We start from the raw sequence: 69,785 nt of genomic DNA, 5'->3' as shown, positions 1-69,785 counted from the left end.
GAAAGCCGTCAGTCGTTTAGCCATGTAAATAGCTAAAGTTAATGTCTTCCATAGCTCGTTTACTTTTATCCCCATTAAATAGAGGCGTTCTCCAGGGTGCTTTTAAGTTGTGAAAGTAAAATAGCCTTTCCTATTTGATATTTTCAAATGCACACTATTTTTATTTCTTCTCGGTTGCCCGCACCTATGGCAGGTACAGAGGGCATGTTTAGTGCAGCCATGCCAGGCACAAAGGACAGGTTTAGCACACACGTGGCTGTCAGGATGCATTTAGCACACCTGTGGCTGGCACAGAGAACACATTTAGCACATCCATGGCAGGCCAGAGGACTCGCTTGGCATACCAGGGGCAAAAGATGCATTTAGTGCACCCATGGCAGGTAGACAGATTGCATTTGGCACACCAGGTGCAGAGGATGTGTTTAGTGTTCCCGTGGCTGGCACAGAGTACATGTTTGGAGCACCTGTGGCAGGCGCAGAGGACATAGTCAGCGCACCCGTAGCAGGCAGAGAGGATGCCTTTAGCACACCAGGTGTAGAGGCCGCATTTAGTGTATCCGGCACAGGTACAAAGGACACAGTAGCACACATGCTTTGTACTTGTTAATTTTTAAGAGGAAGCCGTGAGTTTCCTGTTTTGAAAACTGACTGCAGTTTGCAAGGGCTATTCAAAAGTATGAAATAACCCACCCCCCCCCCCCCATCCCCCAGGTAGGTTGATTTTTGAAAGGATTCATGATGCACATAAAACCTGGTCTATGTGCATGAATGCCTGCAGGTGCAGCTTTGTTGGCGTGCGTACTGGTGACTTAGGTGCATAAAATGTGGACTAGTCAGCAAGTACTTTAACCCTATGGAGGTTGTTGGAAAATCACCCTCGGTAGGTGCATATAAGGCAGAACCAGGAGTCCTCGCTCCAAATTAGAGGTATTGGTGCTTGGCGAAGCAGTCTGGGCACTACAGCCCACGCTCTTCCCGTTTTGTGCATTAGTGGTAATCGTGATTTCCCATTGCTGATTACCGGGGCAAGAATTAGGATTCTGGATCTCATAGGCAAAGGAGCTGGGGTGGAGGGTTTCAGCCCTGGACATAAGAGAGCAGCAGGGGGGGGTCCCAGGTTTTGGTTGCTTTCAGAATTTGGTGCCTACGTGGCCTGAGCCTCAATCCATCCCTGCTGCCTACCTGGCACTTTGCATGAACACTGGGATCACTAAAGAGATCTATGTGAGAGCCTTCCATGGCCACAGCACTTAATTTTAGTGGGAAGTGGATCCTGGCAGATCCTTGTTCTTCATGCTCCAAATTCTGGAACTGGGACTATTTCTCTGAGCCCAGCCAGAGTTAGATACTAGCGGGTTGAAGAAAGGAGTGGCACTTCCTGAGGCCTGTCAGAAGAAAGCACAACTTTATCTGCATCATTTGCTGGCAAGGAGCTTACTGACTTGTTTTCATGTATCTTGTTGTATATTTGAGGGCGAGGCTCCTCTACCTCCCTTACAAACCTTGGGGCTTTTTTTGTTTGTTTGTTTGTTTGTTTTGTTTTTTAAATAATATTCTTTAGGCTTCTGCCAGTTTATCTGAAAAATCATAATTTACGGTTACCTCATGTCTCTCTTCCCACTTTGTTTCTTGATCTCTCAATTTGTTTCACTTGGGCTGTCTTGGTCTCTCTGCTGAAAAAAAAAAATTATATATATATATAAATATATTTAAATGTAGTTTGTTTATTTTGTATCAGATTATAACAATTTTATTTGCTTGTGTTTGTGTACAGAATGCACTTAATTTCACTGCCATGATGGTTACATAAAGACAAGAAAACAGTTGTTTTGGTTCAGCCATTTGCAGTTTGGTGCCAAATCTGTGCAGCATCAAAAGGATTTCGGTCCCTGCAGGACTGGTGTGTTTTGTGCTACTACAGATATGAGGGGAGGTGGGGGAAAGAGAATATATATTTTTTTAAATTCCTACACCTAAGCGGGAGTGTAAAAGCCATGTGTCGTAGTTAATGTGAGCTCGCTCCTCTGGATCCAGGAGCATCCAGCGTTTCTCCTGTCTTCAGCACTGCTGGGTAGAGGAATTGCACAAAAGCAGTTCATGCACCCAGGAGATGAGATTCTGTCTCCGGGACCTGTGGTTACAAGCGCGCTTGCAATAAGGATGCAAGAGCACCCCTACCCCCACTGGGGGAGGGGGCACTGGACCCAGGATCACATGTCTGACAGCCGTGGACAGAAAAGGTTCTCGTTATCTACCGAAGCTGTTGGCTCTAGGAGCTCCTGCAGTGATGCAAGACCCCCTCCTCCCCTCAAGCCTCTGGACACCCAGCGAACAGGACACTGAGTTGGCAGCCTCATCTGAGTCCCTTTCCTCCTCTTCTCTTTGCCGACATGATTTTGTCACCTTTTGCTTTCTGCTTGCACTTTGTAATGCTCTTTGCTCAGCTCCCTTCATATCCCCGGTGAAACCGATGCAGTTACGTGAAGTTCTCTCTGCAGCCAGAGCGGCACCGCCGTATGGCAGAGGAGCTGTGCACCCGGAGGACCACTGAGAGAAGATAACCCCACTGCTCTTAGGGGCCCTCTTGTGGGCCCCACTGGCCCTTTACTCGGTCACCTGCTATTTATTGTGTCTGCCCTTTTCACATGTTGTAAAACAAACCTCCAAAACCGAACTGTGTATTTTTGCTATAAATATGATGCCCAGCAATATACGATGTATATCAGCAATATACATAGGCCAAAATTAATGTGAAATAAATTCAGACTAAATATTTTAAGGAACATTCTTGTAATTTTACTTCTCTTTCTTGAGTTTTGTTCCAAGCAGAGATTAAGTGGGTGGGGAGGGACGTTGTGTGTTGCAGCTGCAAGCTCAGTATTTGGTGAGAAGACCGTACCCATGGCTCCAGAGGAAGGGGGTGGAACAGCAGGTCAAATAAACACTCCATGCTTAAAGAGGGTCATTTCCAACCTTGTACAGACCTCGGCACACCCATGCATGATTGGGTGCTCTAAAGTTATGCCTGTAGTTTATAAACTGCCCAGTGAGAGAAACACAATTTATAAAATACAGCATATCGCTGCTCCAAAAGTCTACACACATGCTTCAGTCCGTGCACGGTGTTTAATGCAGAGATCCACGTCACTTACACTCCTACTTTATAAAAGTGAGGACCCTCAGTTTATGTGCAGAGGCTGAGGGCTGATATGTGTGCGCATCTCACTTGTGAAAATCCCTGCGCGTGTACTTCCAAGCTGCAGCTGACCCAGACCTTCCACCCAAAAGAGAGAAGTCAGATTTGATTTCTGTGACTTGGTTAACAGATGGAAAAGCGTGCATGCCTTGTTTGATGATGTGGGTGCCTGCTCCCTTTATAAAGTACGTAAAAAGTGTGTGCACCTCCAAACACTGCCCCGGCATGCCCTCAAAACATGCTTTTCAGTACACTGCAGGCTCGGTACGTGTGTATTACCGCCCTGAAAATTCACTTACCGTGCTTAGAGGATACTTGGGTGTGTCAATGCTGATTTTTACAAGCACGACCCCTTTGTAAGTCTGAAAATTAGCCCCAAAATGTCTCTCTCATGATAAAGTGACTGAAGATGAGTGGCAGACTGTGTAACTCACCTCCTGATCTTCTACCTCATATCAGGAGGTTGCTTCTCATAGGTTTGCCAAGAGAATCTAGATGCAAGCAGAGTTGCTTACCTGTAACAGGTGTTCTCAAAGCACAGCAGGGATGTTAGTCCTCACGAAACCCGCCCGCCACCCCGCAGAATTATGTTTCTCCTGGGTTTGTTGTTTTCATTTTGTCATAATTATATGTTACAAGACTGAAGAGGCACCAGTGGCATGCTGGGCATGCTCAGTGTGTTTGGTCAAAGTTTTCCGTGCTGGGCTCCATCTGATGATGTCACCCACAGGTGAGGACTACCATCCTGCTGTCTTAGGAGAACACCTGTTACAGGTAAGCAACTCTGCTTGCATCTAGATTCTCTTGGCAAACCTGTGTGCATCAAACAGCAGGGTGCAGTTGCGTGAGAGTGGTTTGCTGGGATAATTTTCAAAGTGAACTTGTGTGCATGGTTATATAAAATAACCCCCCATTCAGATTAAAAAAAAAAAATCACTGGCTCCCTATTGACCTCAAAATTGAGCACAGACAGTGGTGGCCGAAGTTTCTACCCCCAGAGACAGGTGCTCACGTTTCTTAAGCATTTACAAAGGGAGAGGGAAAGTACATTGCAAAGGCACTAGATAAAACCAGGGTTATATTGTGCACAGACTTAGGCTTTTGCCTGCTTCTGAAAGGGGGTCAAGTCTTGTCCCCCCACCCCTAATGAGCTCGAAAGCAAAGATACATGAAGTGTAGACCTCATTCTTCGAGCAGCTGAAGGCTGGGCCAGGCAATTTTTAGGTCCGTCGATCTGCGTCCAAGTATGTGATACATTTTATTTTGAGAACTGGTAAACAGGCTATGGAAATAAAAAAATAATGAAAAAAGCTCCTCCTCTCCTCGGCCACAGGAGCGCTGCTGTGAAATCGACACCTCGCTCTGAATTCCCTCGACAGCAGCTTCTTCAGCAGGGTCCCTGAAGGGCTCTTCCTGCTGCTGGCCAGGGCCAGAGCTCCTCTGTGTCAGCAGGAGGCTGTTTTGCCAGGCAGATTCCTCTCCAGTTTAAAAATAAGTCTGCCTGCTGTATGGGTGACCTTGCACTAGAAGGGGGACGGCCAGAACACAGGAAGGCTGTGAACCTTGACCTCGCCGTTGGCTCTTACTGTGATCCCAGTTCTTCTCGAGGCTCAGACGTACTGTGGTGTTTTGTTTGGCTTAACTACAAATAAAGCATTTTTATAAAAGTGAAATTAAACTTTGTTGACTAGAAGAAACATTTATAGAAACGTAGAAATGACAGCAGAAAAGGACCAAACACCCAGCAAGCTTGTGGTAGCATCAAAAGTATCAGGCTTATTGGTTAAGGGGAGTACCAGCCGCATCAGTCGTTTTCCTTGTTTGTGTTCTTGTTGGTTGCTTTCTGAATCTGATTCCCCTTTTCCCCCCACCGTTATAGCAGAGAGCAATATTGAACTTGCAGGAACAGCATGAAGGCTTATTGGTTAAGGGTAGCAACTCCACACAGCAAGTTACCCCCATGCGCTTCCCTCTTCATCTCCATCCTGTTTATCCCATGTCCCTCTGAATTCTTTCACTGTTTTCGTCTTCACCACCTCCTCCGGAAGGGCGTTCCAGGCATCCACCACCCTCTCTGTGAAGAAATATTTCCTGACGTTGGTTCGAGTCGTCCTCTCTGGAGTTTCATTACGTGACCTCTAGTTCTACTGATTTCTTTCCAATGGAAAAGGTTTGTTGATTGTGCATCATTGAAATCTTTCAGGTACCTGAAGGTCTGTATCCTATCCCCCCTGCACCTCCTCTCCTCCATGGTGTACATATTTAGGTCTTTCAACCTCTCCTCCTAAATCATTTGATGGAGACCACCCACCATGTTTGTGGCCCTTCTACTTTTTTTTTGTATACTGTTTATTAGCAGAAAAGAATAATGTACAAATAATATAAAGCAGATACACATCAGTGTAAGTAGTCCTGACAAGAAATATAACCAAAAACAAATATTACAAATCAATGGTATTAAATAATAATTATTATAATTCAGATTCATATCAGGTAATGCACCATCCAGAAACAGAGCTGATTGCTTCATCGTAATCGTATGCTCAGTACCTTTCAAGCAGTAACTTCCTTCATGTATACATCACATTCATCCTCGCACATACACCACATCCAGACCAACAAACACAATAATACAATTTTTACTATTTCCTTTCTACATCCATTATGTTCCCAACAAAACCATGGGATAGCTTCCTGTAACTCTTGTGAAATAATCTGAGAAATTGCTTGCCATTTAATCATAAACCTTTTAAATTCCACTTGAGAAGAGCTCCATTACTCATGTTGTCCAATTTGAAAGATTTCTGTTATAATCTAAGCCACATATCCACATCAGGTGCTCCTGTACTGATTCATTTTAATAAAATACTTTTCTTAGCCATCAACAGTAACTTGTCAAACCATATTTTGATGTCTGACTGGCAAATCATCCTCCACTTCCATAATCCTCAGAACTACCAATATTTTACTTATCAACTTTACATGAAAAATGTGATTCACCTTCTGTAGTTCCGTCCTGAACACTAGGAGGTCTATATTCAGACACAGTCTGGATAACAAAGTTAGTCAGATAAACTTATCTGGCAAACTTTGGAGGCATATTCAATAGTGCAGCCACACTATTGAGTATAGCCGGCTATCTTAATTAATTAGCCGACTAACTATAGCTGGCTAACTTTAGCACAGCTCTTTGACTCAACTAGACGTAGCCAGCTAAGTCATCCAGCTAGCTCTGAATATCGGAATTAGCCAGTTAATGGGGTCATTCATCAAATTGCATTAGGGTGTTATCATGGGGTGTTACGGCCCTAACGCCTGCGATCCAATTCCTGTATTAAATAATTAGCTCCTGTTGGTGCTTTAGGATCTACAGCAAAATGCTTCGGTGAAACATCCAGTACCACTTTAGGTGGAATATTAAAGCATCCATCAAGTTGCATGGCTTGTGATACTAAAAGAAAAAAATTATCATATTGATTGGGTCCATACATATTCCACAAAGTATTTTCTTCCCATTAAGCAACCATAAATAGCACCCTTGTGATCTTTAATTATTTTTTCATAATGAAAGGATACATTTTTGTGAATAAGTATTGCAATCCCCTATTTTCTGCAAGAGAATATGATGCAAAACTGTATCTGGGTGTTTAATTTTTTTCAAATACACTAAAATGTTCTTTCTCTTCACAGGAGAATGTATCCCATTAACATTCCAAGAATGAGAAATAGCAGGTGAAGTCATGTTAACAAGTACCAAGGGTATTTATACAGGATAAAGCATATACGGGCTGATGCAGTAAAGTGCGCTCAGGCTGAGCGCACTGTTAGACCCCATTTGGCTGCGCGTTTGACGTGCTTTTTTTACCCCTTATACAATGAGGGGTAATAGCGCGTGGAAAATGCGTGTCCAACCCCCCCCCCCTTCCAAAACTAATAGCGCCCGCAACATGTAAATACATGTTGATGGGCCTATTAGTTATTCCCGCGCGATCCAGAAAGTAACTCCTGCCAAAGGTAGGCGTTAATTTCGGCCAGCACCGGGAAAGTGTACAGAAAAGCAGAAAAAACTGCTTTTCTGTACACCCTCCCACTTAATATCATAGCGATATTAAGTCGGAGGCCCCAAAATTTAAAAAAAAAATCAAAACCAGTGGCTGTCAGCGGGTTTGAGAACCGACGCTGGTAAAATTGAGCATCAGCTGTCAAACCCGCTGACAGCTGCCGCCTCCTTTTACCACGGGCCCTAATTTGCATACAGGCCGATACTGAATTGCGCGTCCAGGACACTGGCCGCTGCGCGCGTCGGGAGAGCAGGCAATCGCCGGTTCTCCCGCGACTTTTACTGTATTGGCCCGATAGATATGGTACCCTCACCCCCAGACTGGGTGAGCACCACCAACAATAGAAGCCTGAGAAAAGATCCTCCGTTACATTTTACCAGATGTCAGAAGAATATTGACTAAAAAATAAGAAACACGCATACCTGCCACTCATTACCTCCATTCACACTAAAGAAATCACACGTACAACTCATGTATTCTTTAAATGCAACATCCCCTCCCTCCTTCCTTCCCCCAATAGTTAGCCCCATATTTATTTCTGAAGCCCCATATTGAATACCCATCCTTGATGTAGAAAAAGAGCACAGAATATTGCCTCCCCACCCCGCTTAAATCAAAATCCACTGTCTATTCGACAGCAGCCATATCAATTTATGTGCCTCATATGCTAAATAAAAAAATATTGAAAACAAAACAAAAAAAAACAACCAAAATGGAAATGCAACTCCTTCTCTGGCTTCATCTTCAAACTGGCAACCGATGACTATATGAAAAATAAATCTTCGGAAGGGCCAACCATTCCTTCCAGGTTGCAGTTCAACAAACAGAAAAAACAAATTTACCAAGGGCAAAATTAAAAAAGAATACCCCTTGAACCTCCTAACCTATTTGTCTATTCAGTAGCTCAGTGTATCAAAAGGGAACTTTAACCACATCAAGGTAACACCCTCCCCCCCCCCCCCCCCCAGTCGCAAATGGGGACTTCACAGGGGATTCAAATCTCTGCTTTGTATTCAGTTTCTGTGCCGGTAAATCCCTGTACCAAATTGACTCTGCTGCAATGTGATTGTAGGGAGATATCTCATGTTTTACCACTGATCCACCAATTATGAATTATAATGGTCGTGTACAGTCCAAATTCTGACAGACCCAAAAGGCACTGTCACAGCAAGAAAGAGGTGAACTAAAACTGCATTGGCGCAGTGGAAAATGAAGAACTTCTGTTCTGTTACACTGAAGGATACCTTATCAGATCTGCCTGTTTGCATGTTCCTGTGTCAATAGGAGCAAAGCAGACAAAGAGACAATATGACTTAAGCTCCTAAGCCAGTGTCAGGGATGACTCCATAGGTCAGATAAAAATGATGAGACTGACAAGAGAGCTTGACATACAGATTTGACGGTTCTCACCCTGAAGAAATGGAGAGGGGGGAACAAGACCTACAATGTGGCAGGTCCCCTCCCGAAGTACTGGGGAGGGGGGGGGGAAAGACCCTCCATCCACCATGCAGTTATGCATGAGGATTTGCATATTCATCAGCTGGGAAGAATAAGACATGGGGGCAAGGAAAAGAAGGGGCGGAAGGACTGAAGAGAGCAATCTGAAACCAGAGAGAAAGAGGCACAAATCCTGAATGCAAACCCTGGGAGAAAAACTGGAAAGCGAATCCTGAGCGTCCTTGCAAGCGAAAGGCTGGTAAGAAGCAGATCAGCACTCCCTGCTATTGATGGGAGAAACCTGGGTGTGGCCCGGAGACCAGAGAGAGGAGATGCCCTGCTCAGGTGCGGAGAGTAGGACAGAGTCTGAGACAGTGAGGGGCAAGAGCAAGCCAGACAGCCGACAAGTACCAGGTCCAGAAGCAAGTCTCCTTCTGGGACCACTTACCTGCTCTGCCAGAACTAAGCCCAGGATGCAAGCCTCTCCCCTGCCCACATTCTCCAGCCCTCCAGTCGGAGCCTGCTTCTGAGGTGAACAGAGGTCTCGCCTGAAGCTTAGACCAAGGGTAAGTAAGTTAGCCATAAGTGTTAATATATTAAGCAGGCTAAGGTTTATGGCATGTCTGTTACCACCCATGATACAGAACTTTCTTTAGGGAAAACTGATGCTTAGTGACCAGGAGGTTAGAGATAGGAATTGTTGTTACTTTCTAAATGCTATGTCCTGCCAAATCTGATAAATAAAGTCTATTTCTGAGGAGAATACGCATTGTCTTTTCCCTGACTTAGGATCGCAAGTAAGGTGGGAGGGCAGCTGGCAGTGTTGTGTAGCAGACAGATCCCTGCACCCTTAAACCTGCTAACATGATAATATGAACTGAAAGCTAATGCCAACATGAAAAGTGGGAGAACATGCCTCTTTTGCCTGTCACCTGTGGGGGGAGATTTTCTGGTATTGCAGGGTGAAACAGGATTGCTTTCCTGAAATATATGTATTCTCCCTCCACCCCAAAACACACGCGCTTTCAGGAAAACCTGAGATGATGGTGTTCTGATATAGGAAAGATGGTGCAGGTAGCCTTTGAGATGCTGCTCGGAGTTTTGCAGCTGCCTGGTTGGCTCACCTAGCTGCTTTATCCAAATGGGTGCTATGTTTGGTTAAGGGCCTGATTCAGAGGAGTGGCTAACTCCAATCTTCAAGATCCACAAACAGGCCAGGTTTTCAGGATATCCAAAATTAATATGCATGAGATAGATTTTCATGCAGTGGAGGGAGTGCATGCAAATCTATCTCATGCATATTCTAAAAAAAAAAAACCAGGCCTGTTTGTGGCTCTCAAGGACCAAGGTTGGCCACTTCTGAGGTAGTGTTTCAGCTTTAAAGCTCCTGGCAGGCCCCCTGCTTAGCTGCTCCAGCCATTACACATGCAACAAAATAGTAAATCAGGGTACAGATCATTCTCAAATCCCAGAGGCACTCCACTGATATCTATGAAATGTAAAGGGGGCATGAACAGCTGAGGAGCAAACTTGGTGAAGGAGATTATTAAAATGCAGACATTTTAGGGGCCGTGCTGTGCCATGCAGAGCACCTAGATTTGCTAGTGGAGACAGTGTTCCCTGGAAGAAGAATCTCAGCCATCACTCAATGGTCATCCTTCGTGGCCAGACTCAAGGTCATCATTAGTTTCACAGACAACTATTGCTGTGATGGCCAGGTGGAGTTGAGAGAAGAGGTAAGCAACCTCCAGGTCCCTGGATGTTCAGGATAACCCTATGCACTGCATGCACACTACTTCAGTTGTATGCAAATCTTTCTCATGCATATTCATTAGGGATATCCTAAAAACTCAAGAAGTTGTCTACCCCTGGTTGGGAGGGGGTGCAAATGAAGACTTTTGGTGCTACTGTTGAATAGACCAGGGGTGGGCAATTCTAATCCTCAAGGGCAACCAATCAGTCAGGTTTTCAGGATATCCCTAATGAATATGCATGAGAAATATTTGCATGCAAACTTCCTCCATTGTATGCAAATTTATCTTATGCATATTAATTGTGGGTATCCTAAAAACCAGGATTGGAGTAGCCTAATGCTGTTCTAGAACCTCCTTTCCTGGACCAGCCCGGTGGCTCACCAGAAGGTCTGCATTCACAATTCTGAGTGGGAGGGTTTTCCAGCCCTTGCTCAAGGGTGACACCTTGTGGCTGGATTTGCAGGGTTTCTGGAAGGAACCCTGGTGCATGGCCCCCAGCTGAGGATTGTGGCTCTAATAAGTGCACTAAAGTGAGTTGGAAGCACCAGATCGCAGCCCTGGCTTTGAGATGTTCTCCCAAAAGAGCAGGTGAAAAATAAGTCTCACTTTGTAGAGCCAGAAACTTTTTATTATACACATTATTAACACTGTTCAGAAAACATTATTGCTTAATACTGCAAAGTATCACATATTTCAGTAACTACAAAGAAAAATAGCATTTTTCTATCTTTGTCTGAGGGTTATTCCCATCATTGATTTAGTAATCTTTCCATTCTGAATCCTTTTCTTAGTTCTTTCCATTTGATCTTTTCTTACATCACTGCCTCCTCCTCTCTCCAAGTGTTTCCCCAGAGGAACACAGGCAGCAGTATTCACCAGGGGGGACCCCATTGAAGGAGCACGTGTGTGCACCCTTATTCACCGGGGTCCCTTAAGTGCTTAAACTAGCCTCAGATGCTGCACTGAGGCAACAGCAGAACCGGATTTAGGCAGAGGCAAGTGCCCCAAAACTGGACTCATCCCCCTCCACCCCACTGCTGCTCTGATTTCCTAGGGCCTTCTCCCTGTTCTCCAGGAGAGGGGCCTATTGGTCCTCTGCCATGGGCACCTTCATCCTAAATCCAGCCCCAGCCAGGCAAGAGTGCCATGGGGCCAGTGCGCATACATTCCCCTGTCCCAGGCTCCAGAGCACAGGTCAGCATGGCACCGACCCCTGCTGGGCTCCATGTTCACTTTCTGCTGGTGCGACATGAGATTTGTCATGTTTGCAACCCAAGATTGCAGGTAGGGCTCTGGAGACTCAGGAATCTGAACAAAATCCCAGTGCCTCTGGGCAAAACCTGGAGTGGACTCAGCCATGGGAACAGTGTTATCCAGTCCTGGCCTTACCCCCACTGCTTGCATGGGGGAGTTGAAGCTCTGATTTTCTTAGGAATCTATTCTGGCCAGAGGTGAACATGGCACCTCGGGATCCATTTCAAAACAGACCTCAAGTGTCAACGTGGCCAGGGACTACCTAGGAAGCCCCTGTTGCAGGCATTAACAAATGCATCCCGTAGGATGACCATAAAAGAAATCCCATGTGCTTCTGACTTTCTTAGGAACATCAATAGGAAAATCTGAGCTACAACTGCATGCATTGAGGGTAAAGCCAGGACGAGATTAACCTGGTGGGTGCACTGCCAGAGCCTGCCTGTGTTTCGTGCCTGTAAATCCACTCCCTATCCCAGCGCGATGTAATTCAATCGTGGTTTAACAGGCACCAGAAGTGGTCATAAGAAAGGAGAACAACGGTTTGCTTTTCCTCTTTTGGACTTGAGGAAGTTATCCAAAAATAATATTTTGATAGCAAAGAATGGAGATTGCATTGAATCCTTTAATTTACCTATCGATCTGAACTTCAATTTTACAATAACAAAAAAAAAAAAACAAAAGTTTTGGGGAAAAAGTATCAGAAATCCGGGATCCCCTCTTGGTATAAAAAGTGTGCAATAAACATTAAATACCAATGCAACAAACGATCCACCAAAACATGGAGAGGGATAAAATATAGGAAATGCAGAGCGGGGATGATACCAGCACTAACGCTGCTAGGTATCACCCCGAGCGGAGGGAGATTCAGCTCGCACCTCGGCTGCCTTAGCCCGGGAGAGCTACCTACCCCCAATGATTCCCTTAATGGCTCCTCCCTATGGCTCTTCAGCATTATAGGCTAACAGGCTCCTGGGTGGCTCCACGGCGCCCCATTTCTATTCGCTAACTCCTAGGGGCTGGCCGGGCCCGGAAGGCTCCCTCTGGCATTTAAATGCTCCCGGAGCCGGGCTCTTTTATTTTTTTGATCTGTGTAGGAGAATACAAGATGGAGCCTGGGCCAATGGCAGCAGCCGCCGCAGCCACCGGTGCCTATGGCCGAGGACTGTCTACCAGGGCACCTTGCAGGTACACAGTTAGGGCTTCGTGAAGCCTTCGTTTCCCCCCTGCTCAGTCCTCCTGGTACCACTGCAGCCCCTTTGCCTTGCTGTAGGGCTGCTCGCTGGGCATGCGGGAGGCTCAAGGGATGAGGTGTTCTGCCACTCAGGACTTCTAGTTGGTCGCCCTTTGTCCTCCTAGAAGTTGTGAGAGTGGCTGTGGCTTTCAGGAGACCTTGCCTGATCTGCCCTTATAAACGGTTGTATGTCAAGAGGTGATGCTGGACTAAGGAATCGGATTCCTTCCTGCTTTTTCAGACTTGGGCTGAGCTCACTGCAGTTCGCCCGTAGCGTGGACGTAATGTTTGACTTCCCCTAGTCTGAAAGCTGGGGAGCATAGTGGGGAGGGTGTAACTTCAGCTGAATAAAAGTAATTAGCAACTGCTGGAGGGCAGAATGTGCCTTTATTGTTCTGCAGGGGCGGTGGGGAGCCTCTCTTTTCTTTTCAGGTAATTTGGCTGTAGTTTGAGAGGAGGCATCCTTTAAATCCAGGGAACATAGCCAGCTTTCCTGTTCTTGAAGGAAGGGCATTAAGGTGCCCAGGGGCATCTGAAGCTTCTCTTATGAACGTGGCCATAGCAGGTCCTGACTTAGTGCGCGTGCAATTCTCCTCTGGTGACAGGGGTGCACTTCCTGCCTGCCCCACAGTGAAATCCCAGGCTGTACCTCCCTGCCATCTTTCATGAAAATAGAAGCTCTCGCTGTCTAACACGTGGATCCAGGATAAAAATGGCTGCCTATGCAGTCCTTTGGTTAGCTGTGTCCCTTTCTCCTTTCTTATGGACACTGAGCTGAGCAGCAGGCATGAAGGGTCTGGGGATGGGAGAGGCACTGCACCTTAGTCATAAGTGGCAGGCAATGGAAAAAGTCCTATAAAAAAAACCCCAAGGTGTCCACTTCTAGCATAAGGTACCAGGCTGCATCCTTTTCTTGATACCACTTCTCTGGAACATGGATTTGGCCCAGACTTTGGCAGACCTGCTGAAACCCTGACAGATTCTTCTCCCCTCCCCCATTTCCTGCCCCTGTCTTTTTTTTTCATCCTGTCTTACTGCATAAACGTTTGCTGTTAAAGGTATGAATAGCTGTGCCCTCTCTCTACCTCAAAGACCCCCATTCGTCCTGATTTGTCTGCTCTGTCAGTGCTACATGACAAGAGTCTTTCAGATAAGAATTAGTATGGCACCTGCTTAGATTCATTGTATTTTGTTAAATTCATAAACAAGTAAACTCACATGGAAATGGGTCTCTTTGTTGTATGTCTGTCATACCATTCCCCCCCCCCCCCCCTTTTTTCTTTTTAATTCAAACTTAATTCTTGAAATTCCTAAAGATACTCTGTTTCATTCCCAGCCTGGCATGATGGCACATCTGACATCTAATAGATTCTCCCCCCTCTGCCTTTGAATCTCAGTAAGAAAAGACTATGGCTGCAACAAGTTTGCCTGGAGGTCCTCCTAAATCTGAAACTCGTGTATGTCCTTGTCCATGCAATAACCTAATCCTCAAATGCCTGAGCGAGGCTGCTGACCTGAGAACTCACTCAGGCTGATGCAATATCACTGCACATTAAACGTGCATCAATCCATTTCTCCCAGTGCCTGACTTAATATTTAAGTGGTAGTGACAATTGTGCCCCTAGCACCTCCTTGGCAGCAGGTGCCCAGGTGAGATGGCCATCCGTGCGGGTTTAATTGAGCTTCCACTTTCCTAATCTGACCACAAGTGACATTTTTTTCCAGTTGTTTTTTCGGTTCCTCTAAGGCAGGTGTTAATTTTTGAGTAAAAATGTGCATGTTGAGTACCTTTTTTTTTTTTTTTTTTTTTTTTTGCATCGTGTGGAATACCTCATAACCTTCTCAACATAAATTTATTTGTGATGAACGCTATTAGCTACGTGCTGGCTTGGAAGCATGTTTTGGATGCGCTAGTCCCATGAGGGTTTTGGACATGTTTCCAAAACGCATGTCCAAGAGTATAAAGCAGTGCACTCAACCGAGCACACTAGATTGTATCGGCCTGATTAAGGTTAAAACCATGCAGGAAACTGGGTCTGAATCTGAGGCAAAACTACGATTTACATAGCTTTTTTTTTTTTATAAAAAGCTTTGATTGTCCCCTTTAAGTTTCATTACGTCCTCTCTTGGGATGTGTATATGGGGGGGGTTACACTTCTTGGATTTCAATACCATGGCCAGGCCATTTATATTAAGCATTTCCTAGGATCCTCTTTTTAGTGTGGTATTTGTACTCTACATGAGTTGGGTGGGTTATGATCAGTATAACAGCACCATAAGTTATTTGGAATCAATAGGGCTGATGTAATAAAGCTTGCATTAAAACTGCTGAAATTCAGTGCACAGTTTCTTAATGCTCACATTAAAAAATGTTTAACTCCAATGCAGAGAGCTAATGTTATGCTAATTGGGAGTTAAATGGGTGCAGAAACCTGAGTTAGTGTGCCTAGGTGCTGCTTGCTTTTTTTTTTTTTTGCATACTCAGCACTGCTAGTTTGCTAGGGCTCTAGCCTCCCTGGGGGAACAGCTAGTGTTTGGAGATGTACACCACTACTGGCTGGGGATCTGTGGGTGTCAGTTCTTGCTGGGGAGGAAGACTAGGAAGCCAGTTCCTTGATTGCACTGGGAGCAGGTCCTTCTCATTGCAGATGACTGGGAGAAGCGATGCCTCTGAGGGCTCTGGATGCTGTGGTTGCTCAGCCTGAAGCCCTAGCACATCTGTGCACAGAGATGGTTATGAGCACAAAACATACTTTCTCATGGTCTGGCAGTATAAGTCCAGGTTTTACCGTGTCTTTGTGCATTAAACCTGTGCACCTTTGCTAATGGCTTTATTAACATGGTATTTCCATGCAAGGGATAGTCTTGTGTCCATGCTTTCTGCACTAAACTGGCAGTAGCTTGTACAGCCATGGGTTAAGGGTGTGCTCTGCATATTATCTTTGCCACAATGGTAGGAATGGCTAAGGAAGATGAGCCCTCAAAATATACCTACTAATCTCTGGAAGTTAAAATGCAAACCTTCTACATCTACAACTGCATTAACTTTGTTTATACTACTACTTTTAATGCTAAACCCTTTGTTTAAAGGACCCACAGTGAAGGAACAGATCATCCTGATTGTGTGACTTTTCCCACAGAGTTCAGTTAGCTAGCTGTGTTAAAGTCAAATACAATAGGTTATTCAAGAGAGGGATAGTCGCCAGTTCACAGTTAAGATAGTCGCCAGTTCACAGTTAAGATCCTACAAGGGGAAAGGGTCACAGGAGACAAGTACCAGTAAAATTCATTAGCATTTTAATACCACCTTTCATGACTGTCAGTCACTGTAAAGCAGATTTCATTCAGGTATTGTAGGTATTACCCTATCCCCTGAAGATTTACAATCTAAATTTCTGTACCTGAGGAAGTGAAGGATGAGGACTTCCCAAGGTCACAAGGGTTTCTGGGATTTGAACTGACTTTTCTGGTTCACAGCCTGCTATTCTAACCACTTGATTACTCTTTTTTGTCACATCAGTTGGGAGGCTGCTGTGGTGATAGGGGTTATTCCTAGGTCTAACATCTTTCATATCCATAACGATCCTTCTAATAAAAAAGTGCATGTGTAAATCTGAATGAATCTTTAGTAAGTGCTTTTATCTGCCAGTGAAGGAAGTCACATATAAGAAGGGCAAACGTTGCCTTCAAAAAGATGCACGGTAAAGCAGGTCTCCAGCAAAGCCCATAATATCAGGACAAAGGAATGGGGCTATGATAGTCCTTGCTGAGCTGGCTTTTGACTTCCTTCTGTCATCTAATCATAGATTTGAATTATCCAGCCAAGAGAACAAATAGTTGGCCTCTTTAAATTGTGGCGGAACAGTTCCCAGTTGGTTTCTCATTTAGTAATAAGACACACATGTGCAGAAGAGGCAAAGGTCAACCACCAAAGTCCCACTATCTCCAGAACGTGCAGCACTTGGTCTGGCTCCCAAATACTATCCAAGGTCACGCTGCCAAGATCATCTTTCTAAAAGGCCACACTTTGTGTGGTGGGGGGGCCATTGAGGCACAGCCTTGCTAATACTCAACTTCATTGGCAAAACTCATCTTATTCAAATTGGGGTTTGTTTTGGCTCCAAAGCTGTACTTAAGAGATTCCACTGTGCTGTAGCGGTAACCTTGCTAAGCGATGAGGACCAATTGTCCTGGGCAGGTCTGTTTAACGCTTGGTCGCAATGTAAGTTCTTCATGGAGTAAAACTTATTGGAAGTGCAGGAGTCCCCCCTGAATCAGAAGTATTGATTCTAATTCAGGTGAGATGGGACCAGCAATAAATCAACCCACAGAGCAGAGAGCTCATAGTGAAACTAGGGCTATCTCAATTCACAAGGACTTAGAGAAAACAAAGTCTTTTTAACTCAATAACAAATTGTACTGCCTCGACCACCTCATCAAACTACCCACATTATAAAATGTTCTGCGATTCACTTGTATTCTGGTAAAGCCACTTCATGCTCACACCTGCCCAAGGAAAGGAGTGCTAGCATGTTACATTATTCAATAAAGCAATTCTCATGCAATTGTGGCTTTTATTTAACACTTCTGGAGCAACTTGTATGAAGCACAATTGAAGAGCCCCTGGATTAGAAATTGGCAGCACATTGTATATAACTTTCTTTTTTTTTTTTTTTGCTTTGTATCAAAAGGTGGGGTATTAAATGTTACAGCTCTTTTGCCAGCATTGCTAACCTTGTACAGATTAGGAGTTTGCAGATTGACAGTCAAACCACATCTTGTGGCTAATATTCACTGGTGTGGATTTTTAGGTTGCATAGATGCTTGCATCCTTTCATTCTATACTGGGCCATGACGGGCTTGCAGGAATACAGTTTACTGATTGTTGGGTTTGTGGGCTGAAGTATGGAATACAACACTACCTCTTGTTCAGGCTGACAAAGTGCAGTCTAAGAAAGCGGTCTGTTTGCCATGAGGTGGGGGGTAAAGGCTCCTTGAAGGTTTTCCATGAAACCAGACTACTCTGGTGAAAAGAGAATTCCAGTAACATGAGATTGGACTGATCAGACTTGAAAAAAGCAAAAGATGTTAAAGGTCAGCAATCATATTGTTTCTGCCTTTTGGGTTAAATTTACAAGAAATGACTTACAAGAATCTAGTCACTAGCATATATGTGATAATTATGCCACCCAGTTAGCTATTTGGTTAACACATTGTCCTACCTCTGTGTGCAACTTGAAGGTGGAGACCTATTTACCCTAGCTACCCTATTGTATCAGATCTGAGGTTGCTCCTGAATTGCCTTTGATTGCACTCTACTCCTGGGATAGCAATGCTATGCACTCATTGGGTCTGGTTATAGGATGAATGGATATGTGGGGCCAAGTCCATGGAAACCTGGCCATTACTAGAGGGAGGTAAGTCATGTAATCTCTTCTGGACTCTTAGCTTTTAAAATTCAACACTGGGTGTACTGGGAGCTTGGCCTCAAGTTGGGGAAAAGCACTCCTTTAATAGTGGAGGTCAGCTGGAGTTAACTTTTGTGTTTTAATCTCTTGCTTCAGAAATTTCATCCGTGGAGCCTGCAGATGGGGGCAGAGCTGCCGTTTTTCTCATGACAGAAAGTCGTCCCAGATCTGCAGGTTTTTCCAGAATGGCTTCTGTGGCTATGGAGACCGCTGCAGGTAAACTTGTCCTGGAACGGTCTTGGCTACCTGAAAGTGTAGCATGAACTGCCCTCTTTAGAACAGCTGAAGCTTACCTGTTTCGGGATGGCTGGAATCTTACCTGCTTTCCTAAAACAGGGACACTAGTCTACTGTATCATTGATAAATGTTCGTTGATCATTTGGGGTTTTGAGATCTAAACTTTTTTTTTTCTAGGACATAAATGACTAAAAATGTGTTAAATCATAAGGGGGGAGGGAACACACAAAATCATATTCCTCTTAATACAGCTAAACATACTTTCTAATACTCAACATTAATCCCCTCCAGCTTCCAGCATATTTCTTTATCTGAAGGACAGTGTGGGAGCAGGCGCAGCTCTGACCCTGTGGTCTTTGTGCCTGGAGGCAGCCTGTTGCCATATCGCCGTGGCTCAGAGCCATCCACTTTTCTGGAACCAGCAGCACTGCAGAATCCAGGAAGTCGCTGTGGATCAGAACCCGCCATCCCCAGCATGGCACAGCTGCGGAGAAGCTTTGAACGGCTGAGCACAGAATTTGAGGATGACGAGGGAGGGGACTCTTCTCGTAGTTCCTCAGAGCACTGGGCCCAGGCTGCTGAGTTTGTCCCTCGGCGCCCTCTGCTGGCAAGGAGTAAGATTAAACACCTTGCACTAGATCTGTTAGTGTGCCTCAGGAAGAGCCATATTGCTGTCTCAGGTGCTAAAGTTTTATGGCTGACTCTTTGCATGCAAGTTTGTGCCCCCACCCTGTTCCCCTCTCTCTGCTGCCTTGTCCCTTTTTTATTTCCCATTTTCCTTCTCCACACCACCCCCTCCCCCAATCAAACAACCTGGCTGGTGGGAGGTCTGTGACACTTCTGGATTTTCATTCACTAACCCCACAACTTGCATTTCAAACACTCTTGGCTTGGGTGCCTTTGCCTCTCTAGCCTGTAGTTACAGCCCACCAGCAGTATTGTGCTCCATCTTTATCGAGGGTCTCTTGCTAACTCTGCTCCATTTGGTGTCTGTTTTTCCTAAAATGTTCTAACAAGGGACTTCGGGAGCTCCTTCCTGCATGCTGCAACCTTGTTTCCTAATGTGCAGGAGCTCTTGGTTATGGGGCTCTCTGGCTTGTTGGATAAGCCATTGGAGCTCTCAAGGAAGAGAACATGTTCTTGAGACATCAGTTTGGTGGGTGCAGTTCCTTAACAAATCTGCTGTCATTCAGGTTTTGGATCGCAGGAGCCTGGCCTGGTGAGGTCCACTTCTGAGCCAGCACTGCAGGAGTGTGAAGAATATCGTGAAACTGGTATTGGATTAATAGAAGCTTCCTCTAAGGAGAGCCTCGCAGATAATGCAGTCCTAAATGAAGGCAAGGTAGATGCTTCAGTTCGCTCTCGGGTACCCAGTGGTAATTTTTCTTAATAGCATTGAGGCAAGTGGAGGTGCCTACCTTCCGCTCCACTCCAGCAAGCAAGTTAAGATTCCACGCTGGCTTACCTGACGTGACCTGGCAGAAAATCACATCGCTTGTACCTAGGACTTAGTCCTCTGTATTAGGGCTGTTGTCCAGGGGGCAGGAGCTCTAATTTGGATAAAGCATCATGTAGCTTGTTATCAGTATGGCATGAAACTGATATACTCATTTAAAGAGAAGTCAATTGTATGTGGTTTTCAGAGATCTTTAGTTGGTCAGAATTGTCCATTTGCTGCAGGCTTGTATGGTGTTCACTTTCCAAGGATGCTGTGCTCCTGTGTGAACACAAAACCCTGTAATAAGATGGGCCTAGATATATCTACTGTCCTATCTGCAGGATTTAAAAGTAGTAAGTCCACAAAGGCAGACTTTAGCTAATGACAGTGGTGGACTTATGGTTTTGCTTTCATTTCCTCCCCTAATCACCTTTCCAGAAGATCTGACAACAGGGAGCAGAATATCTAAGGCACTCTCTTCTGCATCAAGACCTGGAAAATGCCAGAGCTCATTCAAACATTCCCGTCTGGAAAACTTGCTATCGTTATATTACAAGCTTGCTTGTCTGTAGGATTTCCCTTTTTATAGCATGAGGAAAAGGGATCTCGGTACTGGAACAGAAGAGAGCTTGGGTATGTAGCAAGGAAAGTGTAGGAGGACCAGGGGTGGAGAGTATGGCAAAAGATTGAAGATTTGGAATCTGGGATAGAGGAAGAAAGTGGTAGGATCTGAGATGACCCAAATTGCAATGGGGGAGGTGTCCCTATTGTATTCTGGTCCTATCCCCACCCAATCCTCCCTCGCTATCCCTCTCTGCTCTGCTTGCTCCAGGTTCATCTTCCTCCTGTTTCCTGCAGCTGGATCAGGAAGTGGAGGGCTTTTCTCTGCCAGTGGCCATGATATGTACTTGCTGCAGCCCACAGGTAGAGGCTGTGTTGGAACAAGAGGTCATGATTAGAAACTAGAGAACTAACCAGGGAACAGTAAACTGAAACAAGCTGGCTTATACTGGTGGCAATTTACCAAACCAAGATAGCTTATGCTCAATGGGTTGACCACTTGTTCTAGGTCATCAATCCTATTAGCCTTCCCTATTTCTTCTGTTAACTGGCTCATCACTTATTTGAGGGTTCAACAGGTCTGCACAAGATAAGTACCAAATATTCCAGTGAACACTCATTGAACAAACTATAGGCTTTACTTTTTGGGTATTGGAGCTGTCTGTCATATAATTGCTCTTCAGGCATCTGTTTGCTTGCATTGACCATCCAGAGTAGTATTTGGAATGGGGGTGGTGGGGTCAGTGAATGAACATTCCTCTAACACTACCAGAGGATGTGATTGGATTCCTCATCCTTTAGATGTATTTATTTATAGACTTTTCTAAGTATCCAGCTTGAAGTCTTTAAACTCTAAAGAGCTTGTGGATGAATCAATGTTAATATGTATGTTTTTACAAAAAGATACTTAACACCAGTGACCTCTCCATGAATAAGTACTTGTGGGCTGCAAAGGCATGCTTTGCCTGATTCTGAAGACTTATCCTATCTTTCTAGGAGGCTGGCAGAGAAGGTGCTAGTGCTTTTGAGCAAAGCAAGGATGTGATCTGTGGAATATGCATGGATAAGGTCTATGATAAGCTGCTTCCAGAAGAACGTCTGTTTGGAATATTGCCTAACTGCAGCCATGCCTACTGCATAAACTGCATTCGGCAATGGCGCAAGAGCCGTGACTTCCAAAACGAGGTTATCAAGTAAGTGATGGGGTTACTGCAGTTGGTGTGGGTTGGCTCCCACTTTAAAACTAGCAGAGATCCAGAACATTCTCAGTGAGTAGATGCTCAAAGCCTTCCCCCTTTGGTTTGGTTTTGCATTGTGATTGAAGCCACAGCAAGAAATCTAGTCTTCAAACTGTTCCATATGGCTTGGGGCAGCTTTATAGGTGGTTGTAAACATGGCCCCCATGCTGGAATTTAATCTCTGCCATCTTCCCTTCAGCCATAGCTCTCTGAAGCTACCTCTCTCTCATAGCTTGTTTCTAGTGCCATTCAATGAGTCACAATAGACTTAGGTCTCAAGTGCTATCATACCAGAGTCCTACTTGCCCTCATTCTATGCCTGTAGCCACATCTTCTCTTCAGAACATGCCCTGTGTTGCTATTTCCATCCAATTAGAGACCTTAGGCTAGAGTGCCTTGTTTACCCTGCCTGCTATTACCCCTTATTCAGTAAGGGGTAATAGCCTGTCAAAAACATGCATCCAACCCCCCCAGACTAATAGCGCCCACAACATGCAAATGCATTAGTTATTCTCACACAATTCACTAAGTAAAATGTGCAGCCATGCCGCACATTTTACTTTCAGAAATTAGTGCCTACCCAAAGGTAGGCATTAACTTCTGCCAGCACTGGGAAAGGATACAGAAAAGCAGTAAAAACTGCTTTTCTGTACACCCTCAGACTTAATATGGTGATATTAAGTCAGAGGTCCCAAAGTAAAAAGAAATAATTTAAAAAAAAAACCGGCTTGCGGGTTGAAAACCGGATGCTCAATTTTGCCGGGGTCCTGTTTCTGAATCCCTGGCTGTTAGCGGGTTTGAGAACAGATGCCAGCAAAATTGAGCGTCAGCTGTCACTCGCTGACAGCCGCCACTCCCGTCAAAAAAGAGGCGCTAGGGATGTGCTAGTGTCCCTAGTGCCTTTTTTTTTACCACGGGCCCTCATTTAAATACTGAATTGTACACACAGGAGTGGCCTGTGCACTCTCCGGCGACTTTTTTACTGAATCGGCCTGACAATGTGTTAAATACCCCTATTTCAAATTCCTACATGAAGGGACATAGGGACGTACTTCTGAAAGATTTCAACTTGTAAGAGACCACCAAGATGTTGTATCCAACCTACAACTGCCTTCTCCATGACAATACAGCTCCTAAAACTGTACCATAGTCCATGTCTAATGCTACGTATCTTTAGGGGACTGAAAATGGCCAGGAAAATCTTTAACCTGCTGCTGCAATAATTCAGATTGGCTGTTTTGAAACTGGTTTTCCAGAAAGCTGATCTGACTTGCAGCTCATACTTGACCACGTCCTCTCATATTACTGCTTCCTGAAAACTGGGGATACCTCAATTACTGGATAAAATCTCCCTCCCCCTCCGTCCACTCTTGAACTTTGAGAAAATTGCAACAAAATGGATGCTTTTTTGGGGAGGGATAAGAAGTTGTACAGCACTTGAAAAATATACATAAAGCAGCATGGATTGCACAATCTCACACCAGGCTGATGTCCTGTCAGCTACTCCAATTACCTGGGGTAGCCAACAGCACTTATTTCAGAATATAAATGTGTAAAAGATTGAGGAGACCCAATCTGATCGTGTACATAGTAATTTGGGACTCATAGGACTGTTTATATGATTTCTGAGAAGCTCCATCCAGAACTAATCCTGGTTTCCAGGGCTTACATGTGTGATTATGAAAAATTACACTCTGCCTGCATGTCTTCTCTGACTTCCTAAGTGGGTCTGGCCAGGAGACAAACGGGGTCAAGAGTGGCCTGGGGTTGGAGCAGCAGGAGACCCAGGCACGTGTGACCTTGGGTAAATCAGTCTCCTGTTGCCTTAGGTTCCCACTTAGATTGTAAGCTCTCAGAGGCAGGGTCTGAATTCTAATAATGCTATAAGCAGCCTTGATTGCACATTTGCAAGGCAGACTAAAAATTCCAAAACAGGAATTACCCCATAGCAATCTCAAACTACTTTCTCTTAAAAAAAATAATTTGTTAAATTAAGGTGATGTTGTACATCAATAAAATCAGCTCAATGCACACCAGTGCTGGTTCTTGGTAAGGTCTGCTGCACACGTTTTGGAGGTGTATGTGACGGATTGTAACTGAGCTTGGGGTAGAACCACTTTGCCTGTATCCATTTTATGTAGATTGGGCAGTGAGAAACCTGCTCTGCTCTAGAGGGAAACCAATTCAAGTAAAAACATTTTATTTTAATGGATGATAGTGTTTTTATAACAGTTGCTCTCTTCCTACCTGCTCCCTACCCACAGCTGGTACCTGGCATATACACACTGGTCTAAACTCTGGAAGCTTTTTTGGGGAATATGGGGGTTTGACCTTGAAGGACTGAAAGATTTGGAAAGTCGTTTCATATGACCCATTAAATGGCCGTTATCTTGTTCTGTGGTGAAAGCTTTGCACAGCGATCTTCCACCTTGATAAGACAGGTCTCATTCTTACATCACCTGCCTGTGCTGTGCCAAGGTGGAATCAGGTCTTCCCTTCAGACTGCACCATGAGAGCACTCTTCCCCCCCCCCCCCCTGAATTCCTTGCTTTCTGTAGATTCCTATTTTCCTATGCTGGTGGAATCAACTTAACACTATCATTTCCTCTTCTCTAGTCACCATGTTTTTTTTCCCCAAAGTTCTTCTATTGACTGGGTTCCAAGGCACTTTGTTGTATCCAAAGAGAACTTAAATGTTAAAGCTTACAGAATGACCATTAATGAGAATTTTATTTGCGTAGGAGCTGCCCTCTGTGCAGGATCAAATCCAGCTACTTTATTCCCCACACATACTGGATCACTAATGCAGAGGAGAAGACACAACTGATAGAGACCTTCAAAGCCCGAACAAGGTATGAGTATTAGGAAAACCCTTCTACACAGCAAGAGAAGGGCTTAAGTGGGTGTAGTAAGACCTAAGGATTCTATGGAGGGTAATGCCTATCAAAAAGGCAAAGATCACCTCTGAGCAAATTAAGATGTGACTCAAACTGCACACCTTATTTGGTGGCCTACTAGGGTCTCTGAGCAACGAACCAATTAAGTCCAGAAGGTCCTTAATGGACATGGGTTTGATGCAAAACTGGAGATATCACTTAGCAATTGAGCATCCTTGTGAATATGGTTTTACAGCATAAGGATCTGACCAAGTTTGAAAGGGGCAGAGATTTCTTACTCAAAAAGCTCATCTTCCACCTCCCTTCCTATTCCAGTAAAATCAGATGCAGATTTTTTATGCGTGGAAATGGGTATTGTCCTTTCAAATCGGATTGCATTTACTTGCACGAGCTCCCTGCAGGACAGCACCCCAGAAGGAGACGTGAACGGAGGACTAGTGCAGCTTCTGTAAGTACTGAGCAAATTCCAAATGTACCCCTCTAACCTTTAGTGTTACCAGAAGGCCGTCGCGTGCACAACATCAATGGCTTGGACATGAGTGGTTGACCTCAGAGGTTTCTACCAGCAGAAGCCCCACCATGGCACACTTCCTCCTTCCCATTTCCCTTGGATTGTAACTTGCAGTCTTCTCATGGCCAATAGACACCATCTGTTCTACCTTTCAAACCATGAAGTTTAGTGGAAGCATGTGTCCTATGCTTGGGTGTTATAAATTGATGCAGCCTATAACTAGTTCAAGCTTCCTAATCCTAGGCTAATTCAGTGGCACAAAGCAAGAACACCTCTTCTAAATTTTGACCCAGTTTCTCTAGCTGTAGGAGTTCACTTGCTCAGGTTTTTTTTTTTTTTACACCCATTGAAAAGTGGTGATTCTGGTTCTCCTGGGGTAGGGGAAAGGAAGAGCAGGGTAACAGGCTGATCCTAATCAAATGACTGCTTCCTGCTTTACTAATGTGAGCAATCTCTTCACAAGATTGAAGAAACCACTTGCTATCTACCTACTATAGAAATCCTGAATCAATCTTGCCATCCAGGAATTGCTACAAGGTGGCAAGTCTGAAATGTATTTTGTAGTGGGAAGCTTTTTTTTAACTCTGGGTTTATAACTCATTTTTTGCAAGTATAACAAGTAATTTTGGGTCTTCCAAATTTATATTATAAAACTGGATTTAAAATTACATTTACAAACAGAACCTGTAGTCTCCCTTATATCAGTTAATTACCATGTACTCATCAATCTGAACTCATGGGACTCTTTACAGCTTTGTTTTCAATCTTACCCTTCTGCATAATCCATCTTCTAAAGTCTATCTTCTCTCCCCTCAAATTGGTGTTAGGCACTCAGTCGTCTTTCAGCAGAGCTGATGGAATTGGAGGAAGACTTATACCTGTTTCATCATGCCCTTGCAATCCTGGAGAGTGATCTTGAACATCAGGATCACCCTGCAGAGGTGGAGATACTCCTGGAGTGTAGCGACTTAGACTAGAGGACATTGCCATCTCTACGATGCACCACTGTGACTCCCTCTGCTGCCACAACATGCAGATTAGATTTAAGGCTTTACCTAGCTGTTTGTCACACTTTTTTTTTTTTTTCTGGGGGTAACTTTTTGTGGAGCTACTGACACTTACCAAATGTGCTTCAAAGTACAGGATTTATGCTCCATTCATAACACTACCTTCACAAGCTGGTGGAAAGGCTCCTTCCAATCTTACTGCAGAGAGCCTACAGCAGATGGATTGTGGACACTTCTGCTGCTGAACAGTTTGAATCCTAAATCTCACATACACTAGTCTGGTCTCTGTATCTTTTTTTTTTTGACACATTGGACTGCAGTGTCCATTGCTTCTGGCTTTCAGCACATGTTGCAGAGTTGTGTTTAAGGCAGGTTGTTGCATCGCATGTGGCTGTGAAACATTTTTTTCTAGGCTGCTGCTTACCTAAGTCATTTTTTTGGAGCAATGCTATAGGGACCAGCAGGCATTGGATTGTTTGGGGGGGAGGAGGGTTGTATTGCAGTGCTAAGCTTATAGTAGGCTTACTGCAAGAAAGTAAAAAATGTTTGTAAACATGGCTTGTGGTGTGTAGTTTTGAATAAAAAAAATCAGTTTATGCCAGTTGTCATGACTTCCCATCAATGTTTTGAGACCAAGTAGAAGTTTAATGTGGAAAGCGAATCATGGCTGCATATAGGATTTTTTTTCCTACTTAACATCTATTCAGTACTGGGTTTTATTAGATGTTGAGATACTCCCTACTGAGCCCACAAGCAGTATACTAGTGTCACCCTATCCTCTTATTTTGTATTCTAGATAATGTGCATTACCCACTTCCCTCCACCAGGTGCCACTATCTTGCCTCATCTTATATAATCACGGTTAGATTTTGTACAAAAAAGGTGCAGTATGTTTAAGCCTTCTGTAGAGTTGCTGCCTTCCCATACACTGTAACTATCCATTTTAAACATGACCTACTGCTTGAATCCTTTTATACTAAATTATAACAAAGTGGGGTTCCTCTGTCACCTTGTCAAGACAAACCTGACCTTTCCTGTAGTCCTTGTTCAGGGCTGGCCTAACAGTAGGGTGACATGGATCTCCCCACTGCACATTAAGGGGATGCTGAGCTATTTTACAGTGGGTGGGATAATCCAGTTTGGTTTTGACACTGGTCTCCTGGTTAAAAGATGACCAGGTAATTGTAGATACTGTTTTTAAAAGGATGTATGGGAACAGCTGGAAGGCTGAGGCTTTGTTTATTCCAAAACATCTTAGAGGGAGTAGACTTTTTTTAATACTTTAACTGTAACATACTAGGTTAATCTAATTAGGTAAGTAGTTGAAAAACAGCTTTTCAAAGCTGATGGAATTCTTTAAGCAAACAAGTGGAGCAATAATGTACCCAAGCACAGAGGTGCTGTGTAGTGTTAGACGAGAAAACCCTTGGGCAAGCTTGAGTTCTGGGCTTTGAGTATTTTGCTGCTGACATCCCCCCCCAATGCCCTGCTGTCAAAGCCAGCATCCCAAACCTACTGCCAGCCCAGTCACAAGTAATTCTTCTCTGAGAAAAAATTGGTTCTTCTAGCCTAACTTTTGTTCCTGTAGTACCACAACAGTCCAGCCTTCTGAGTTTTGCATTCCTGCCCCCAGCTGGAGACAATTTTACTGAGACTGCAGGTGCCAGTACTGACCTCTACCCAACACAGCATAACTACCCCAAAAAAAACTAACAGCAACCTCCTCTAACAGGGGCAGAGCAATGCTGTAACTAACTGGAAACTGTCCCAGAAATTAAGGTAAAGAAACACCATTGAGAGCCACTAACAACTCTGCATTCCATACAAACCATCAGCATGGGTGGCTTGCTGGACTGATCTGTGAAACTAGCAGGTAAGAACAAATCTTTTTACCTGTATGTACCCAGATCTGTCCAGACCGCTCAGCTGTACCTAAGCACCCTGAAGTCTCACTTTGTGAACACTCACCAATGCTCATGGGAGTCTGAGCCCTGCTATCAAGCGATGTCTGGTGAAAGTATGCAATAACTTCCCTGTAGCTGGCCTGAACACCTCCTGCAACGATCTGCTGAGCCTCAAGCCAAGGGCTCACCTGAGAAGATGAGGTGAGCCCTTAATCCCTCAGGCACCAGTCACCCCTTCCCTACAGATACTGAACCAATCATCTCAAGGCAACACCATTGTAGCTTTAAATGCTCAACCCACCCTCTTTGGACCATTCCACAAAACAAGTGATCTGAGCTATGACAAGCATTAGTAACTTTCACATACTTTTCAATACATACCTCACATCCAGGAGCCTAAGCTCTCTTGCATGAGGTGCTAAAGAATCCAAATTTGGAACTGCTGTAAGTTCCACAGTCTGATTAACAGAGCCTCCGAAACACCTTGGGCAGAAAAGAGGGCAATGTGCATACTGACACCCAGACTCTAACATCTGCAGAAATGGATCTCAGCATGGCACTCTGAACTCCTCCAGGCTGAAAATAGTCATCAGGAGACCACCTTAAGAGACAAGTTCTTTAACACTGTCCTCAGTGACTCAAAGGGAGCTTCATGCAATCCTCTAGGTACCAGACAAAGATTCCAGGATGGACAAGCCTGCTTCAGCAGAGAATGCAAATTTTTCATGCCCCCCCCCCCCCCCCAAGAAACCATGATATCTGATGCACAGACAGAATAACCCTGTACTGTACCTTGGAGACAGCTCAAAGCTGCTTTCTGGGCCTTAAGTGTTAAAGGCCAGACCTTTACCAAACCCTCCTGATGAAAAGTCAAAATATGCAATACTGTATACCAGCATGCAAATATTTTCCATCTGTGCAACAAGGTGGTAATAAAGGGGTTAACCCAAAGCTGTCTCTACTCAAAAGCCAGGCTGCAAGCCAAAACAGTCATCTAGTCCAAAAATATTGGGCCCTGGTAGAGAAGATTGCCAGATGGCTAAACCGCAGCAGCCTGGCTACAGCCATGTTGACAAGACCTATGAACCATGGATGGCAGGACCACTCTGGAGCCACCAACATCACGTTGCCTGGATGTTTCTCTATCTGCCATATCACCTTGCCGCCCCCTCCAGATGCCATGGAGGAGAACAGAGCAGAAAGCCTCACAACCATGGTAGAACCAGACTATCAGTGCCCTCTGCCCTGCATTTGCTTTGCTGGCTAAAAACAAGGCACCTTGGCGTTCAGTCTAATCTCCATTAGGTCCATAGGAGGAGAGCCACATCTTTTGCGAATGAGACACAGTGCCATTTCCAACAGCTCCCAGTCGTTGGGGGTCTAATGTCTGCCGACTAAGAAAATCCACCTGAACAGTGTCTACTCTGGCAATGTGAGATGCCATAGTTCACTCCCAAGAGATGGTCCGTGCAGAGAAGCAAGTTCTGAGCCACTGCCTGACTTGTGGTTCCTCCCTCTCTGTGGATGTAGGCCATTACCATTGTTCGGTCTGATAGGACTCTCACTGGACAACTGCACAACCATGGCAGAAAGGCAAGCAAAGGGTACTGCACTGCTCTTGTTGCTAACCTATTGATAGACCATGAAACCTCTTTCTTTGACCACTGGCCATGCGCTGACTGATCCTGGCACTGCACCCCAGCCCGAAAGGTAACAACTCCAATTCCACATCCCGCTCCAGGTTAGCTCAAAGAAGCCACCATAAAAGACTGTCCTTGCCTTCCTCTTTGAGCGGAAAGGGAAGAGCTATCCTTCTGTGGATTCTTTATAGATGCGTCTGATGAAGTGCACTGACTGTCCTCTGTCCTTGAAAGCTCATGCTTCAATAAATTGGTTTGTCTATAAGGTGCCATCTGCCTTGATTCACTTTTGCTACACCAGACTAACATTCCCACTACTTTCTCTATCTCAATCTCCTCACCCTATCCCTACCATTTTCTTTCATTTCTCTCCACTCTGCCCCTACGAGCTTGCAATCACCCCACTCTTTTGTCCCCCCAGTTCTCTCTTGGCAGCTCCAGTATATCATCCTCCATTTGTCACAAGAACAAAGATGGAGGCCCAGTGAATCCAGCAGAACCCCTTCCACCTCCCATCTTGTGCTACTCCATCGACCCCCCCCCCCCCCCATCTCCCCACCCTCTGCTCAGGATCAATGGCCTCTGATCCCCTCTTTACTTTTCTTTTTCTCCCCTGCCTCCTCGGTTTCATCCCTGCCCTTCCACACACACACACACGTTTCCCCTATCTTCTGTCCAGCACCAATTTCCCCAGGCTCCCTCCCACTTTTTCTTCTCTTGTTCTGCCACCACCCCTCTTTCTTCCTGTCCCCACTTAGTCTCTGACACCAATGTCCCCCTCCCCCCTACTTTCCTTCTACCAAAGTACCTTCCCTCATGCTAGTACACCCTCCACCATCATGCTTTCTGGCTTTCACACTCCCACCTACCCAATGCATCTCTCACTCTCATACACCCCTTCCAAACACTATTTCTGGCTCTTTCTCACCCCCCTCTAGTATACCTCTGACTCATTTTCTCCGCCCTGCCATCACTTCTGTCTTGGTCACCCACTCGCTCCCTTTCATTACCTGTAGTTCTTTGTCCCTCATCCTTCCCTCACACACAAACACACTCACACCACCATGTCTGCCTCTTTCAGATACATCCTCATCATCACCTCTACTCCACCCCAACCCTGACACCATTTCCTGTTTCACCCCTCCCACATCATTACCTCTGGTTTTCTGTTACACATACCCTCTCTAGCTTTCTTGCACCCCCCACTTCTTTCAAATCCCTGCACCACTTCACAAACAGCCTCCACTCACATGGCTCTCATGCCCTCTATTCTTGCCTCTCCCTAGCTCTGGCTCCCTCACCTGCTGCAGAATAAATCGCAGCACAGACCTTGGGGAAGAATAAGATGCCAGAAAGTCAAATTTCCATTATAGACTTCAAGAAGGGAATAAGATTACATTCAGGCCCTCCAGCGGCAGGGGGCAGAGGATGGGGGAGAGGGGTTGGATCAGTCTCTTCTCTGCTCGAAGTTGTTCTTCCTGCTCTAGCTCCTCCCTGCCTTTCCTCTGCAATGCTGCCCAGGTTTCCTGAGGACAGGAGGGGAAGAGCCACAGGTTGTCCACCCCTGGCCTATGGGGTATTCAGATATCTCTAGCTGGAATCTAGGTTAGTTCAGAAAAGGCCACCATGCATTAGGGGGCTGCTGGCTGGGAAATGGTGGCCCTTTTATTGCCAACATGGTGCATCATTGAGAGGGGTGGTGAGGAGAGCTGCTTTCCCTCCCCCCACCCCCCCCATAGCTGAAGCGCTAAGTGGGAGCAAACTCTGGAATACCATTAGAAACTATGTCTTCATCGAAAGCGGGTTGGATGCATGGAACGATCTCTGGAGGTGATTGTGGTGCCAAATCAACTAAGGAGGAAATAGCCGTGGACTACTGCATGTAATGAGGGGAAAGCCAGAGATCAGCTAGGGTGTATGGCACTGCAGCAGGAAAGAAAGCGGACAGACTTGAGAGGCTTTAAGGTCTATGGAGGAGTGGGGAGAGAAGTACTACAAAGAATAAAAGGAGGTGGGGGCGCCCCCTTACAAAGGTCAAAAGAGACTGTCAAGGAGGAAAGCTTTAGCTACACACCATCTGGGGCCGTGGGCGGACATGGTTGATTTTGTTAGTCGAGGCGAGAGAGTGGAAGTTGCGTCACATGTGCCAGCATTCGGGTTGATTCAGTAAAATTCATGGGAGCCGTCTCTCGAGGCGAGCGCATGCTCTCCCAATGTGCGCCCAGGCCACTCTCCTGGGCACGCGATTCTGTACTTAAATGAGGGCCTGCAGTGCTAAGGAGGCGCTAGGGACACTAGCGCGTCCCTAGCGCCTTATTGACAGAAATGGCGGCCAACCCCCTCGAAACTAATAGCTCCCGCAACATGCAAATGCATGTTGATGGTCCTATTAGTTATTCCCGCGTGATACAGAAAGTAAACTGTGCAGCCAAGCCGCACGTTTTACTTTCAGAAATTAACGCCTATCCAAAGGTAGGCGTTAATTTCTGCCGGCACCGGGAAAGTGTACAGAAAAGCAGTAAAAACTGCTTTTCTGTACACTCTCCAACTTAGTATCATGGCCATATTAAGTCGGAGGTCCCAAAGTAAAAAATAATTTTTAATACAAAAAATTTTTTAAATCGGCCCGCGGCTTGAAAACCGGACGCTCAATTTTGCCGGCATCCGGTTTCCGAACCCATGTCTGTCAGTGGGTTTGAAAACCGACGCCGGCAAAATTGAGCGTCGGCTGTCAAACTCGCTGACAGCCGCCGCTCCTGTCAAAAAAGAGGCGCTAGGGACGCGCTAGTGTCCCTAGCGCCTCTTTTTACCGCGGGCCCTCATTTAAATACTGAATCGCGGGCACAGGAGCGTAGGCGCACACCCGCTGTCCCGCGACTTTTACTGAATCGGCCTTTGTATCGTGCGGGACTAATAGGCTCATCAACATGCATTTGCATGTTGCTAGCGCTTTTAGTTTTTGGGGGGGGTTGGGCATGCGTTTTCCTCGCGCTTTTACCCCTTGCTGTATAAGGGGTAATATTACCGCGTGGAAAACGCGTCTAGACGGGGGCTAAAAGTGCGCTCAGTCTGATAGTTAGCTTTGCTAGCCCAGGCTAGAGAGCAGAGGTTGCGTCCCGGTGTGCCGGCGGACATTGTTGACTTTGCCATCCGAGGCTAGAGAGCGGAAGTTGCGTCACGGTGTACCGGCAGACTTTGTTGCCTTTGCCATCCGAGGCTAGAGAGCGGAAGTTACGTCACGGTGTGCGGGCGGAAGTTGTGATTCAGGGATTGGGCAGGAATTGGGGATTCGGTTCTCGTCAGGATGAGTAGGGAGTCCCGTAGAGGCCGGAGCTGAGGACCGGGAAGAGGCGGCGGGGTATGGTAAATTGCCCTCGGCGCAGGCCTGGTTGGATCTTGCTGGGGTGGGGGTTGGCGGATATTTTGCTGGTGAAATCTGGTCCTCACTTCTCTCTTTGCTGTCTTCTAGGTTAGATGGAGGAGCAGGGCGCTCTCCCGCTCGGGCACTTTGATCAGGCCTCCCGCCTCCTGCTCCAGACGCTCATGTCTGGCCCCTGGGGGTCCCTAGCCGCCATGCGGAGCCTCCAGCGGATCCAGGCCTGGCAGGAGCCGGAGAAGCGGCCCTTCTGTTGGAGGAGCTTCACAGAGACCCTGTGCGAGAAGGAGCCCATCCTGGAGGGACCTGAGAAGACCTTGATCCTGTGAGAGCTGGGATCGTTTTCATTTCATATAGTCTTTACGACCCTCACGGAACAAGTGGATTCTCACGTTTAAATCTGTAGTACTTCTCTTATATTTATTTTATGTATAAGTATTTTTAACACGTCCTATTGCCAAGCACTCAGAGCATGAACAAGAATGATGAACATGGCTCGTATGTTTAAAGATGTGTGTGCATGCATACATCGCATCACATTTTCAACATCAGATTTATATATATACACATTTATATTCATTTAAAGAAAGATGTCACTTTTAACTTCTAGGGCTTTGATGAGACCACCTTGGTCCTCATTTCACAGCAGAGACCTAAATATTGCATTTGAGAAGGTTCAGGGAATGTTATGCAGAAATCCAAAGCTAATTTGGTACGGGGAGGGAAAGGAGAGTTATTGATGGAAATGCTAAAAATCAGCGATTATAAAAACGTGTATTTCTTTAGCTGTCTACTTTCTGTTTTGTTTTTTTTTCCACACTGCTCCCTAGTGTTCTTTCACTTGGTCTCCCTGTTTGTTGAAAGATAATGTTATTACTGGTACTTTTACATAGTTTACACTGTAGTTAGTTTAAGGGTGGTGTTGACACATTTATGATAAGATCAGTGTAGAAGAACTCAGTTTACTTAGATTAATAACAGTGGTACATAAGCAAAAAGTTTAAAAAAATGTTAAAGTAAAAAATTAGCAAAAGAGGATTGCTAATTTTCTTTGCTCTGATTGCTCACAGAATTTACTCTGGTTCCTCTTTAGAACAAATTGGCTGGGAGCCCACAGTTTTATTTGTTGTAGATTTAATTTGTCATAGCTGAATTTTATCAGCTAAAAATAATTTTAGGGGAAGACTAGTTAGTTTATAAATAGGGACATTACAACCTACAGAAACTATTTCTTCCCAGAACAAATATGACCCCTGGATCTCTGTATTACAAAGAGTGGCACTATATTAAAACAGAGTTTGGTAGTACTGTCAAGTATTCTCTCTTACCATTTTGAGTATTTTTTTATTTTTTTTACCTCCCAGAAAACCTTTACTTTTGCTGCTGCCATTAGTATGTCAAAGAAATCTCCTCTCTCTGCTGCATGTAGCACAGTCTGTTGTACCAAGAGAGTGTCTAAGCAAAGTGCTCCAGGCCATAAGTCAAGAGGCCAGCTATGACCCATGGATAGTGGCACACAGAGATCTATTGAAGAGAGACCTTGGAGATGGAAGCTGCTCAGCCCCTCTTCCGGTAACAAACACCTGCCAGCAGCAGCTTAAAAATCTGTGCCAGAAACTCACCACAGCTGACGTGGGTAGAGTGGACTCTAAAAGGCAGCTAAGTTGGTTCAAGGACAAATTTCCTGAAAGTGATCCAGAGTGTGCCCCAATCTCTATGTCCCAGAATGCCAGGAAACGCAAGATGTCAGCAGTGGAAAGCCACAACTTCACTATCTGCGATTCTGAAATGGATAGGCCAAGAAAACGAAACAGGTCCATGGGGAATGGGATGGACTTTGAGCCATTCAGTGGTCATGCCTCCCAAACAGGAGTCACTGCTGCTGAGAAAGACAGGAACTTTGTTAATGATGTACTAGCACTTCAGACAACTCAAGACCAGAAAATAGATGCCAGACAAAGCAACTCCCAGTCCGAAAGAGCACCGGAAGTACCCAAATTTATCAAGGTATCTGCATGGCTACACCATGGAATGCTGGGAGGGTCATGCTACAGCTGTAGCGTGGGATGCTGGGAGTCAGGAGATGAGTCGTACTATGCCAGTACCACGCTGAGTTGGGGGAGTTGAGTTAGGAAAATCATGCTATGACTGTACCACAGGATGCTATAGGGAGGGTGGCATCCATACCATGGCTCTACCAAGGGCTGTTGTAGTGTATGGGGATCTCTAAGATATTTTTTGGATTATCTCCTGTTCTTGCAGTTTCATCACACACAGTTTGTCAGAGGAAATATTTTAAATAAAATACATTTTAAATAAGTGATGATATTTGGACTCCTCCTCATGTCTTTTGCTGTTGAATTGCTCAGGAATCAAGGCCTATTTTGTCTAATTAAATAAATAGGTGACATATAAGTGCAGTAATAAATAAATACACAATTACCACTGCTTTCTTCCTCCCATGAATCTCTGGAGGAGGGTGGGAGTTTGAAATGGAGAAGCTGCACTGTTATACTTTTGAGAGAGTAACCTTTTTTTCACTCTTGTCAGTTGTGTGTGCCCAGGCTGAAGGAGCTTCTGCAGACAGAAGCTGATGTAAGTATGGCCCCTTATCATGATTTATTTTCTGACCAGTGTCAAACGAAACATGAGTGCCCATCTTTAGAGCCCACCAAGAGATGAAGGGAACAACTTCCTATCATTTGTCAATTATGACAATTTGCATTTTTGCCACAGCCACTGAGATCATCACAAAACGTTTTTATGTACACATCTGCAAAGTGCAGTGACTTGTCTAGCGTGCAAAGTAGCAGTGTATAATCGAAGGCATTGAGGTTTCCTTCCCTTTTCACTTCAGATTTCTGACGTGGTTGCTCCGCCTGAGCTGCAGGTCCTCAATGACTGTGATCCAGCCCAGGTCAGTAGAGGAGATATCGTAGGGAGCACCATATCTAATTCAGTGGCCAGTCTACATAGCCACACTCTTGAGTTCACAACCTGGGGGTCAGTGCTTCTCTTCTGCATTGCTGGCAACTGGTGTGTACAGCGTTCCACTTTTGCAAACTCCCAGGGCTTGCTGCAATGTGGGGTTGTGTGCATTCTTGGTATAATGATTAAAAAAAAAAAATTTCAGCATGCATCAGTTTTTGGGGTTTTTTAAAGTTAAACTAGGATGTTTACAGTCCCTTTCTCTATATATTCTGTTTTATAATGTGATTCGTGTGGTCTAGCAGTTCTGGTGCGGGCTGTGGTGCACAGACATAAAGGTGGGGAGAGTGTGTGTGATTATAGTGACATCTTCTCATTGCTCCAGCTCTTCTCTAGCTGATGGTGTTGTGGTTTGCTGCTGTTTCTTGAGCTCAGAGCAGGCTCATCTCTTATGGAGCTGTGGGGGTGGCTCTTTGTGATGTACTAACCTAATGTCCATTCTCCTTTGTAGCTGATGACGCTTTGTTCGGCGCTGCAGTTCTCTGAGCTCTCTGAACAAGCTGTATTGCATTTTTGCACCAGGATCCAGGCCCTCGCACCTGATCTCAGCTTCCACAATGCAAGGATTCTGACCACCAGCCTCTTTCTGCACAGAGTAGGTATGAGAGAGCCATGCTCCTGGGCACACTCAAACAATGTTAGTAAGCAGGAGAGGATATTCAGCTCCTCTGTGATCTCCTCTTTACCTTCCCTTCTGAAATAATCTCCTGCCTGTGAGGCCAGGGAAAGTCTCACTGAATATAAACTGATTTTTTTCAACTGATTCTCATTTGTCCTGGATGGGAATAGAATGACTTCAAGATGGAGGTAAACACCAGGAGAGGAAGGCAGTGAGCGAGCCTGTGTGTAGAAACTCTGCCTTCCTTTCACTGACTGCTGAAAGCAGGAGCGTTTTATCTGTTCCTGGTTTCTCTTCTGGCTGCAGGTTCTTTCGCTGACGGAGTCCGCTTCACGGCTTCTCATCGGTGCCCTGACCTTGTTCTGTTCCAAGTATGCTGGTCCTGTCTGCTGTGCTCTGATTAACCCTATCTTGCAGGCTCCAAAGAGAGGTTTGTTTAGCGTGCAGTTGGCTCTCCAAGAAGCTCATTTTCCCTGTGATAGCTAGTTTTATCCCATCTTTATGGACCCTTTATATTATAATATTTACACCATGAATGCTTCAGCTATAATCTATGATGTTTCCTCAGCCCATATATATCATAGTGTCTACCCCATGAGTGTTCAAGCTAGGGGGTTACCAGTCTTCTCCCTTCATTTTACATACTCTTCAGCTTCTATTATGATACCTATTTTAAAAGTGCTTCATAAGAACATAAGACTTTCCATACTGAGTCAGTCCAAAGGTCCATCAAGCCCAGTATCTTGTTTGTAACAGTGGCCAATACAGGTCACAAGTACCTGGCAGGATCCCAAGGGGGAGATAAATTCCATGCTGCTTATTCCAGGGATAAGCAGTGGATTCCCCAAGTCCACCTTAATTGTTTATGAACATTTCCTCTAGGAACTTGTCCAAACCTTTTTTTAAATGCAGCTACACTAACAGCTTTCACCACATCCTCTGGCAATGAATTCCAGAGCTTAACTATGCATTGAGTAAACAAATATTTTCCCTTATTAGTTTTAAATGTATTAGCTAGTAACTTCATTGTGTCTTTGTGCTCTTTCAAAGAGTAAACAACTGATTAATTTTTACTCATTCCACTCCTGATATGATTCAGCCTCCTATACTTGCCTCAGGTACAAAATTACATTGTAAGCCCTGTGGGGATACGGAAATACCTGAAACGTAATAAGAAATTACACTTTGATGTATACTTTGGACTATAAAAATAAATAAATCTACTTTATAGGGTTCAGGCTCTGTTATGCGCCTAGGAATGTTGATAGACGGTCCATACATTTTGAATGACTGAACGGAGTGATTTAGGTATTCTGCAATGTTTCAGGCCCCCTGTATTCTCTAACTGATAGTTCTGCATGGAGTTAATTCTCATGCATGGTTGATAGACGGTCCATACACTTTGAATGAATGACTGAATGGAGTGATTTAGGTATTCTGGAATGTTTCAGGCCCCCTGTATTCTCTAACTGATAGTTCTGAATGAGGTTAATTCTCATGCATGGTTGATAGACGGTCCATACACTTTGAATGAATGACTGAATGGAGTGATTTAGGTATTCTGCAATGTTTCAGGCCCCCTGTATTCTCTAACTGATAGTTCTGCATGGAGTTAATTCTCGTGCATGGTTGGCTGCAGCAGAAAGAGGCTGAACACCACTCTCCCTTTCTTCCTGTGCAAGGGGCCATGCAGGTGGAGCTGGTTTGCCGGATGGTGGAAGAGTGTCTGGAGCCTGAACATCTCCTGCTGGTTTTCAGGTACATCTCTAGAGGAAAACAGCTAAGAGAGGCCGACTCGGGGGCACACACGTGGCTGGTTCTGGAGTGAACCGGGCTCTGCACCTTTTGAGCTGGAGGCCCGAAGGAGTAGGAGCAAGTGCCCCCCCATCCCCCATACTTGAAAGAATAGTGACAAAGAACGTGTGACAGCTCCCTTGTGCACCCACAAAAAGCCCAAACAGCTCTTATGTTCACGTAGATAGAAATCTTGTTAGAATTCTTATCTGAATTCCTGGATTTTGTCAAAGGTTAATAAGGGGACAGGCAGGTTGGATTTGTGCTTCCCTTCCTCTGTGAGAGCTCCCTGGTTCTGTCCATAAAGTTATTGGCAGTTGTAGAACAAAGGACACTTTTAGTCCGTGAGTGCTCTGATGCTTGGGCATGTGTGTGCGTGTGGGTGTCTGCATGACTTCATATATATAGATGCTAATTAGCACTAATGGAAAGTGTTCCTGTTCTTCATGCTCCCACTGGCAGTCTAGTCTTCAGTGCCCATGAGCACACACTTGGGTTGTAGTGGGGGGAGGTAAGTGAATGGGCACATTCTCTGTCTCGTGTTGATTCTTCCTTCTCGTTCTCTACTTGCAGGCAGGTTGTGGAGGTGCACTGGTCCGAGGAGTTGCTCTCTGTGCTGCACACACTCCTGGGGAAAAAGGTGAGTTGGGAGCATGCTGTGCCTGTCCCAGGGGCCATAAACCAAAGCAGAAAAGAAACATAACTGGATTTGGGGTTGTGATTAGAAAAAAATATTCAGAGTGCCCTGCACAGGTCTTCCACATGGTCAGAAAGTCCTACAACATGAGCATCCTGCCAGTGTTCCTCATCCTGCAATACTTCCCCTCTCTGGGGCTCTTTGTCTGTAATCCCACAGAGCAGATTCCAGCAGTACCAGACCCTGCGCTAAACCAGTGTCTCTGCTGTCAGGGCAGTAATGGAGAATCTGTGCAAGGCTGCAGGAGTAATGTTCCCCTCCCACACATCTGTCTTGTTTCAGGTGGAGCTGACTCCTGACCCTTTTGATTTCTTGATTATGCGCCTCTGTCAGCAGGCATCCGAGTTTGCCAAGTCCATAAAATATGCTAAGTTGATGTTGACTGTGGTGACCAAGTACCAAAGCAGCGTGAGTACCATGGGGGGATGGGTGCATTACCTGGGATTCCCTGAGGGCTCAAAGTTGGGAATTGGGAGAGGGTCCCTGGGGCATCTGCAGCTCACAAGGTAAGTCTTGGGTGGAGATGCAGAATATGAAGTGCCAGGAATACGTGAGGTTGGGAGGGGGAACTGGGATGCCTGGAATATGGGAGTTGCCAAGGGCTGGTTTTCATGCACCAATTATCCAGCTTTCTTGGTGCCTTACAATAAAAATGATGATCATTGTTACAATAAAAACTTACACATTTACAATAAAGCTTATGTATTCACAGTAATACAGTGTTGTTAAGATGCCCATTTTGCACTAAAGGCTGTCTGGCTTAATAGTATTAATGGCACACACAGATTGTAATTGGTGTATAATGAATGTGATGGTAGCTATGAGCCAGTACTGCTGACCTCCATGGGTGTGTCTAAATCTTTTCAGTTTAATAAATAAATCAACTAATTAAAATAAAAAAAAAAAACCCCTCTAACTAGAATAATTCCACTTATTTATATTTATAGATTGCTCTTATGAATACAAAATCTAATGAAAGCTGGATGCACCAGAATTGTCAAAGCACAATCGCATAAAAACCTATCAATATGAATATTAAAAACCAGATTCCCTGTACATACCCGGATCAGTCCAAACAGTGGGTTTTGTCTCCCGTCCAGCAGATGGAGTCAGACAAAGCCTCGAAGGGTGCTCCCTTTATAAACCAGTGCACCCTCTGTCAATCCTCAGTATTTTTCTGACTCCAGCAGATGAGAGTGTGGAACCTCTGGTTCCCCAGTACATTTCTTTAAGATTAACTTACTACTTCTTTCTGTTTCTTAATTTGGATGGATCAAGTTGTTCACTTAAACAAAACAAACAAAAAACTATAGACAAGAAGTCTGTCCTATTCTTTGGGCTCTAAATCCTGACAGCTTTTAACTTGCAAGCAGAACTGTTTTCACAGCTTTATTCTATTGCTCTCCTGTATGCTTGGTAAGTTTGTTGTTTCTTACTCCACATCTATAGTACCTGGCTCTACTCCCTGGGGTGCACGTTGGTGGTCCAACTTCTCCCCCCCCCCCCCCCCCCCCCCCCCCCCTTGTCACAATCCAACCCACTGCCCTGAGAAGCTGTTTTCCTTGGGGCAGCCTGCACAGGGAAGTGCCATCCCCCACAGGTCCGGCCTCTCCTAGAGTTGAGGATAGCCCTGAGGAGGCTACAGATTCCTAGTCGGACTCGCCTTTTTCCTCAGAATTCGTGCTGTTAATGCACAAGGCTTTTAAAGCCAAAAAGATAGGGAAAAGGTAGGCTGTGGAGCAGATTTTGCTGAGCCCATCCCACAGGAGGTCCCAGAAGAGAGCTGGCTCCAGAGTGCGGCCTGAGCCACCTAAGGTCAAGCAATCATTGTATTCAGGGCAAGCTGAGACGGACTCAGACTCTTCTTCGCAGGAGGCTCCAGATCCCCAATAACAGCCCCCCGGGGGGGGGGGGGGGCTGACGGAGACCTTGACCCTCAGCCAAACTTAAACTGTGGGGCTCAAGTACTGGAAGGAGATGATCCAAAGGTGGTTCGCCTCTTTAAGAAAGAGGAGTTGAATCCCCTGCATGCGGGTCTTCACTGAGCCCAGCAACTCCAAGCCAATGCCGACCTCTCTGAGGGGGAGGCTAGCCAGGTGAACCGGCTGGAAGCAGTCATTGCGTATAGCATGGATGCTCTCTACGACCTACTGTGCACGTTGGCCAGATCCATGGTTTCCGCATGCCGGCTTCTATGGCTCCGGAATTGGGCTGCGGATATTTCTTCCAAGGCGCACCTCTGTTCCTTTCCTTTTAAAGGAAAGTTGTTCGGCAAAGAATTGGAGGACATGATCCAATCTCTGGGAGAGAACAAGGTTCATAAGCTTCCGGAGGATAGGCCCAGATCAAGAGGATCGTTTGCAGCTCAGACTCTGTTCCGTGGTAGTAGGCGACCTTGACCGGCGTGGTCGTCTGGTTCGTCCTTTTGCCCTGGGTCCAACAGACAGCAGTTGTGGTCTCAGTCCTTTCGAGGTAGACGTTTTGGCAGACCAGGTAACCATCCTTCGACTGCGGGGGCTAAGGCCTCACATTGAGATACGGCCGGTCCATTCCTCTGTACCCATTGTTCACCAAGTGCCAAGCATGGGAGCCAGGCTATCACTCTTCTTCGAGGAATGGACCAAACTAACATCGGACAAGTGGGTCCTCACCGTGATAAGTCAAGGTTACGCTTTAGATTTTGTACAGTGCCCTCGGGACAAGTTCCTGATCTTTCCATGTGCGTACCGAGAAAAACGAGAGGCTGTACAAGCCACACACTGGCATCTTCTGGACTTGGGGGCGATAACTCCGGTTCCGTCTGTGGAACAACATAGGGGTCACTATTCCATTTACTTCATAGTACCCAAAAAGGAAGGAACTTTCCGACCAATCTTAGATCTCAAGAGTCAACAGATGTCTTCGGGTACCGCATTTCAGAATGGAGACTCTTGGATCCGTCATCATCTCAGTACGACAAGGAGAGTTCTTGGCGTCTCTAGATCTCACAGAAGCATATCTACATATTGGCATACGGTCGTCCCACCAGAGGTTCCTCAGGTTCTGCATTCTGGGACATCACTATCAGTTTCGGGCTCTGCCTTTCGGACTCGTCACCGCCCCCAGGACGTTCACCAAGGTGATGGTGGTTGCAGCGCAACTCTGGAGGGAGGGGTTCCTAGTGCATCCCTACCTGGACGATTGGCTGATTCGGGCGAAGTCCGAGGCTTTGTGTCAGGCAGCTATCAGCCGGGTGCTACAACTGTTGCAATCACTCAGCTGGATGGTCAACCTTGCCAACAGTCGTCTGGTCTCTTCGCAGTCTCTGGAGTTCCTGGAAGCCCTGTTCAACATGGCACAGGGGAGAGTTTTCCTCACCACAGAATGTGTAGTCAAGCTTCAGGGATAGGTGAGGGACCTGTTGGCCATGCGGCTGCTCCTTCGGGGGAAGTCTGTCAGAGTTTTGTCAGACAATGCAACCACGGTGGCCTATATCAATTGCCAAGGAGAAACCAAGAGTCGCCAGGTGGCGACGGAAGCGCAACAGTTGATGAGCTGCGCGGAACAGCATCTAGTTAGCATTGCGGCATCTCACATTGCCGGGGTAGACAGCATTCAGGCGGACTTCCTCAGTTGTTGTCATCTCGATCCCAGAGAGTGGGCCGACGAGGCTTTTCAGCTCATGCGATCGGTGGGGCACGCCATGCATGGATCTGATGGCCACATTCAGGAATGCCAAGGCTCCCCGATTCTACAGTCGGCACAGAGAGACAGGAGCCGAGGGGGGTCGATGCCCTGGTCCTTCCCTGGCCGAATATCTTACTGTACGTGTTCCCTCCCTGGCCACTGATAGGCAAGGTGATTCGGCAAATAGAGCTTCATCCGGCAGAGGTGATTCTAATAGCTCCGGAGTGGCCGCGGCGTCCCTGGTTTGCGGAACTGCTCAATCTGTCCACTGCGGAACCCCTACGGTTTTGGGAGTCCCTGGCTTTTCTTCAGCAAGGCCCCGTCTGTTTGGAAGAGGCGGATCGCTTCTGTTTAGCAGCATGGCTTTGAGAGGCAGCGGCTGAAGAATAAAGGTTATTCTGACGCGGTGGTGGCCACATTGAGGTCGCGAAAACAGTCTACTTCCCTAGCTTATGTCAGAATCTGGAAAGTTTGTGAAGCCTGGTGTGCGGATCACGCAGTGGATCTTACACGGGCAGGGGTCTCAGACATTCTAGGTTTTCTTCAAGCCGGGCTTTCTAAGGGCCTCTCTTGTAGTTCCCTTTGAGTACAGGTTGCGGCGCTCTGTTGTCTCCGAGGTAAGGTCTAGGGGGTGGCGGCGTTGCATCCAGATGTGTGGCGCATTTTCGTCGAGGGGCGAAGCACTTACGGCCACCGCTTCGCCGTCCGTGTCCTTCCTGGAACCTCAATTTGGTACTTTCATTCTTGTGTGCACCGCCTTTCGAGCCCATAAAGCGGGCGACGATGAAGAATCTCACACTGAAGGTGGTATTTTTGGTTGCGATTTCGTCGGCACGTCGGGTGTCGGAATTGCAGGCGTTGTGGTGCAGGGAACCTTTCTTGTGGATTTCAGATTCAGGTGTGTCCTTGCGGACGGTTCCCTCCTTTCTCCCAAAGGTGGTGTCGTCTTTTCACTTGAATCAGTTGATTTGAGCTTCCCTCATTCTCAGATGTGGACCAATTGGATCCTGGGGCGAAGGATTTACGGGAACTGGATGTATGCAGGGCTCTGATACGATACCTAGAGGTTACGAATTCTTTCCGTGCATCGGACCAACTGTTTATGTTGTGGAGTGGTCCAAAAAGAGATAGTATGGCCTCAAAGACTACGATAGTGCGCTGGGTGAAGGAAGCTATCTGTTCAGTGTATTTACTGCGTGGGAAAATGGTACCGGTGGGACTTCGCGCCCATTCTACGCGGTCCCAAGCAGCTTCTAGGGCGGAATGTCATCAAGTCTCGCCCCAGGAAATTTGCAGGGCTGCTACTTGGAAATCTTTGCACACTTTTGCAAGGCATTACAGATTGGATGTTCAAGCTTCGGATTCTGGGGGATTTGGAGAAGGGGTGCTCCGAGCGAGCCTCTCTGGCTCCCACCCTCGGTAAGTTAGCCCTGGTACATTCCAGGTGTCTGGACTGATCCGGGTATGTACAGGGAAAGGAAAATTAGTTTCTTACCCGATAATTTTCGTTCCTGTAGTACCACGGATCAGTCCAGAGCCCTGCCCATGGCTGTGTACACTACAGTAATGGAGAGTCCGCTCGTAGGATATTTTTTTCTGGATATTTGTACTACCTTATCGCTTGTTTTATTGCTTCTGCGAGTTCTGTTCCCAGTTGGGGGTTTGACTCAGCCTTATTATAGATGGCAAGATAGATAGTTGTATAGTTTGGTTTTGTTCCATTCTGCTTTGACGTTACGTAAGATTGAGGGACTGTGGCTGGCACCTTGGTATATATGGCAGGGTTGTTAGAGAAGTTTTTTTTCAGTCTCCATCTGCTGGAGGGGAGGCAAAACCCAGGTGTCTGGACTGATCCGTGATACTACAGGAACGAAAATTATCAGGTAACAAACTAATTTTCCTTTAAGGATTGCCTGTCCGGTCCCATGTTAAAAGTAGCCTATCACATCTACTTTTCACAACGCCTACCCCAGCTGTCAGTTTACTCCAGCTTAATTCACAGCCCTTAACCAATCCTGCCCTCACTAATATTTCATTCAGCTGCCTGTTATCCCATCTGATGGAAACAAAGTTTTTTTTTTCTTTCTAAACTGTAAATAATCCAGTTCTGTCCTGATATTTTTGGACTTGTTCAGCAGCATTGGGGCAGCTACGACGATGGAGCTGTTTTCCTAACTCCAACCTGCTGCACCATTCTTGCTGATCCTGGGAAGACCGAAGATCCCTCTATGGTGTATTCCACCTCATCCACGCTTTCAAAGATGACTGCCCTGTCCCTCTCGGGGCTTAAATTGTCAGCCTGGCTGCCACTGGTGACGATCAGCCGTGATTTTCAGAACCCCATCCTGGCAGCCAGATTTTGTATAAACTGAAGCCTGTACAATTGCAGTACGACTTTTTAAAAAATGTCCTGATATGAAAAAGGGATGGTCCAAGAAAACACAGAGGTAGGCGATCTATGATACCGTCAGGTGAACACAAAAGGAATAGATGCCTTGATCTTTTTCAAAACTTTATTAGTGCAGAGACGTTTCAAAATAAATTGCCCGACTCAGGCCGAGTTTCGCAGCTGTAAGCAGAGACTGCGGTTTGCCACACTAACTTGCGTTTGGACCCATTGGTTACAAGTTGTTTTCTCATCGCTGGCATACTATTAAATCTGATTGGATCATACATAATCAGTGATTTGAATGTTGGAGCCCCTGAGGCAGCGGCTGTAAGCTGCGAAACTCGGCCTGAGTCGGGCAATTTATTTTGAAACGTCTCTGCACTAATAAAGTTTTGAAAAAGATCAAGGCATCTATTCCTTTTGTGTTCACCTGATATGAAAAAGGACTGCATTCCCTGACCATATGAAACCTGTCTACTTCATTTTCTCACACATGACCATCTTACTTGCCCAATTTTACATGCTTTGAAAAAAATGTTTGGGGGGGGGGTTGGGGTTGGGGTTTTTTGTGTGTTGTTTTTTTCAAATAAGGAACTTTCAAATAGTTCTAATGTTCTTATGGTCAAGTCAGACCATTGGGAATTATTAGATATAAGCCAAACACTTCTCTTTTTTTCTTCCTAGATTACCTCTGCTCACTGGGGTGCCCTTGCTGGTGCTCTGGCACTGAATGACACATTTCTTAAGAAATCTCTCCAGGCTGCCCTGAAGCGACTGTCCATTTCATAAAAAAAGAACATTCTTGCTATTTCTTCTTGGACTTGGTGTGCATGAGCTTGAGATTGGTCTGGCTTGATAGGAGAAGAGGTGGAATGTTTTTGATCCCTGTGAGTGACTGTGATTGATGGCAGAGAAACTGCATGAATTAAAGCTTCAGAGAACTCAGCAGATATTGAAGACTGAGGACCTTCCTTGATATTAAACCCCATTCCCTCTATGTACCAGGATCAGTCCAGACCGCTGGGTTGTGTCTCCCTTCCAGCACCTCCCTCTTAACCTGGTGTGCCACCTGCGATCCTTCAGTATTTTCTCAAACGTATCTTTGAGGTCTTGGCTTTGTGCGTTCGGGCTACGGTGTGCAGTAGCTTCATGCAACAAGTGACCCTTAGATGGGTACAATAGTTGTTCACCACGCAAGAGTTGCTTCTGGAAGCGGAGCAGGCGAGAATCACATGGAGGCGGCTGTGGCTTACACCGCGGATGCCTTGTATGAACTTCTGTGGGCATCTTTGCGCAATATGGCTTCGGCGGTTTCGGCTAGACAGATTCTGTGGCTCCGCAACTGGTTGGCCGATGTTTCCTCCAAAACTCAGTTGGGCAGTCTTCCCTTTAAGTCCGCGAATCACGGGTGCCGCGGCCACTCTGGAGCCACAAGAACTACTTCGCCGGGATGCCGCTCTATGCGACTGAGAAGGCGACCGATGAGTGGCCAGGGGGAAAGGCATAAAGCCGAATTCCCTGGGGCCAAGGACACACCAGGGCATTGAGATCCACCGACCTCCTGCTCTCGACGACGGCTGAAGAAGCGTTCTGTCTTCGCGTTGTCCCGAGTGGCCATCAGATCTAACTGAGGAACCCCCCATCTGGCGCAGATGAGATGCCATGCTTCGGAGGACAACTCCCACTCCCTGGGATCGAGCTGCTGTCTGCTGAGGAAGTCCGCCTGCACATTCTCCACTCCTGCGACATGTGACGCTGCTATTCCTCGAAGATGATGCTCCACCCAGGCGAACAGCTGCGCTTCAAGCACTACGGCCGGGACTCCTTGTCCCGCCTTGTTGGTTGATGTAAGCCACCATCGTCACATTGTCAGAGAACACTCGTACCGTCCTGTCTTTGATCAAGGGAAGAAAGGCGTGCAGAGCTAGCCGAACCGCTCTCGTCTCGAAGATTGATGGACCAGGTTCCCTCCATTGGGGACCAGAGCCCCTGGGTGGATCTGTCTGCACACACCGCTCTCCAGTCGGACAGACTGGCATCTGTGGAGATGATCACCTACCCAATCTGGAGGGTCGAGATTCACGCCTCGATTCAGATTGCTGGCCGACAGCCACCTGGACAGACTGGCTCTGGACTCCGGTAACAGCGGCATGGGTAGTTGGAACTGTTCCGACACCGGATGCCAACGTAACAAAAATGCACGCTGTAACGGCCGTAAATGAGCGAAGGCCCAGGGAACTAAATCCAAGGTGGAAGCCATGGATCCTATAACCTATAAATGGTGCCAGACTGTGGGGGTCTTCCTTTGAAGCAGGGCGCAGATCTGATTTTGCAACTTCAGCCCCCTGTCGGCCACCAGGAACACCTTGCCTTGAGAGGTATCGAACAGCGCTCCCAAATAAACCAGCTGTTGGGTGGGTTCCAGGTGGCTTTTCTGCACATTGATTATCCAGCCGAGCGACTGCAACATGAGCCACACCCTCTGAATGGCTCTCTCGCATTCCTCCCGGGACTTCGCACGAATCAACCAGTCATCCAGATATGGATGGACTAAGGTTCCATGTTTGCGAAGAAAGGCTTGCCACCACCACCATGACCTTGGTGAACGTTCGAGGAGCCGTCGTGAGACTGAAGGGAAGAGCTCGAAACTGGAAGTGTTGTCCCAACACCTTGAAGTGCAGAAACCGCTGGTGGTGTGACCGGATCGGAATACGAAGATACGCCTCCGTGAGATCCAGAGACGCCAGAAACTCTCCTTTTCAAACCGCTGCTAATACTGTCCGTAAAGTTTCCATCTGGAAGCGTGAAACTTGAAGACAGCGGTTCACCTTCTGCAGATCGAGGATGGGATGTGGGATGTGGTCCCTTCTTGGGGACCACAAAGTACACAGAGTACCGGTCCCATCCCTGTTCTGCCACCAGCACTGGGACAATGGCCTCTAGCTCAATCAGCCGATGCAGGGTCTCCCGCACCACTTCTTGCTTGCTGAGTGAGGCCACGCAGGACTCCACAAACACCTCCCGAATGGGACGAGAGAATTCTAGAGTGTAGCAGTCTCTGATCACCTCCAAAACCCCAACGGTCCAAGGTAATCTTTGCCCATTCCGTGTAAAAGTTGGATAATCTGCCTCAGACAGCTTCGACGGAATGGGTACTTGTGGCTTCATTGGGAGGGCTTACTGCTTCCTGCCCCAAGATGTCCAGAGTCCCTACTGGCTCGGTGGCCACCACGAAAGTACTGCTGGCATCCTGGAGTCTGCTTAGGCGCAGACGGGGTGGAATATCTGCTGGATCGAAAATGGCGGGAATCCCGAAACAGAGTCCTTGTAGGAAAAACTTTCTTGGTAGATCTTCTATCTTCTGGTAATTTGTTGCCATTGGACTCAGCGAGCAGCTTCACCAACTGATCAAGTTCCTCCCCGAACAGAAGCTGAGATTTGGAGGACAAATCTGCTGACCAATTTTGCAGCCAGAGAAGTCGGACAGCCACCACCACGGAAACCATACTGTGTGCCGAGGTCTGCACCAGATCGTAAAGCGCCTCTACCACATAGGCGATACCTGCCTCCAAGCGAGGCACCCTGAAGAGCACCATTACTGCCGGCCCCAGAACTGGACTCTTGAATCCAGCACAGACACGCCCTCTGCATCAGGCTACCGAAAATCACAGCCCAAAGACTCAAGGCTGACACTTCAAAAACTCGCTTCAACTGAATCTCCAGCTTGCAGTCCTGCATGTTCTTCAAGGTGGCAGCCCCCGTCACCGGTATAGTGGTCTTCTTTGTAACTGCTGATACCGCTGTGTCAACCTTCGGAATCTTCAACAGATCCAAAACATCCACCGAAAGAAGGTACAGCTTTGCCATATCTCTGCCCACCTTCAGTCCCACGTCCAGAGGGAAAAACGTTGTCGGCCCACGTATGCCATCGAGGACTGGATTAACCCCTTCATTATCCAATTCCTCTTGCGAAACCTTAAGGCCTAGAACCTCCAACACTTGGGGAATAAGTGGCCTCAGCTCATTTCGCTTGAAGAGACGGACTACGCTGGGATCTTCGCCATCCGTGTCCGCTGGATCGATGTCTCCCAGATTCGGGCTGGGATCCGGGACCGGAACTGACCCGGAAGCTGCTGCTGCTCCTGAAGCTGGGATTAGGTCTTGCAGTCTCTGGAAATCATCTCCGATCAAGATAAAAAGCTTTTCCTCTGGCCAGCGTCTTTTAACTGTGGGCTCCGAGAACCCAAGTGGCTGACCGGACTTTTTAAGCGCCGCCTGCTTCCTGGCTATAAAAGCCTGGTGCATGAGTAAAATAAACTCAGGGGAAAACCCATCCGGGTCCCCCTGCCCCTCCGCGGGTCAGGATCCGCCGAGTCAGCAGCCTCCGCTGAGATCTCCTCACTCACGGGGGCCAAAACAGGAGCGGAATCCTCCTCCAGCAAATCGCGGCAAAGGGCCCCCCCCCTCCTCCCCCGGGGAGGAGAATCCAGTCCCAATAATCCTTCCATCTCTGAGGCGCAGGCCGGGCAGAGGGAGGCGGAATCTAATGTCTGTCCACGCGCCCCACACACGTGGAGCAGGGGTCCCATTAATCGCCGCGCAGCCATGCGGTATTGAGGCCGAGAGGGGAAAATCCGCAGTCGGGAAAAAGGCTGCCGGTGAAGGTAATAGCTGTAGTGACCGCGCAGCCACGCAGTCTTAAAGCTGAGTGGGGGGAAGGGCTGTAATCTAAAAAGCACGTGCTGCCGGCGGCATGACGAGAAAAGGCAGGCCGGCCTGCTCCAATCCCGCTGCACTGTCGCTCGCTCCGAGCCGACCACGAGGTTGAAGAAATTCCCTCACCCCCTCCCTCCTAAAGCCAGCCGGAGCTCCGGAGGCCGAGGGAAATTGAAGAGTTGAAACTGATACACTCCCCAACCAGCCGCAAGGACGGCCCCCCTGATGCAGACTCCTTACCTCAGCCGGCTCAAAACCGAAAGCAAACTTTTATTTAAAGAAAACAAAAAAAACCCCCCAAAAACCTGTGCACGGGTCAAGGGAGCAGCTTCAGAGCAGCTATGGGGTGAGAACCCAGGAGCCCCTGGCCATCACATCCCGAGCGGGCACGGGTGAGACACAGACGGGGTATCCAACCCCCCGGACACCCTGCTTCGACTGAGGGATGGCCCACGAAGGTGCCTAACACCTCAGGAAGCAAACCTGACGGAACATCCCCCCCCCCCCCCCCCCCCCCCGAGAAAAATGTATCTAAACTTAAAAAATCTAACTAAGACTGCAGGTGCATCTCTTCCAGCTGCTGGAGTCAGAGAAATACTGAGGGACTGCAGGTGGCACTCTCGTATATATGGCAGTGCCCAAAGATTTGCTCTGACTCCACCTGCTGGTAGGGATACACCACCCACTTCTCTGGACTGATCTGGGTATGTTCAGGAAACAAGAAGTTACACACAGGCCTTTCCCCAAAGAGCTTACATGTATTTATTTAAATACAGGAAAATGCCTGAGATGGTGTAAATAAGAAATTGTGTATGTTTTTATTTTATGATATGTTTTAATAATGTAAAAGAAAATACAAGAAGTGAGGGTATAAAGGGAACAAATCTCAGCAGATTGTAGTTGCTGGGTGTTTATTTTATTTTTTTATTATGGAGTCAGCTGGGATTAAACTTTATAAGTAGTTCAGGCAGTGAGTCTGCTTGGCTTGAAAAATTCTAGGTGGAGTTTTATCAGCCGAATCCATTCTGGCCTGGAAAGCCTTGCCTGAAAAATAAGGTTTTCACAGCCTTTTTGAAGTTATTTTTTTGTTAATATCCTGTATTTCTCTTAGTGAGTGCCAAAGCCTCAGGCTGGTGACTGAGAAGGCTCAGTTTCTGGTTATATTAAGCCTGGCCGTTTTTATATTGGGCACTTTCAGAAGGCTTTAGTTGCTGAATGGAGTTGCTGTGTTGGTTTGTATTTATTTAGATTTTTTAGATGCTGCTTTTTGCACTTCAAAGTGGATTACATTCAGGTCCTGGAGGTATTTCTCTGTCCCCAGAGAGCTCACAATCTGTACCTGAGGCAGTGGAGGGAAAAGTGACTTGCCCAAGGTCATAAGGAGCAACAGTAGGACTTTGAACCCTGGTCTCCAGGCTCACAGCCTGCTGCTCTAACCACTAGGCTTCTCCAGGGCCAATGTAATAAGACCTGTGTTATTTTTCAGCACATATGTTTTTTAGCACATGTGTCAAAAGCAGGCACCTCCAAGGGGGTGGCATGCAAATGAGATCACAGAAAATCCACGCAAAACAAATATCCATGCCGATATGCACGCTACAACATGCGTTGAAGGCCCTATGCAATAAACCACATATAAACTCGCATGAATTTATTTAAATACTTTTGATATACTGATACTCAAGACTAGTGTCTTATCGTACCGGTTTACATTGAAACAAGGAGTAACCAATTAACTAGGAAGCTAAAGTTACAATGAACAGGGGGTTTACAGAGTGGGAGAGTAGAGGGCATTAATCTGGTGACCCATGATTGATTCTCAGTTTAAAGCCTTTAAGGCAGTAGTGAGTTAGGGGTCTGGGAGTGGGGACTGAAGGTGGGTAGAGCAATGTCTAACCCCTTCATGATCTGTTACTGACTGCATGGGAGCTCTAATGGATGCCAGTGAATGGGGGAAATGCAGCAGAGATTTGGAAGGGGCTACAACAGCATTCAGCAATTGACATGTGCCTGTTTCCTCTGACATCTCTTCTAGCTTCTGCCGCTTAGTTTTTCGCACTTCAGACAAGCGGTTACACTTTACTCCTGCCTGGGCCCAGGCACTAGAAAACACCTGTACTAATGCCAGCACCGCTCTCTGCATTGCCCATGAATAGTTAATTGCACCCTTTGCATGGCATTAGGATGGACTCGTGCTAAAGCAGCCCCAGCTTTTGGAGTGGATTTGTGCTTGTGTTTTTTTCCATGCTAACTGCATTATTACATACACACATCAGATTAACGTGAGAAACCGTGTAATACCACGCGCAAAAACCCAGGGAAGGTCCTTAAGTGAGGTATTTATATACGTAACTTGTCGTGGATAAGATTAACTATAATTGATAATACTTTGCATTGGATACGGAAGCCGTTCGCAGTCACAACTGGTGAAAGGTTTGTCTGTTTTTGCCCAGCTGGACTCCATCCTGTTGCCTTCAGAAAGAGGCCTTCCCAGCAGCAAACCCTTTGCATTTTAGTGTCTGACACCGGCAGATCTTATGGTTCTCTGTCCATAATCAGACTGGTTTGTAATGATATTGTACATAGATATTATAGAAGTAATGGATGTGTCTTATAACAGTACAATTAAGTAAATGAGAGATGTGGAGACATTTACTTTCCATTCTGTGCCTCTCCATCACTGGCAATGAAAATGCCCGGTCTTCTTGGTTTTTTAAATGCAGGTGCAGCAGAAGCAGTCTGTGAGGCAGGCTGAGGTGCCTTCTCATCAGCTCCTCGCTTGTCAGATTACAAGGGTGTTCGTAGCTTCAGCTAGACAGACAGAGGAAGGGAGCCCAGCATTCAAATTAACAGCAACTATAGTTACAAAGCCAAGATAGCAACAGTTGTCATGGAATAGTTTTAGAGGCAGATTAGTACAAGTGTGGAATTTGTAAATACTTTACAAAGGGATATACTAAGAATTAACAGCACAGTATCCAGACTGCCAGACTGGCTGGAGAAGGCAAGACGAGTTTGAAACCTTCAGGAAGGGTATTGGAGAGAATCTGGGCAGCAGAGGCGATTTGTCTAGTAATGAAAAAGTAATTTTCCCCACTCTGTCCCATCCAGCAACTAAAATATACTTCAGGCATTGTCAAAAACACTACAGATGTGTCCTGAGTAGCTGAAAGCACCAAATCCTGTGTACAAAGACCTTGGGAAGGTGGGGTACTAGTCCTTGTGCCCCCCTGTTGCAGTGGGGCTCTCTTTCTCTAAAATTGAAAAAAGGCTGGAAACGCTCGATTATTATTCCTATTTGTAATTCATTCCTAAAGCTATTGGTTCTCAGCTACCCCTCCATCTTGAATCGGAGACCCATATCCCAGAGAACCAGCACACGAGTAAAACAGAATACAATTACCTAAATTTAATGGACCCTAGGGACACACCTGGGAGGGAGGGCACTAGTGGCCGAAGGGACATGTTTGCTAACTATTGGAGTTAAAACCCAATTTACTAGAGCTAAGGAACGGCTTTGTCTTGGGTTGCCCCATCTGTTTGGAATAGTTTTTCAGTGGAAATCCGGTAGTTCCAGGCCTTATAAGATGTTTCGGAAGCAGGTAAAAGCATATCTGTTTCGGGAGGCTTTTAATTGATTGAACTGGTAATCGGGCGGGCTACAGTTTGCTATGAGTAATTTTTTTTATGCAGTATCTCAATGGTGCCGCTACCAACATGGCATCCAGTAAGCGACGTTCTCAGGGTTGCCAGGTTTTCATGAAAGGACAAGCACTCTTTTCCAAAAAAACAAGGCCAAAAAAAGCCCAAAACACGTGAAATTGAAACACCAATGTCTGTGTGATAATAAAATTTATTGTAGGCATCTGTTTAGTGGAAATTTACCAGAAGGGTTGCAGGAGGCACTGCTAGGTCTTGAGGCTCTCTCTGAAACTGTCTCACACTTAGATAACAGGAAAAAAGTTTATTTGTTTGTTTTTCTATACCGATGTTCATCGTACATATCACACCGGTTTACAGAGTAACAGAGGGGTCTATCGGTGTAGACTTGCTGATTTGCATTGGAGCTTTGCTAGCTTATTGTGCTTTGTGACATTATGTATCTTTATACTTTGCACGGTGAACTTGGTAGCTTCTTACAATGAGGTTAGTAACTTTTTACAATAAAATTAGTAGGTTTTTACACTGAGTTCTGAGTTTCATAACATTATGAATCATGCATTGTATAGTGGGTTTAGTGTTTTTTAGAATTAAATTAGTAATTTTACAGTGACTTGTTGAGCTTTGTAACATTGTGTATCATTATGCATTGTACAGTGAACTTAGCTTTTTACAGTGAGGTTAGTAATTATTTACAAAGAGATTCGCAACTGTTAGACGGTGACTTTTGTGTCCTTTAGCCAAGCATCTTTGTGGCTGTCTCGTGATTGGTCTGTGGCGAGTCATTCTCTGAAATAGTGGGGGTGGATAAAGAGCATTGGAGCTCAGTATGTGGTCTAATAAGAAAGCTTATAAGGTTGGGATTGAACGCAATAGGTGACTGCAGTTCTGTGGAGGGTGGGAAGATGTGGGTTGGGTGTTGAGTAGGGGGTGGTTGGGTATGCTTGGGTATGCTTTTTTGAAGAGCCATGTTTTCAGGTTCTTTTTGAATGATTGGGTTGTGGGGTTGAGTCTGAGTTGGGGTGGTAGGCTATTCCAGAGAGTTGGACCTGCTATAGTTAGTGTTCGGTTCCTTGCTGAGGTCAGGTGGGCTGATTTTGGCGATGGTGTTCAGATGAGTCTGGTGTTGGTAGAGCAGAGTGCACTCTGGGTGGTTTGAAAGTGTAGGGCCGGGCTTGGCCAGTTGAATTTTTCGGTGTATAGTGCTTTGTGTATCAGGGTTAGCAGTTTGTATTGAATCCTGTGTGGGATGGGTAGCCAGTGCAGGTTTTTGAGGATTGGTGTGATGTGATCAGATCTTTTGGTGTTTGAGAGTGATCTTGCTGCTGCATTTTGGAGGAGTTGTAGTGGCCTGAGAGCATTGGATGGGAGGCCTAGAAATAGTGCATTACAATAGTCGAGAATAGTAGTGCTTGGAGAACTGGTCTGATTTTTGAGTATCTGTAGTTTGAAGAAACCATCTCTTATTATTGAGTTGATATATTTCTTCATGTTGAGTTCGTTGTCTGTGATTACACCGAGATCTCTGGCTGAGTTTTTGTAGTTTGACATCACGATGATGAGTTATAAAAGATGCATGTCTTCAAGGTTAGCTAGTGTTCCCAGGGCACTTAGGAATGTTAATATAAGCAAATGTTTATTTTCACCTTGTGATCCTAAATCAAAGGAGTGTTGTACTAATCACTAGGGCAAAATTGTATTTAAGTCCAATTGCATATCTGATTGTCAGTCTCTCAAACTTAGCTGACTCCTTATGCGCATAAGAAATATAGGCTTTTGATCATGAGAAATACAGTCTCTGTTGTCCTTGTGTCCTTGGTAAACTTTTACATTGCATCTGTGAGTCGCATAGATGACAAAGCACTATAACCTTTTGCATATTGCAGAAGGTCTGCATGATGTGCATGAAAGTCACACTTTTATTTATTTATTTATAGTTTTTATATACCGGGAGTTCCTGTATACAATACATATCACTCCGGTTTACAAATAACAGTAAGAACTACTGCCGGGCGCAGTTTACATGGAACAAACTTTTGCACAGAGCCTTACTCTCATTGCTGACAACAGACTGAATCCATGCTTTTAGTTCACATTCCTCTTCCCACGCTTAGCAGTATCTTTTAGTTCCTTACTTTAGCTAGAGTAGATCAAATCCATTTAGTAGCGTAGCAGCCAATGACGGAAACAGTAGGTATGGACAGGCTTTCTTAAAAAGGTGATCTGCTGCAGTGAGAAGAAATGAGGGAAAAAAAGCAAAATTAGATAAAATCAAAAGTGGTTGTAGAACAAATAAAAAAAAAAATAGCATTTCAAGTTTTCATGTCTCATTATTTTTTACCTGTAGTCAGCAAGTATGGACAAGCTTTCTTTTTGTCAAACTAATGATTTCTTATAAAGGTGATCTGCTGCAGGGAGAAGAAATGAGATGGAATTAAAAGTAGTGTAGAACAAATTAAAAAGACACCAGCCCCCCACCCACGGAATCCCCCCCCCCCAATTACCCCCTCGCGCACATCTCTGCCCCCTAAATCCTCATTTCCCCCTTCCTACAACCACCTCTTCAATCACCTCACACTCATTCTCCCCTCCCAACATACTCATTCCTTCCCTCCTGATACGGCTTGTAGCCAGCTGAATGCTACACATCTTTCACCATTCAGGTCTGCAGCTGCACAGAAGCTTCTTGGTCACCCACCATGCTGGGTCTGCCCATGTGCTCCTGTGAATATTTGCAGCTCCAGTTGGCTTAACTCATCAAATAAATAAATAGATTATAGTGCGCCTGCTATGGACAGGCCTCAGCGGCAGCAGCACCCAAACACTGCAACATCAGCATAAGTCCCGCCCCAAGCCCAAAAAAACCGCGATTGGCAAGAAAAATCGCCCAATTACAAGCAACCCGAGAATGGTAAAACAAAACGAGAATGACTAGAATAAAAAGCCCAATCTCGCGGGAAAAAGCGAGGTTAGCAACGAATCTGTTCAAGCTTCTCGCGAGAGTTCGTTTTTATTTAATACGTCACCCGGTTTTTCGTGTTCTCTTCCGGTCCTTGGGTGAAAAGGCAAGATGAGGTAAGGCGGCATGTGAGAGAGGTTTATCCGGGTCCATCTGCGGTAACCAAGCGTCGGCGTAGAGACGGGACTCGTCATCTACATTCAGGAAGCCCGAGGGATGATATTTTCCTCGGATGCGGGATGAAAACGACAGGAACGGGTAGAGACAGGCGTGATGGGCCGCGGCGTCCCATATCCGTCTCTGCCAGGATCAGATGTTCTGGAGAGGGATCAGGCCTCCCTGGGAAACTTTTTGCACCCCTGTGTTTCAGCCTCCACGGAGGTTCGGCCCTTATAGGTGGAAAAGTGTCCACGTATTTTGGGTTTGGCTCCGCTGGCCGGGCCCCCGATATCTTGCATTCATTTGTGCACCGAGCGCGTTTAAAGTGGAGTTTACGCGGCTGTTCAGTAACTGCGCAAGCGATAACTATTGCGGGACCTTAGTGATTCCTTGGGTTTTAGCGTTAAGTGGCCGTATGCTCTTTTATGTTGGGATTAGACTAGTGATTGGAGTAATGGACTGAGATCTGGTGAAACCAAGGTTCAAGTCTCCTTTCCTTGCAACCTTGGCCTCGTCGTTTTATCTCCCGCATCTACACTTGACCACCTACACTGTAAGCGCTCTGGGGCAGGGGTATATTGTTCCTGATTTACTGCCACCGTAAGCCGCCTTGAGCTTTATTTAGGAAAGTGGGCTAAACATCCTGGTTACAGTATAATACCTCCCCGCATCCGGAGGAACAGGCTGATGCGGTCCTGGTTTTGTCCTGTTGGATGCATGGGGTCGTAGTTATGGCTTTCATATACAAATCCACAGGGAGAACCGCAACTGGAACTACAACTCCATGCATGCAGGGAGGCACGGTTAGGGCTACATTATCCTGTGCATTTGGCTTGGGATGATGAGATGGTCCTATGCATGAACTTGGAATAGCTAGAAATAGATCAAACTGCTCTTCTAAAAACGCTTTGCTCTATGGGAGGGATTTATTGACTAGGGATCACTAGTTGCAGCACTAGAAACAAAGTAATATAGAGGAAGAAATAGCTGCTTAGATTAGGAGGATGTAGAGAGGGAAACCAAGCAGTATGAAATTTCATCAGTAGGGTAAAGCTATATGTAGGCCGTTTGTCTGTGGTAAACTGAGGTGTCTTATTTTTTTGTTTTCCCTTATACAGTAGCAAAGTTTCTCGTGACACCCTGTATGAAGCTGTGAGGGAAGTCCTACAAGGGTCCCAGCAGAAACTGCGCAAGTATGAAATCCCTTCCTCCCACCTATACCAAATGCAGGTTAACTCTTGTGTTGGAGGAAAAAGTCATGGAGCTTCTTAGCAAAGGCTGGGGAGTTCTTTATTGACATAATAAAATGCCACCTGATCTCACACTTATATAAAATACACTTTAGACATGTGGCTTGCATTCCTCAATTCAGATCATAATTTCCTAGCATTGTTTTTCACAAATTATCATTCTGTTTACTATAAAATATTTGTATTTATTTTGGGATTGTATTCCTGCCAATGATCAGGGCTGACCTTAGCAACGCATGGGGTGCTGGGATTCTCACTTCATGCGTCTGCCTCCAAGCTAACCCCTTCCCACAAGCACAGCTCTATACATGGGGGAGGGGATATGAAATTTAATATGCAAGCCAAAATTCCAGAAAAAACTATAATAGGTTGCAGAAGTGTAAGTTTTTTTTTACTGGATTGCTTGCCTTTCACTTGACATGAATTGGAGTTTTAGCCATTTTTAAAAAGGCTCAAACATAGCTCCCTCTGGAGCTGAATTTCTTAATATGAGTGGCCACAGCTGTTTCGTGATGCACAGATTTCTCTTGAGCGTATGCACAGAATGTTTGGGTTTTTTTTTCCTGTTCAGTTGTGTATAGGCTGATTTCTTAGTGTGTAGCCAGATGGACTCAGGACCAATGGGTTATGCTCCCCTGCCAGCAGATGGAAACAGTCAGGTTTCAAAGCTGACATCACTCTAGATAAAGACCTGCGGTGACCTCAGCCCTTCAGTATTTCTCAGTCTCCAGCAGATGCGGACATGCTTTCCCTATGGGGATCGCTGTACCTTTTGGAAGAAGAAATTCTGCTTTTGAATTGAAGAAAAGATTGAGCCCTGCTCTTCCGCAGTGATACCTAAAGGCCTCTCCCCAGTCGTGAATTCTTGAGGCGATTTCCGAGATTCCTCAGAGGCGTGCCTTGGTCCAGTAGCCGGTTCCCGGCGTGGACTTTTGCTGATGAAGCAGCCGAAAGGCAGCGGGTGCAGGAAGCTGAGCGCCGCGATGACTGCCAAAGCCCTCTCCCTCCGCAGCCGGAGACAGTCTGTACTCAGCTGGTAAGCGCTGAGCCCAGGTAAGATAGAGAAAAAAAAAGATTTCCTCCCAATTCAGAGACGTTAGAGAGGTTTCAATAAGACTTCCTCCGGTCTCCCTGCTTGATGTGCCATAGCAACATTCCTGCTCCTATTGGGGTAAGGGGAAGTAGGCAGCTGAGTGGGTTGAATGGCATACTGTGCGGCAGCGCCATCTTGCGTGCGTTTTGGGCCTGTATTGACCACCATAGAGCTTCAGTGTGCATAACGTCGCGTATGTATATACGCGCAAAACTTAACTAGGTGCAGAATAAAAGTAAAACCAGGCGCACGGGTTGTGTGTGCCTGTGTAGGTGCCCGAAATCTGTGTGCATAAAATTTTAAGCGTGTACCGTTTGAACACAATTAGTGTCGCCAATGGCTCCGGCAGCAAAGAAACAAGTACCTTTCTCTCTGCGCTGCTTGTCATGTTAGGGCTACAGTCTGACCTGGATTCTTGCTTATGTCAGCACTGTGAGGAAGCCCAGGGAGAGTTGGCCTCCATGGACTTTGCCAAGCCCAGCTCCTCCCACTTAGAGGATGGGTCAGCCACAGCCTTAACCAGAAGTACCCTGTGTCTGAATAACCCCGGGACTGGGTCATCCATGTGGGAGGGAAATTTAGGGGCACCTATCATCTGGGCTAGGCATGGATCTGGCCACTTTCTCTTGGGTGGAATTCTTTCAAGGTCTTCGAGCCTTCGTACAGGTGCAGTCTGCTTCCTCACTTGCCCCTGTCTGGACAAACTTCAGCCATGGTCCCTAGGGATTGATGCTCTTGTTCAGACCTGGCTGGAAGAAGAGTTGGTATAGGCCTTCCCTCTGTGACCCCTCCTGGGCAGGCTCATTTGCAGAATCAAGTGCCACAGGGGATTAGTCTTACTAATAGCTCCAGATTGGCCCAGGTGTCCATGGTATGTGGACTTGTAGAGACTTCTGGTAGAGACCCCCTGTGCCTCCCACCACACGGGGACCTGCTACAGTAGGCTCCAACTTTATTCGGTCTTCTGGTCTGGCCGTTGCGAGGGCTTGCCTGATGAATCAAGGATATTCGGAAATAGTATTTTCCACCTTTACTCCGCGCGGGGAAGTTCTCTCTCTAGTGTATGTGCGGTTCTAGAGAGCATTTGAGGCCTGGTGTGAAGAACACGGTGTCTTCCCTCAGATGGTCAAAATCCCACTAATTCTTAAATTTGTGCAGGACAACTTGATCAAGGTTTGACCCTTAACTACTTGACAATCCAGGTAGGGGCGCGCTCCTGTTTCAGGGGCAAGGTAAATGGAACTGGCCTATCGGCTCATCCGGCCTATTCCCTGAAAGGGATGAAGCACCTCTGGCCACCCCTGCAGTGGCCGGTTCCCTTGTGGAATCTTAAATCTAGTTTTTGGCAGGGCCCTCCTTTCGGCCGCTGTGCAGTCTTTCCTTGTGTTTATTAACCCTGAAAATGATGTTCCTGGTGGCGATATGCTTGGCATGTCTCATCTCTGAACTGCAGGCCTTGTCGTGTCGGGAACCTTTCCCCCGGATGACTCCAGGAACGTTACAGCTTTGTACCGTTCCATCCGAATCAGTCTATTTCATTACCATCCCTAGATAAGTACAAGGATGCAGAAGAATACTGCCTCTGCCATTTGAATGTCAGTAGGCTTTTTGTGCAGTATCGGGAAGTTACAGAACCAGTCTTGTTTGTTCTTCACGGCGGAAGGAAGCAGGGCGAATCAGCTTCGCGGCCTACCATAGCTCGCTGGATTAAGGAGGTGGTCGCGGGCACCTATGTGGAGGCAGGAAGGCCATTACTTTCTCAGGTTAAAACTCATTCCACTAGGGCTCAGGCGGTTTCCTGCAGAAGCTAGGCTGCCGTCTCCCTTTGATATCTGCTGAGCAGCGACGTGGTCTCCAGGTTCTATCGCCTGGAAGTACAGGCCCGAGAAGACGCAGCCTTTGCAAGGACGGTATTAACTGGACCATGGGCAGCCTCCCGCCCCCATCGGGAGTAGCTTTTGTATATCCCATTGGTCCTGAATCCATCTGGCTACACTAAGGAAAATGAATTTATCAGATACGTAATTTCTCCAATTTGTCAGATAAACCTTTCCAAACCAGATGTATGCAGAAGTTCCTTGTAAGTATTGCACGCATTTCCTCAGGTCTCTTGCTACTGATAATCCCCAAAATCCACCTTTTTTTTTTTTTTCTCTGTTTTGCTTTTAGGTTCTTGGAATCTGTGGAGCTGCAGATCAGCCTGAAGAATTATGACCCGCAGAAGGACAAGCGTTTCTCGGGCACAGTCAGGTTCGGCACTTTTCCTGATCCAACCCAGCGCTCAGTCTGCACTCCCTCTCCTCGCCTGCCTGCCTCGCTTTGTAAATGCACAGGCTGTGGGTGAGCAGGCGGATTGTGGTACTGACTTGCTTGGGTAGTTCAGACCACCCCACTGAGGGGAGAGGGTGTGGCTGGACGGACCCCTACCCTGGGTCTTAAAACATGAGGGGAGGTGAGGAAAGGTCTCCGTGCCTATCCCACCGACCAATAAAAGCAGACTGGTTGTGACGGACGGAGACTCCGCCGGCTGCGGTAAGGCTTCTGGGCTGGACCTCCGCATGCTTGCTGTCAGGCTTGTCTTGTCCTGTGGGCATCATCGCCTCTCTGTTTGTCCATAGGCTTAAGTCCACCCCTCGCCCCAAGTTCTCCGTCTGTGTGCTGGGAGATCAGCAGCACTGTGACGAAGCCAAAGCAGTGGACATCCCCCACATGGACATTGAGGCGCTGAAGAAACTCAACAAAAACAAGAAAATGGTGAAAAAGCTGGGTGAGTGGGGGTTGGCAAGTCATAGAAGTGGAGCTAGGGCACGGTGAGGGGATCTTGCATCTGGCGCCTGCACGAAACAGGAGGAAGGGTGATCTCTAGGAAAGTTCCAGGTTGGGGTTTTTGGGTCTCCTGTTTCCCTTTAGGGTTTAGGTCTCTGTGTTGTGCTGCGGAGTTTCTTTATCACAGGTGTAGGAATAGATAGGGCAGGTTCCCTCTACGTACCCGGATCGGTCCAGGACAACTGGCTTTGAAGGTAGGACGAGCTATGGACAGATTGTATCTGCTCCCGGAGGGTGCTTTGGAACTACTCAGGATTCCCAAGGTGGACGCCACGGTCTCGGCAGTCACAAAACAGGCCACCGTTCCGGTCACGGGGGAGGGGGGCCACTGCGTTGAAGGACTTGCAGGATCGTAAACTGGAGCTGCAGTGAAAGAGGATCTTTGAGGTGTCGGCCCTCGGAGTCCCGGGCGGTGATGTGCAGCAGTTTCGCACAGAGGGCTTTGTCTCCGCTGGATTCAGGATCGGCAGGCGGAGGCAGATCTTTCCGGCGCGGCAGCACTGCGGGCTAGCCGACCGGCAGTGGCGTACAGCGCGGATGCCCTGTATGATCTCCTGAGGACGTCATAGCTCGTCCTACCTTCAAGCCAGCTGTCCTGGACTGATCTGTGGTACTACAGGAACAAAAATTAGCAGGTAAGAACCAATTTTCCTATACTTCTTTGGGAAACCTGGCTTTGTATGAATAACTTTCTTGTTCAAATGGGAAAGACGGGAGTGACCTGCAGAGTCCAAGTGCATTCATCTTCACTTTTTTTTTTTTCAGCCAAGAAATATGATGCTTTTCTGGCCTCAGAGTCGCTAATCAAGCAGATCCCTCGTATCCTGGGACCTGGCCTGAACAAGGCTGGCAAATTCCCCTCTCTCCTTACCCACAATGAGAATATGGTGGCCAAGATTGATGAGGTGAAGTCTACAATCAAATTTCAAATGAAGAAGGTAAGGGGCCTGAGGTCCACACAAAGTTAAGACGCCTGGGCCTTGCTCTCCTTTCATAGTAAATGATCTTTTTCTGATGTCTCTTGCCCATTCCGGCCTGCCTGCCTGTGTCTTGCTGTTGGCTGAGATCCTGTGGGTGAAAGCAGTATTGTGGGAAGATGGTGGCAGAGAAGCTGACCTTCTGCAGATGTAACCTACAACCATTGTCTTAAGGCCGATTGGGGGAGGGAATAATTGCAATGCTGAGGATTTTAAATAGTAAGGTATTGACAGTTGGTAAAGTGGGGGGGTTTTTTGTTTGCCCTGACGTGTAAACCTCTTGGTTTCCTGGCTGTGCTCTATATTTAGTAAATGTCAAAGCCTGGTTTCCTATGAAACTGGGTATGTTTTCCAGTGGTGTTAATGTGAAGCTGATCCGACTTTGCTTGAAAACTGCCAGCTCAGCATTCCCTCCTCATGTTCAGACAGTGACGGGGAATTCTGCTGCTTACAGCTGTGTGGGGGAGGTTAACTCTCCTACATCCTGTACCCATCCAGCCTCTCACTCTGCTCTCCTGCCTTTCTTTAAAGGAGACTCAAGGATATGGTTTAAACCTCGCAGCAACTGGCCCTGCACGGGAGTCTGGAGGGAGAGGGTGTGATAAAAACCATGCAGGAAAATAGGAAATCCAATATTGGAAAATTCCCCTCTGCTTAAATCTTCAACCTCGAACTTTTAGTATTCAAAAATATCCATGTGATTCTTGAAGCAGGCTTATGTTTAACAGAAAAAATGAACTTTAATGCCAGCAGGATGCTGTTCCCTGTACATGCCCAGACAGTGGGTTATGTCCCCCTGTCCAGCAGATGGAGTCGGAGCAAAAACTGAAAGCACCCTCCCTTAAGCTGGTGCACTCTCCGTATCCCTTCAGTATTCTCTCTGACTCCAGCAGATAGGGTCTCACCTACGCTTCTTCCTTCTACCTTTGAGAGATTAGTCTATTCCCTGTACGTACTAAGAACAGTCCAGACGGTGGGTTATGTCCCCTGTCCAGCAGGTGGAGTCAGACTAAAACTTCAGAGGGAGCTGCCACCTAAGCCCGCACCCCCTCTATACCTCTTCAGTATAGTTCTGACTCCAGCAGAGTAGAGGAGGGGGAGCATCAGTTCCCCAGTACTTTGGTTTATTTATTTAAATTTTTCTTCTCTCCTTGGATGGATCAGTAAAAAAAAAAAAGTCGGTAGTTTTTCTCTTTAAGGTTCTTTTGCTTGAGTTTCTACTCCTTCCAGTTTTCCCTCATCAGCTTGCAGACTGATCTGTTACTACTGACAGTCTGTTTGATTTTATCCTGTTCTTGTTTGGGGTAAGGTTTTTTTTTCTTTCTTTTCCACAGATTTTCTTACTTATTTTACCAGGGGTGTAAGCTGGTGGTCCAGTCTCTCCCCTACTCGTACGGCCTGCTGCCCTGAGAAGCCGATTCCCTCGGGGCAGCACAGATAAGAAATGCGACATTCCTCTATCTTAAAAAAAGTGAACAGAAGTTTCCAATTTACTTTATTGGGCCAGTGCTGGGTTCCTATGACAGAACCCTCCGTTTCACTTTTAGCAACGGTGTAATCCGTGGTCAACGACTGTTCTGGCAGTCCAGACTGGAATCAAAGGACTCCATAGGCCAGATCACAATCCTGGTCTCATTCCTTTCGGGGCCAACGACCTGCTAGGGATGCCCTCTCTCACGGAGCTGCCTCTAAACCCTCACAATTAAATCTTGCTGGCCCACGCCTCTATTTCCAGAATTAGGTAGTCTCTCTTCATTGGGGAGTGGGTCAAGATTGTCTAGGACCCACTGGTCCGATATATTCTAAGACAGTTATGCATTACAGTTTGCTTGTCCACGAAGAGACAGATTTCTCTCCCTGTGGTCCCCTGCACAAGCAACAGATTATGCACCAGATGGTCGACAGACTCCTTGGCTTAGGAGCTATCATCCCAGTACTGACATCGGAACTAGGGTACGGCCATTATTCAGTCTACTTCGTGGTCCCCAAGAGAGAAGGTTCTTTCCACCCGATTTTGGATCGCAAGATGGTCAACAGGGCCCTTGGTATTCCCCTTTTACGCATGGAAACTTTATGCTCTGTGATTGCTGCGGTATACCAGGGGGTATTCCTCGCCTCCCTGGACTTGATGGAGGCCTATCTGCACATTCCTATTATGAAGAATCATCAACATTTATTGCGCTTCAAGATCCTCGGCCAAAGTTATCAATTTCAAGCCCTGCCTTTCGGCTTGGCGACAGCCGCACCTTCATCAAGATCATGGTAGTGGTCGCGGCAGCACTCCGGAGAGAGGGGGTCCTTGTTCACCCGTACCTGGACGGTTGGCTCATACGAGCGAAGTCTGAAGCCCAGTGCCAACAGTCGATCGGCAGAGTACTACGGTTTCTCCGCTCTCTCAGATGGGTAATCAATTTTTCCAAGAGCAATCTCGTCCCCTCCCAGACACTCTTATTTTATTTTTATTTTATTAATAACTTTTATATACCGACGAACGTTGGGAACATCTCGGAGCGCGCTTAGATACCAAGGTGGGCAAGGTCTTTCTTCGCCAAGAACGAACAAACTCCCTCCTCCTCCTGCAAAGTACAACGGTTCCGTTGCCTCTCGCCCCCGACAGCCTGGAACTATCTACAAGTTCTCGGGTCGATGGCTTCAACAATAGATGTAGTGCCTTGGGCTCTGGCACATATGCGGCCCTTGCAGAGGGCATTGCTCTCCCGCTGGAAACAGATAACCCAGGATTTTCAGGCTCCTCTACCACTCAGAGGTTGCTCTGAACAGCCTCCTGTGGTGGCTCCAGTTGGACCACCTGTTACAGGGAATGGATCTGGCAATACCACAATGGATCGTAGTCGCCTAAAGATGCCAGTCTCTCCGGACGGGGAGCAGTGTGCGGGAGGCAGTCGACACAGGGGCAATGGACAGCAGCGCAGGCTGCGTGGCCTATCAATCGCCTGGAGACCAGGGCGGTTCGCCTAGCCCTGAAACACTTCCTCCCCTTGATCCAGGACAGAGCTGCACAGGTCCTTTCCGACAATGCCACCACGGTGTACATAAACCGCCAGGGGGGAACGAGGAGCAGGCATGTCTCGTTGGAGGCGGACAAGTTGATGGCGTGGGCGGAGATCCACCTCAGTCGCCTGGCGGCTTTCCACATAGCCAGAGTGGAAAATGTCCAAGCGGATTTCTTGAGCCGTCAATGCATAGATCCGGGGGAGTGGGAGCTCTCCGCGGACGCAGTCGCTCTCATCTTCGACGCGTGGGGTCTCCCACACCTTGACCTAATGGCCACTCAGAATGCAAAAGCTCCGCGCTTCTTCAGTCTCAGGAGAGAGCATGGGGCGGAAGGTGTGGATGCTCTGGTCCTTCTGTGGCCGTGAAGGCTTCTGCTCTAGTTTTTCCACAGTGGCCCCTAGTCGGCAGGGTGCTTCAGAGGATAGTTTCATCCAGGACCAGTGATTTTGATAGCACCAGAGTGGCCTCTGTGACCATGGTTCGCAGACCTAGTCAATCTAGCAGTGGACGGGCCTCTTCGTCTCTGGCATCTTCCGAACCTCCTACATCAGGGTCCCATATTTTTTGACCAGGCAGATCGCATTTGTCTTGCAGCCTGGCTTTTGAAAGGCGCAGGCTGAGGAAGAGAGGTTACCCAGATGAAGTTATTTCGACCTTGCTTCAAGCCACGTCTGTTTCATGTGTCCGGATCTGGAAAGTTTGGTGTACCTCGATGCAGGTTCTCCCGCGTCAAGCTACTGTAAGGAGATCCTTACCTTTTTACAGCGCGGTTTGGAAAAGGGATTGGCCTACAATTCCTTACGTGTTCAGGTGGCCGCGCTTGGGGCTCTGCTCACTGCCTCGGAAGGAACACCCCTTTCTTCCCATCCCGACACAGTTTGTTTTCTGAAGGGTGTGAAGCATGTCAAGCCACCACTCCATCAGGAATCCCCTTCTTGGAATTTAAATCTGGTCCTTCGGATTCTCATAGGTCTGCCTTTTGAACCTCTTAAACGGGCTTCCATCAAGGATCTCACCCTCAAGACTGCATTCCTAGTGTCCATCCGCTCTGCCCATAGGATCTCGGAGATCCAAGCATTGTCCTGTCGTTAGCCCTACCTCTGCTTCACAGACTCCGGAGTCTCCTTGATTACGGTGCCGTCTTTCTTACCAAAGGTGATCTCGTCCTTTCATTTGAATCAGTCAGTAGAATTGCCCTCCTTCGCGGATGATGATTCCAGAGAGCTGCGTCTGCTAGACGTCAAGCATGTTCTTCGCGGTTTGGAGGTCATGAATGAATTCCACCTCTCTGACCATCTGTCTTGTGGAGTGGTCCTAATAGGGGACGGAAAGTGTCTAAAACCACCATTGCCTGTTGGCTAAAAGCCTCAATATCGCCAGCATATATTGGCGCGGAGCAACCTCCACTAGAAGGCATCCGGGCTCATTCACTCCGTGCTCAAGCGGCCTCTTGGGCAGAGAGCAGAGCGGTGTCTCCATAGGAGATTTGTCGTGCGGCGACTTGGAAGTCCTTACATACGTTCACACGCCATTACCGGTTGAATCTCCAGGCACCGGTCTTTGGTGCCTTTGGCGCTCTGGTTATTCGAGCAGTGATATCCGGGACCCACCTTACGTAGGGAAGCTCTGGTACACATCCCACTGTCTGGACTGATCCAGGTATGTACAGGGAAAAGAAAATTATTCCTTAACTGCTAACTTCCATTCCTGTAGTACCATGGATCAGTCCAGACGCCCTCCCTGAGAATTTTTAGGATAATAGGGGTCTCTGCTCGAATACTATTCAGTGTACATTGCAAAGAATTGATAGCAGAACAACTTGCAGAAAGAACTATCATGGTTCATTCCAGTTTTTGCCATTCAAGTTTGCTGTTTTGTTCTTTGCCTTGATCATCCAAGTGTGGATCTTTCTGCTTTGATATACTTTATGCTGAAGGGATACAGAGAGTGCACCAGCTTAAGGGAGGGTGCTCTTTCTGTTTTTGCTCTGACTCAATCTGCTGGAAGGGGGACATAACCCACTGTCTGGACTAATCCATGGTAGTACAGGAACGGAAATTAGCAGGTAAGGAAGAATTTTCTTTTCAGTTATTCACAGCTTCTATCTGATTTAGTTGTAAGGTAGAAATGCTTAACGTTCGAGGTGGCTTCTCTGAGTTGCTGGCCAAGATTTCTGTCCTCTGCTTTGTTTTGTGTTTCGTGGACTCTGTCTGGAGCAGGGGTTCTCCTCCTCTGGACTCAGTGAGTTAATGTGATTCTCTCTTCCCAGGTGCTGTGTCTGGCTGTGGCCGTTGGCCACGTGAAAATGACGGAGGACGAGCTGGTGTACAACATTCACCTGGCCATCAACTTCCTGGTGTCCCTGCTGAAGAAAAACTGGCAGAACGTGCGGGCACTGTACATCAAGAGCACGATGGGCAAGCCCCAGCGTCTCTACTAAGCTCCCTGCCAACGCTGGCTTCAATAAAAACAAGATTTTACATCCCATGATGTCTGCTTCTTTGCGCATCCCAGCACGGCTGCCTGGGCCTTCATATTTTCAGTTTGTGTGTGTGAATTTTTTACAAATATTTTTCGGGGGGGGTTAATTCTTTGCGTTCAGCCTGAACCCTAGAAACGCTATACTGCATTAGATCACTGCCTTTTCTTTTTTTATTATCAAGCCCAGTATCCTTTCTTAGTTCCCTGTACGTACCCGGATCAGTCCAGACAGTGGGTTGAGCCTCCTGTCCAGCAGATGGAGCCAGAGAGAAACTGAAAGGGTATCCAAGATAAGGACAGTGCTCACCCTGCGCCCCTCGTATTTCTCTGGCTCCAGCAGCTGTGGTCAGACGAGCCTGCAGTTCCCGCGCCTTAGTGTTACTTCTGTGTTTCTTCTCTTACGAAGTTTCTCCTTCATTGGGTCAAGCAAGTACTATTTAAACAAACAAACAAAAGTGAACAGCTCATTTTAAATGAAGCAGAGAAGTAGGCGGCTATCTTTGCGGCTGAACGCCGACCGGCAGGGAATTAAGCACCTTAGAGCTGTTTCGGCAGCTCCTGTGCTCCACCGCTTGCTGGCTCAGCTGCTTTCCTCGCGGCTGGATGCCGAGATCAGCTTTTTTGCCTCACCCGCGGGGACATAAGAACCTGCCATACAGGGTCAGACCAAGGGTCCATCAGGCCCAGCATCCTGTTTCCAACAGTGGCCAATCCAGGCCATAAGAACCTGGCAAGAACCCAAACATTAAATGAATAGATCCCAAGCTGCTAATCCTTATTGATTGATAGCAGTTTATGGACTTCTGCTCTAGGAATAAAAGATAAGACTCTGATGTTGATTAGAAATGAATATTTAACACGGCTGCACCAGGTCCGCTAATAGAGGCTTGGTGGAAGTCCCATCTGACAGAAACCCATAGCTGGGCCTTTTCAGATTTAGGGCCAATTGCTTGGAATTCTCTTCTATAATCTGTTTAATCTCAGGTACAGCCAGTTTAAAAAAGCTTTAAATATAGACCTCTTCCAAGAGTTTGTTTTTTCTCTGAGCAATAATTCCTTTCAGGACATTTTATTTTTATTATATGTGTAGCCCCTGCTCTGTCTGCCTGCCTGGAGGGGAGGACCTCCTTCAAAATCGTTGAGCTGGGGTCGGGGCGCAAAGTGTGTGTCCGGGCCTGCCCCCTCGCAGAAAATGGTGGGAATGGTGGCCATTGTGTGCCTGGACCTCGCTGCAGCCTTGGGGGAGGGGAGCCTGATTTTTCACAAACGCTGCCTGACTTAAGCCC

General features: G+C 46.6%; 4 protein-coding genes and 1 long non-coding RNA gene across 8 annotated transcripts in view; 4 read left to right on the top strand and 1 right to left on the bottom strand.

Moving 5' to 3' along the window:
- The window catches only part of PPARD (peroxisome proliferator activated receptor delta), a 23,510-nt gene extending 20,727 nt beyond the window's left edge, over positions 1 to 2,783 (top strand). The window contains exon 8 of one of the 2 annotated variants that reach the window (XR_003852101.1): positions 1,775 to 2,783. The gene's annotated coding sequence lies outside the window, so the exon portion shown is untranslated. The other variant, XM_029572567.1, reaches the window with a different exon arrangement.
- Positions 2,784 to 12,732: 9,949 nt separating this feature from the next.
- On the top strand, positions 12,733 to 26,886 carry LOC115074510 (probable E3 ubiquitin-protein ligase makorin-1). The gene is made up of 8 exons (XM_029574021.1): positions 12,733 to 12,887; positions 18,498 to 18,617; positions 18,930 to 19,252; positions 19,832 to 19,980; positions 21,634 to 21,830; positions 24,617 to 24,727; positions 25,088 to 25,220; positions 26,111 to 26,886. The coding sequence occupies exons 1-8, from the start codon at positions 12,754 to 12,756 to the stop codon at positions 26,258 to 26,260; spliced, it is 1,317 nt and encodes a 438-aa protein (XP_029429881.1). The 5' UTR covers positions 12,733 to 12,753; the 3' UTR covers positions 26,261 to 26,886.
- Positions 26,887 to 33,038: 6,152 nt separating this feature from the next.
- Positions 33,039 to 50,971, top strand: FANCE (FA complementation group E). Of its 2 annotated transcripts, none has more exons than XM_029573694.1 (11): positions 33,039 to 33,192; positions 33,304 to 33,535; positions 34,575 to 35,217; positions 35,761 to 35,805; positions 36,068 to 36,127; positions 36,650 to 36,793; positions 37,124 to 37,247; positions 38,500 to 38,575; positions 39,185 to 39,251; positions 39,591 to 39,716; positions 46,048 to 50,971. In XM_029573694.1, exons 2-11 carry the CDS (start codon positions 33,309 to 33,311, stop codon positions 46,150 to 46,152), a joined length of 1,617 nt encoding a protein of 538 aa, XP_029429554.1. In that variant the 5' UTR covers positions 33,039 to 33,192; positions 33,304 to 33,308; the 3' UTR covers positions 46,153 to 50,971. The 2 variants fall into 2 exon arrangements, with proteins under 2 accessions (XP_029429554.1, XP_029429553.1); XM_029573693.1 differs by having other exon boundaries at positions 33,041 to 33,197.
- Positions 50,972 to 53,914: 2,943 nt separating this feature from the next.
- On the bottom strand, positions 53,915 to 56,657 carry LOC115074344. The gene is made up of 3 exons (XR_003852220.1): positions 56,438 to 56,657; positions 56,081 to 56,147; positions 53,915 to 55,965 (listed from the first exon to the last, which is right to left on the bottom strand). It is a non-coding gene; the product is annotated as an uncharacterized LOC115074344 (long non-coding RNA).
- A 45-nt stretch (positions 56,658 to 56,702) lies between these two features.
- RPL10A (ribosomal protein L10a) lies at positions 56,703 to 68,503 on the top strand. Of its 2 annotated transcripts, none has more exons than XM_029573697.1 (6): positions 56,703 to 56,814; positions 57,976 to 58,050; positions 61,370 to 61,450; positions 61,819 to 61,967; positions 62,792 to 62,964; positions 68,288 to 68,503. In XM_029573697.1, the coding sequence occupies exons 1-6, from the start codon at positions 56,810 to 56,812 to the stop codon at positions 68,456 to 68,458; spliced, it is 654 nt and encodes a 217-aa protein (XP_029429557.1). In that variant the 5' UTR covers positions 56,703 to 56,809; the 3' UTR covers positions 68,459 to 68,503. The 2 variants fall into 2 exon arrangements, with proteins under 2 accessions (XP_029429557.1, XP_029429555.1); XM_029573695.1 differs by lacking the exon at positions 56,703 to 56,814 and adding an exon at positions 56,916 to 56,956.
- The last annotated feature ends 1,282 nt before the right edge of the window (positions 68,504 to 69,785 follow it).

The sequence above is a fragment of the Rhinatrema bivittatum genome, chromosome 12 (assembly GCF_901001135.1).
Source record: "Rhinatrema bivittatum chromosome 12, aRhiBiv1.1, whole genome shotgun sequence".
Classification (NCBI taxonomy): Eukaryota; Metazoa; Chordata; class Amphibia; order Gymnophiona; family Rhinatrematidae; genus Rhinatrema; species Rhinatrema bivittatum.
The sequence above is the reverse complement of the archived record's forward strand: the minus strand, read 5'-3'. Positions and strand labels throughout refer to the sequence as shown.

Bases quoted from the DNA above. Each gene is read 5' to 3' on its own strand.
- LOC115074510 (XM_029574021.1), top strand. From the start codon at position 12,754: ATGCTCCCGGAGCCGGGCTCTTTTATTTTTTTGATCTGTGTAGGAGAA. The intron at 12,888-18,497 runs GTACACAGTTAG...CTCTTGCTTCAG, and splicing joins TCTACCAGGGCACCTTGCAG to AAATTTCATCCGTGGAGCCT. The intron at 24,728-25,087 runs GTATGAGTATTA...TTCCTATTCCAG, and splicing joins ACCTTCAAAGCCCGAACAAG to TAAAATCAGATGCAGATTTT.
- FANCE (XM_029573694.1), top strand. From the start codon at position 33,309: ATGGAGGAGCAGGGCGCTCTCCCGCTCGGGCACTTTGATCAGGCCTCC. The intron at 35,806-36,067 runs GTAAGTATGGCC...TTTTCACTTCAG, and splicing joins TTCTGCAGACAGAAGCTGAT to ATTTCTGACGTGGTTGCTCC. The intron at 37,248-38,499 runs GTTTGTTTAGCG...TTCCTGTGCAAG, and splicing joins CTTGCAGGCTCCAAAGAGAG to GGGCCATGCAGGTGGAGCTG.
- RPL10A (XM_029573695.1), top strand. From the start codon at position 56,931: ATGCGGGATGAAAACGACAGGAACGG. The intron at 58,051-61,369 runs GTATGAAATCCC...TTTTGCTTTTAG, and splicing joins TCCCAGCAGAAACTGCGCAA to GTTCTTGGAATCTGTGGAGC. The intron at 62,965-68,287 runs GTAAGGGGCCTG...CTCTCTTCCCAG, and splicing joins TCAAATTTCAAATGAAGAAG to GTGCTGTGTCTGGCTGTGGC.